Source organism: Pseudorca crassidens, chromosome X (genome assembly GCF_039906515.1).
Source record: "Pseudorca crassidens isolate mPseCra1 chromosome X, mPseCra1.hap1, whole genome shotgun sequence".
In the NCBI taxonomy this organism is placed as follows: Eukaryota; Metazoa; Chordata; class Mammalia; order Artiodactyla; family Delphinidae; genus Pseudorca; species Pseudorca crassidens.
Genome location: NC_090317.1, coordinates 90,549,650 through 90,616,851, shown reverse-complemented (window position 1 = coordinate 90,616,851; position 67,202 = coordinate 90,549,650). Strand labels below are relative to the sequence as shown.

The following is a 67,202-nucleotide window of genomic DNA, read 5'->3' as shown; positions in this document are numbered from 1 at the left end:
CAACCAAAAAAAAAAAAAAAAAAAAAACAAAAGAATGATATAGCCATTGTGGATAGGACAAAAAGTAGAACCAATTAGGCTGGAGATGGCAGAAGATTTGACTTCCAGTAGACCTTGAGCCTCATTATATGCTTATTTTAATATATTAGCATGCTAAATGACACACCCACAGGCACCATGACAGTTCTGAGGCTGACTAAGAAAGGGCAAAAAGTGAGCAGTGGCCCAATTCCTGGAAAATTCCACTCCTTCCCCAAAGAGTTGGAATAATCCTCCCAGTTGTTAGCCTATGAAATTACCAAGCCCATTAAAACTAACCACCCCATGTTTTGGGACCACACTCTATGTGGAGTGTGTATGGAGTCTATGGACTGTGTATGTATCTCCCTAAATATACCTACTTTCCTTCTTGGGGCAGAGCCCCCTTGCCTGCCCACTTGTATCCCTCACAAGAGTCCTATATTAATAAGTCTACTTCTTGCCTATTGCTTTGACTCTTGCTGAATTCCTTCTCTGCTGAGACATAAAGAACCTGAGCTTCAGTAAGTCTTGACACGAGGTGAGTGACTTTAATTAAAAGACAGTGGGTTTGAGTCCTAGCCCATGGGTTCAAGTCTGAATCTGAGTTTTGGCTGGGTTTGAATCCCATATGAGGTGCGATTGTGTTCTAATCTAATCAGACCAGGTGTGCAGGTTTCAGCATCAACAAGACAACTCCTTAAAAGATAATATTCCTTCTTGATCTTGTAACATGACCTACCATGATGATGCTTAGATATGGATTATGTAAACCATCAATAATACACCATTTGATGTACAGCCCTCTTTCTCAAAAAACATATAACTGTGCCTTGACTTCTAAGGGGTGGAGCAGTTCTCAGAGCTTTCTGAGATGCTCTTCCTGGGTTATAATCCTCAAATTTGGCTTGAATAAAAATTTCAATTTCTTTCTTAGATTGACTGATTAGTTTTTCATCCACAGTACAATAACCAAAATGAAAAATTAACCAGAGGGGCTAAAAGTAGATATGGGCTAGCAGAAGAAAGAAGCAGTGAACTAGGAGAGAGGGCAATACAGATTATGCAATTTGCAGAACAGACAGTAAAAGGAATCAAGAAAAAATGAACAGAGCATCAGACAAGTATGGGACACCATTAGGTGCACCAACATATGTGTAACGGGGGTAGCAGAAGAAGTAGAGACAGGGAGAGGAGCAGAGAAAAAAATCCAAGGAAGTAACAGCTAAAAACATTCTAAATTTCATGAAAAAAACTTTAATCTACATGTCCAAGAAGCTTAACCGACTCCAAGCAGGATAAAATACAAAGAGATAGATACCTAGGCACATCATAATCAAAAATATTAAAACCCCAAGAGAAAACTTGAAAGAACAAAGAGAAAAATGACTGATCATCTATTATACAAGGTAACCCCAATAAGATTACAAGCAGGCTTCTTATCAGAAACAGTGGGTCCAGAAAATAGCTAAGATCCTATTTAATAGTGACAGTCTGTATACTCTGCACCCACGATCTGGAAAAAAACAATGTCTGCTCTTGCTACTTCTATTCAATATTGTACTTGAAGATCTAGCCAGGAAAAGTAGGGAAGAAAAAGAAATAAAAGGCGTCCAGATTGGAAAGTGTTAAGAAAGGAAGGACAAGGAAGTTAAAAGAGTGAATTATTTCTGGCAAGGTCACCCTCACTTAGGGGGAAGACAAGGGAGAGTGTTTTAGGCAGATTACCTCACTAGTGCAGACCAGGAAAAATCACAGACTGATTGGCTTAAGATTCAAATGTAGGATAGCCTGAAACTACAGTTAGGTTAGTTATTAAGTATCAGTGGGGCTTAGCACAAGTCACTCCATTTTGGGCTACTTTTTTCTTTTTAACAAAAGGAAGATGTAAAACCATCTCTATTTGCAAACTAATGTTAAGGAATCCACTAAAAAAACAATTAGAACTAATAAACAAGTTTGGCAAGGTTACAGGATAGAAGATCAATATACAAAAATCAACTGTATTTCTATAGACAAAAATGAAATTAAGGGGCTTCCCTGGTGGCGCAGTGGTTGAGAGTCCGCCTGCCGATTCAGGGGACACGGGTTTGTGCCCCGGTCTGGGAGGATCCCACATGCCGCGGAGCGGCTGGGCCTCTGAGCCATGGCCGCTGAGCCTGCACGTCCGGAGACTGTGCTCCGCAACGGGAGAGGCCACAACAGTGAGAGGCCCGCGTACCGCAAAAAAAAAAAAAAAAGAAAGAAATTAAGAAAATAATTCCATTTACAACAGCCTCGAAACAATAAAATACTTTGGAACAAATTTAACAAAAGAGGCGTAAAAACTGTACTCTGGAAACTACAAAACAATGTTGAAAGAAAGTAAAGACGACCAAATAAATGGAGAGACATCCAATATTGACTCAAGGCTTGTGCTGGATTCTCAGCTGGCCCTGTCCATTGCTCTCCTGCAGCACCCATCCTTCTCTACCACCCTCTCTCCACATCCAGGAACCCAAGATTCATTAAGGAAGTCTTGGCAGGATGGACTGTTCAAGCTTCCCAAAAGTACACAAGGTTTTAAAAACCGACTTCATTTGCCATGCTAAGAACTCTGGCTGGGAGGCAAGGGGATGTTGGAACAAGTGACTATCCATGATGTTATTGTCCTTACATTCCAACACTGAAGGGCTGAAGGATGAAAGAGGCTAAGAAAACCGTTAATGACCCTCCAATGAAACAGCATAGGCCATTCCCCCTATATAAACATTCTAGCCTCATCTCGTTGAACTCATCCGGGCCTCACTCACCATTTACTACTTAGGCAGTGCCCCTCAAGTAATCATTCAGGCTCCGGCCACCAGAATGACCATCCTGATCCCGCCTTCTTAGCTAATAACCCTGGGACCAGCTATTTGAATAATCCTAAACACCTTCCTACCTCCCTCTAATAACACGCAGATCCCGCCCCTCATATTAAACCCTTAGGCTCACCCTGCAAGGGTGCTACTCCAGGATTCCGCTGCTTTAGATTCCAGGCCCCGCCCTCCAATCAGCCTAAAAATTTCAACCTTTTCCTGACCTTTCGAGCCGCTACCCCAGTGCGCTTATAGACTCCACCTCCTTGACTAACATTCCAGGCCCGCCCCTTAGCCAAATGCCCGCCCCCAACCCTCTCCAGGCCCCGCCTCCTCAGAAATGCCGCTCGAAACCCCGCTGACAAAAGTAAAGATCAAGCTCCGCACCCACAACTAATCTTGCAACGTTCACCTACTGCAGTAACCCTCTGTGTCACCTCCTAGAGGAATAGTCTAGGCTAACCCCAGCACCCTCGAATCACCGCCGAGGCCCGTCCTCCCAACTCACACCCATTGGCCCCACCCAGGGGAGTAACTAACACTCCTGGGCCCGCCCCCCCAGAACCCCGCTCCACTCCGACCGCGCCCCCTGGAGGCCCCGCCCCCATCACGCACCCTCCTTGGGGCGCAGGCGCAATGTGGCGCCGGCCCGGCGTACCAGCGCCGCCACGTCGGCCGCAGCTCGGGCCGCCAGGGGGCGCGCGTCCAGCCGCGCCAGGAGCTGCCGGGCTCTGGGGCCCGCGGGCGGGGGAAGGATACGGCCTGCGCGAGTGAAAAGAACAGATCAGGGCCCACCCTGAGTCTCAGCGACCACCTACAGCCCCCCCCACGACCGAAGACCTAGAATGCCCCTTAAGATCCCGGAGACCCGAGACCACTCCCTCGATAGTTCTGAAAGTCACCGACTGCCCCTCTCATCTCCCGCGACCCCCGACCATCGCGGGTATGCCCGTGGACCCAAAACTGCACCCACGATATCCCTGGACAGCTATTTAACCCCAATATTCCTGGACACCTCCGAACACCCTGTGAATAACTCTGAAGGTCTCTCACTGCTCCCCTATAACTCCAGTTTCCAGACTCTTCCTCCGAACATCGAGAAGTATCCCGATTCCCCCAGATGTCCCAACAGAACACGGTCTGCCCCCTGTGGCCCAGGCACCCCCGATTCCCCTCTGGTTATCCTAGGCAGCCCTGCTGGCCCACATATCCCCGGAGCCCCCAGCCTAACCCCCCACAATTCACCACAGACCCCGAGTGCCCAGGTGTCCCCAGTGACCCTGGGCAGACCCCTCCGGCACACCTCCCCGGAGACTCCGGAGAGACCCCCGGGTCTGGTGCGCCGCCCCACAGCGCGGGTGCGGGTAGGGCGCCTCGAGCCCAGCCCGGGTCGCTGGGCCCCTGCCCTCCCCCGCCGCCGCCCGCAGCCGCTAGGGCGCCAGGGCTGCTTTGTTTACCACCTGTCAGAAGGAAAAGGTGAGAAGCAGACAGGCGGGGCGAGGGCTGGCAGGGACGCGCCCACTACCCTCCCACCCCGCGCCCCGTACCTCCTCTGCTCCCCTTAGGGTCCGTGGCGCCCCCCGCGCGTGGCTCCATGACCCGTACTTGGCCTGGTGAACGCACTGCCGCCAGCGACGCGTTTGGAGCGCCAGGGAGCGCTCACCTGGCGGCCCGCCCGGGCTTGGACGCGGCTGAGGCCGGCCGGTCCCGTGCTTGGCGCCCCAGCCAGCGCGGTGACCTACCTGGCGGCCGCCAAGGAGGCCTGGCCCTGGGAGCCAGCGCGAGCTCTTGGCCTTGCTCTGCCTCAGGCGCTGCCTCTCTTTCCCAGCATCATGGGAAAACTCTTTCCGCCCAGGGGACGTTGTTATTCCACCTGTGAGAGGGGGAAGTCGAGGCCCAGAGAAGTTAAGGGCCCCACCCGAGCTCTGATGACTAAAAGCGGGGTGAGAACCGGAACCCACGTTTACCAGGGTATTCTGCAGCCTCCACCAGAGCTTTGCACATCGTAGGCACTCAGTAAATTTGCAGTGAATGTTTCCCTACTGGGGGACTGGAAGAGTACGGTGGGCTGGGGAGGAGGGTGCCCTTGGAGCCTTTGGGAGCTCCGGGAGGTTTCAGGGGCCTGAGCATGATAGGGTTGGGGGACTCAAAAAGTAGGGGAGGGCAGGTCTCCTGGAGAGTGGGGAGGCAGTAGGAGCCTGGACTTGAGGAGCCTTTGAAGGCACATGGTGGGGGAGGGGACACTAGCCAATGAGAGGGGAGAAATGAGGCCCTTCCTGGGTTTGAAAAGGGGTGGGGCGTGTCTGGAGACAAAGCCCCCAAGGGTGGAGCACTTGGACAGAGTGCTACTGAAGTGGAAGGAGGAATGGGGAGCTGTGAGAGAAGGCCTGTGGCCACCACTTTGTCGAGGAAGAAACAGGCAAAAGATTTGAACACAAACTTTACCAGAGAACATATACACATGGCAAATAAGCGTGTAAACAATGCTTAATATTATTAGTCTTTTGGGTAATGCAAGTTAAAATCATGATGAAATACCATTACACACGTATTAGAATGGCTAAAGTTAATTAAAAATCTGACCATACCAACTGTTTGTGAAGATGTGGAGGAAATGGAACTCTCATATACTGTTTACTTTTTTTTGGTTGTGCCGTGGGACTTGTGGGATCTTATTTCCCCAACCAGTATTGAACCCAGACCCCAGACAGTGAGAGCACCGAGTCCCTAACCAATGAACCCCCGGGGAATTCTCTCATATACTGTTGATGGAAATGTAAAATGGTCTATAGCATCTTTAGAAAACAGTTTGGCAGTATCGGGGTTTTTTTTTTTGGTTTTTTGTTTTTGGCTGCACCTCACAGCATGCGGGATCTTAGTTTCCAAACCAGGGATCAAACCCACATCCCCAGCATTGGAAGCACTGATTCTTAACCGCCGGACCACCAGGGAAGTCCGGCAGTATCTTTGAAAAGTTAAAGTTACATGTATGATCCAGCCTTCCACTCCTAGGTATTTACCTAAAAGAGATGAAAGCATATGTCTACACAAATATTTGTAAATGAATGTTCATAGAAGCTTTATTTGTTGTCTAAGTCATCTCAGGCTGCCATAACAAAATACCATGTGACAACAGAAATTTATCTCTCACAGTTCTGGAGGCTGGGACATCGAAGACCAAGGTGCTAGCCAGTTTAGTTCCTGGTAAGGCTCTCTTCCCAGCTTGCAAATGGCCACCTTCACTCTGTATCCTCACATGGAAGAGAGAGAGAGAGATCTTCCTCTTCTTATCAGGCCACATCTTATCAGATTAGGACCCCACTCTTATGACACCATTTTTTAAAATTTTGGCCATGTCCTGTGGCTTGTGGGATCTTAGTTCCTTGACCAGAGGTTGAACTCGGGCCAGCCACAGCAGTGAAAGCGTCAAATCCTAACCACTAGACCACCAGGGAACTCCCGTCTTATGACATCATTTTACCTTATTTTCCTCCTAAAGACTCTATCTCCAGATACAATCACATCGGGGGTTAGAGATTTAATATATGAATTTTGGGGAGACATGAGTCCATAGCATATGTTAATAGCCCCAAACTGAAAACAACCCAAATGTCCATCAACAGGTGAATGGATCAACAAACTGGAATATTCATGCAATGGAATACTACACTGCAATAAAAATGGATGTAAAATTTGGATGGATCTCAAAATAATTCTGTTAAGTGAAAGAAGCAAGACCTACCTCCCCACGCAAAGAGTACATTCTGTATGATTCTGTTTATATAAAAATCTAGTAAAATGCCAACTAATATACAGTGAAAGAAAGTAGATTGGTGACGACGGGGAGGGACCAGCAGGCAGGAAAGAGGAATCACACAGGGGCAGGAGAAAACTTTTGGCAATGAGGATTGTGTTCCCTAACTTGATTGTAGTGATAGTCTCACAGTTGTAAACAGTTTGAAACCATGCCCCATAGGGTTAGTGTTTCTGTTCAGGTGCCTAACAGAAATTCTTGAGCTTGTCTTACAGAACAGCAGGTAAGGGAACAGCTTGTTAAAAACCCCTCTGCTTGTAACCTGCCTTCACTGACCAAACTCGCCTTAATTATTTTTGACTCCTTTACCACCCCCTATAGATAACACCTCTGACATATGGGTTGCTATAGTAATGGGGCTTACCACTGTTTTCCAGGAACTTGGAGTCAGCTCTTGTCCCATTCGAGCCAGCTAAGACTGGTTGGGACCACCGACCCCAAAACTGGGCCTGCACAGGTGTTTGATGAATGACCTTTTGACATCAGAGGGCCGAAAACTCCACCCTCAGATCATGCTAAGCACCTCCATTTTTGAACATGCATTCCATGAAGAAGCATGTAACTCATATACACCTGTGCAGAACATCGATTGCCTCACCTTTTCCCTGCCTCCAAACACTTTACCCTGGGCCTAAGACCACCCTGCTTCTTTATCCCATAAGTATCTCAAGCCCTGTGCCTTTGGGGAGGTGATGAATAAACCCTTTCTCTGCTGCAGACCTTGCTGTCTCAGCGTTTGGCTTGCTGAGCGTTGAGCAAATGAACCTCGTTCAGTAACAAGTTCAAAACCTATCAAATTTTATGTCAATTAAACCTCAATCCCCTTAAAAGGGATCTATTTCTTAAAAAGAAGAAATATTTGATTAAATCAATAAGAACTGGTGGGGTTGTGAGAGGGACTGACTTAAATCCATGAATTAGGTGACGCTAAAAGGGGCAAAAGGCTTATTTTCATGAATGGATGAGGCTAAGAATGCATTGGTTTAAACCCACAATGGAGAGGACTAAGAGGGGGTTTGGCCTGTCCAGCTGATTGTAATCAATATTGATTAAAGATAAGCACCAGAGCTGCTACCACAGTTTGGCTGGGCACAATGCAGGTGGTTTGGAAGGTTTATTCCTAATCCTTTGGCAATTTTACCATGCACACTTCATTACCACCACTTCCCAGAGGGGTACACTGAGGGTCCAGACAAAGCAGTAGCTAGGATTCCACATTCTGTACCTAGGGTTTGCCTTTTGTCTGGCCCCCCCAACCCTGCCAGCTGCCTTGGTGACCTGAGCATGGCTCCCTCAACCCCAATCCTTGCCCCTATCCCCAGATTTGTGGCCCTGCTGGTATCAGCTCTCAGCAAACTCTCACCCAGGGTCCCGTCCCTACCATTCATCCCTGAGGCCATCCTTGGACACCCCATTCCTTTGCAAACTCCCCTAAGACTGAGCATCTCCCAGTCTCAAACAATCCCCCATCTCCAAATACTTGAGCCCCCATCCAGTTGGTAAGCTCTTTGCCCCATTTCTGAAACATCCAGGCTGCCGGATACTTGGAAACCTCCCTTCACCATCCACCATCCCGAACTTTCGACAATGCTCCTCTGCAAGGCCCTCCCATCAAGCAATCTATAGAACCTCAGGCACCCATTCCTCAATCTTTAAGCACCCCTCTACCACAATCACTGGTTCCCCAAGACCCAAACCCCAGATTGGAAGCTGCCATCTCCATTTTCAGTGCTTGAAGTCTCAGTAAGAACAGGGCCAGATGATGGTAAGTTGCTTACACTCTCTGGGCCTCCTTCTAATTTATAAAACTGGGGTAATAATTGTGCCTTGTGTTGCCTTATTTCTCATTCCACAAGCCATACGTAAGAGGTTTACACAGCATTATACAAAGAGAGCATCTTGGCTTCTCTGAAGAGAAGGTGGGCAGATGTAGCCATCTTATGCTGGGGACTGCTGGGGACCCCTGGGAGCGCACACATCAGCTGGACTCCCAGGGGTGGCCAAGAGGGACAGAGCGGATCCCAGTTCAGGCAGGCAGATGCCCAGAGAAGCCAGTGATCCTGGTGACCAGCACTGCCCTGCAGGATTGGGGAGGTCCCTGGGGGAGGGAAAGGGGACTGGGCCCTGGAGGAGAGAGTGGAAAGGCTTCCCAGTGGAGGAGAGGATATGGATTCCTGGGGCTCAGCCTTGGTTTTTCTCCTCAACCCAGTTCTCTTGGGAAGACTCAGGAAAAGAAAGCAGCTTGGACTCATCCCCACAGACAGAAGCACTTTGGTTTACAATTCTGCAGGGACAACCATCCATCGTCTGCATATAAACATGTGTTCTTTCTTTTCAGAAATAGAAGAACGCAGGGTTGAAGACTTTGAATTGGGCCTTGATAACATGCAGTCACCTTCCAGGTAGACAAAAGGCTGGGAAAGGCCGCCTAGAAAGAGGGAACAGCATAGGCAAAAGCAGGGAGATGGGAAGAACAGTGGGCATATTTAGGGAGTTGTGAAAGCCCCATTCGGTCACAAGAACAGGGCAGAGCAGTGAAGGAGGTCCAGTGTGTTCCCCCACAGACAAGGTCAGGTCAGAGATGGGAGGGGCATGGGACTACAGGAGGAAGGAAAGCAGGGAGCATTCAGCCCTTTCAACTACAACAAAACCAGGACCCTGAAAGGTGGATGAGAGAGGTTGCACAGCCTGCCAGAAGGGACATCAGGACACAGTGTGTTCACATCCCATAATGAAACAGTCATGGACCAGATGACTGTTGGGGGTAAGCTACCTGAGACCCCCACTGTTGTTGGCTGACTGTGCAACCCTGGGCCCCTCCCATCCTCAGTTTCTTCTTCCACAAAGTGGTGGCCACAGGCCTTCTCTCACAGCTCCCCATTCCTCCTTCCACTTCAGTAGCACTCTGCCCAAGTGCTCCACCCTTGGGGGCTTTGTCTCCAGACACGCCCCACCCCTTTTCAAACCCAGGAAGGGCCTCATTTCTCCCCTCTCATTGGCTAGTGTCCCCTCCCCCACCATGTGCCTTCAAAGGCTCCTCAAGTCCAGGCTCCTACTGCCTCCCCACTCTCCAGGAGACCTGCCCTCCCCTACTTTTTGAGTCCCCCAACCCTATCATGCTCAGGCCCCTGAAACCTCCCGGAGCTCCCAAAGGCTCCAAGGGCACCCTCCTCCCCAGCCCACCGTACTCTTCCAGTCCCCCAGTAGGGAAACATTCACTGCAAATTTACTGAGTGCCTACGATGTGCAAAGCTCTGGTGGAGGCTGCAGAATACCCTGGTAAACGTGGGTTCCGGTTCTCACCCCGCTTTTAGTCATCAGAGCTCGGGTGGGGCCCTTAACTTCTCTGGGCCTCGACTTCCCCCTCTCACAGGTGGAATAACAACGTCCCCTGGGCGGAAAGAGTTTTCCCATGATGCTGGGAAAGAGAGGCAGCGCCTGAGGCAGAGCAAGGCCAAGAGCTCGCGCTGGCTCCCAGGGCCAGGCCTCCTTGGCGGCCGCCAGGTAGGTCACCGCGCTGGTTGGGGCGCCAAGCACGGGACCGGCCGGCCTCAGCCGCGTCCAAGCCCGGGCGGGCCGCCAGGTGAGCGCTCCCGGGCGCTCCAAACGCGTCGCTGGCGGCAGTGCGTCCACCAGGCCAAGTACGGGTCATGGAGCCACGCGCGGGGGGCGCCACGGACCCTAAGCGGAGCAGAGGAGGTACGGGGCGCGGGGTGGGAGGGTAGTGGGCGCGTCCCTGCCAGCCCTCGCCCCGCCTGTCTGCTTCTCACCTTTTCCTTCTGACAGGTGGTAAACAAAGCAGCCCTGGCGCCCTAGCGGCTGCGGGCGGCGGCGGGGGAGGGCAGGGGCCCAGCGACCCGGGCTGGGCTCGAGGCGCCCTACCCGCACCCGCGCTGTGGGGCGGCGCACCAGACCCGGGGGTCTCTCCGGAGTCTCCGGGGAGGTGTGCCGGAGGGGTCTGCCCAGGGTCACTGGGGACACCTGGGCACTCGGGGTCTGTGGTGAATTGTGGGGGGTTAGGCTGGGGGCTCCGGGGATATGTGGGCCAGCAGGGCTGCCTAGGATAACTGGAGGGGAATCGGGGGTGCCTGGGCCACAGGGGGCAGACCGTGTTCTGTTGGGACATCTGGGGGAATCGGGATACTTCTCGATGTTCGGAGGAAGAGTCTGGAAACTGGAGTTATAGGGGAGCAGTGAGAGACCTTCAGAGTTATTCACAGGGTGTTCGGAGGTGTCTAGGAATATTGGGGTTAAATAGCTGTCCAGGGTGGGTGCAGTTTTGGGTCCACGGGCATACCCGCGATGGTCGGGGGTCGCGGGAGATGAGAGGGGCAGTCGGTGACTTTCAGAACTATCGAGGGAGTGGTCTCGGGTCTCCGGGATCTTGAGGGGCATTCTAGGTCTTCGGTCGTGGGGGGGGGCTGTAGGTGGTCGCTGAGACTCAGGGTGGGCCCTGATCTGTTCTTTTCACTCGCGCAGGCCGTATCCTTCCCCCGCCCGCGGGCCCCAGAGCCCGGCAGCTCCTGGCGCGGCTGGACGCGCGCCCCCTGGCGGCCCGAGCTGCGGCCGACGTGGCGGCGCTGGTACGCCGGGCCGGCGCCACATTGCGCCTGCGCCCCAAGGAGGGTGCGTGATGGGGGCGGGGCCTCCAGGGGGCGTGGTCGGAGTGGAGCGGGGTTCTGGGGGGGCGGGCCCAGGAGTGTTAGTTACTCCCCTGGGTGGGGCCAATGGGTGTGAGTTGGGAGGACGGGCCTCGGCGGTGATTCGAGGGTGCTGGGGTTAGCCTAGACTATTCCTCTAGGAGGTGACACAGAGGGTTACTGCAGTAGGTGAACGTTGCAAGGTTAGTTGTGGGTGCGGAGCTTGATCTTTACTTTTGTCAGCGGGGTTTCGAGTGGAGGAGGTGGGGCCTGGAGAGGGTTGGGGGCAGGCATTAGGCTAAAGGGCGGGCCTGGAATGTTAGTCAAGGAGGTGGAGTCTATAAGCGCACTGGGGAAGCGGCTCGAAAGGTTAGGAGTAGGTTAAAGTTTATAGGCTGATTGGAGGGCGGGGCCTGGAATCTAAAGCAGCGGAATCCTGGAGTAGCACCCTGCACGGTGAGTCTAAGGGTTTAATATGAGGGGCGGGATCTGCGTGTTATTAGAGGGAGGTAGGAAGGTGTTTAGGATTATTCAAATAGCTGGTCCCAGGGTTATTAGCTAAGAAGGCGGGATCAGGATAGTTATTCGTGTGGACGGAGCCTAGTTAAATGGATGAGCATGTCTGTCTCTGCATCCTAGAGGCAAGGAGATGAGATGAGGCTAGAAACATTAACTCAGTAGGCTGGTCCTAGATAGTTTCTTTATAGTACCCTTCCGACTGCCTTTTTCATCCCCCAGACAATAGCGTGCTGGATTCTGCAGACATAGAGGTCACAGACAGTCGCCTTCCTCATGCCACTTTCGTGGAACACCGGCCCCAGGTACCACCTTGTCCTCCTTCGAGGCCACCTGCCTCGAGACCGGCAGTGTATGTATACTTGTGTCCTTACTCCAGCATCGTCGGTCAGAGACCTTGGGTACACGTACCGCGCCACCCCAAGTGACCGAGGGTAAGGCACGTCGTGCTTCGAAGCCGCCCCAGGCCTCTGGTCAGTTCTGTGTGGAACTCGTTCGCAGTTCCGTGGGCTTTGGCTTCACATTAAGTGGAGGCCGAGATGCAGACGGGGACGCTCCGCTGGCAGTTCGCGGGCTGCTGAAGGACGGGCCAGCACAGCGCTGCGGTCGCTTGCAGGTGAAGCATAAAGCACCCTCCATTCGACGGTGCCAGCCCTGTCCTATCCTGTTGTCGATGTGCTCTCCATTTTGACCTTTCTACAACACCCCTTGCCTTGCACTCTTGCAGCCTGGCGACCTCGTGCTCCACATCAATGGAGAGTCAACTCAGGGCCTCACGCATGCTGAGGTCATGGATCGGATTCGCACAGGAGGTCCCCGGCTCTGCCTTGTGCTAAGCAGGCCTCCTGAGACCCACCCCGGCAAGCCTGAGCGGGTGGGAGGGCCCTGGAAAGAAGATGGTGGGTTTCTCAGAGGATTGGGGTCAGGGATCTGTGAGAGGAAGAGGGTCGCAGAGTGGAGAGGCTGGGGACCTGGGTGAGAAGGGTTTGGTGGTCACAATGGGGAGGATCAGGGCTTGGTGTTTGTGAGGGTCATGATATTTTCAAAAGTGGGGATGGGAAGACCAGGGTCCCAGGATAGGAATAAGGGTGGATTTCAGAGGGGAAGCTTTTGAGGTACTGTGAGGGAAGAGAAAAGAGGGGTTTGGGGCAAAAGTGGTTGTTCAGAAAGAAGGGTCATGGTCCTCAGATGGGAAAGCAGAGTGGGTCTCAGTGGAGAGGGGATGGAATGGGGATCCAGAGGGTAGGGGGTCTGGTCCCAAAAGACGAGGGATCCATTAGGGAAAGGATTGGGAGTTGAGGAAGGTGGGATGAGCAAGGGAGAGAGTCTGGGATCCTGTATGGGAGGGATTTGACTTCCTTTGGGAGTTGTGGGAATTGATTCCTGAGGGGAGTGTTCTGCATCCAGGAAGGGAGGGGACTCGGGAAAGGAGGTGTCGGGTCTTGAGGAGTGGCTCGGGTTCCCGAAGGGCGTGTCCATTCATTGACGGAGGTTTCTCTGAGTACTGGGGTCTCTGTCTCCCGCAGCCCTTCGAGTCTGCCGGCCACCCTCAGCCAAGGGGCCCCATCTCCGTTCCCCACCCTATCGCCTAATCTAATCTGCAGTCTTGCCATCCCCAGATCGCAGTGCAGATCCTGGGGGACCAGAGGTGACGAGGTCTCGAAGCTCCAGCACTTCCCCACTTCAGCACCCTCGACCCCGTACGACGCCCCAAACCCGGGGCAGCCCGGAGTCTAGCCCAGGAGTGGCGGACGACCCCGCGGTTCCTCCTCCTGAGGGCCGCACAGAGGACCCCAACGACCACACCCCGGATTCCCCTGGACCCTGGCTGGTGCCGAGCGAGGAACGGCTCTCGCGAGCCCTAGGGGTCCCGGGGTCCGCGCAGCTAGCCCTGGAGATGGCAGCCGGAAGGCGGAGGCACTGAGCGTGTAGCAGACGGGTCACTTGGTACTGCCCAACCTGGATCTGGTGTGCCCCGCCCGCCGCTCACTAGCATCATGGGGAGAGCTTCCTTGGCCTTCTCCCCCTCCTGCTTCGCAGTCGACCAGCCCTTGCTCCCCTCGAGGCGTCAGTGGTACGGCCCTCCCGGACCGGCCAGCCCTGCGCAACTTGCTTCGGGCGGGGGAGGTAATAAAATGGTTCGATCCGGTCTTAACTTGCCAGGTGCTCTAGGCTGGTTGGGGCTCCCGAGTCCTACCCGTAAAGCAGCGGGTGGGTCGACCTGGTTGTGAGGAGGGCCTCTTCTAGCAACCATTGGCAAGCTTACTTCCTGCTGTTCCTTTCATGCCTCTAGAGAGGTCTTCGCTTCTGCCGGCATAGCCCCACGCCGTTCCCCTTCGCCAACTCCTGCTTCTCTCCCCATTTATTCATTTCACTGTTTTGGACGTGTGCAGGGCTCAAAGTTAATTATTGCGCGTGGCGTGGGGAATGCAGAGGTGGGCCTATTGTGGCGGGGAGTGCACCAGTGTACCCACAACCCCGGCCAGGAGTCGTCCAGACCCTCAGCTGGGCTGGATAGCAAGGCTAGAACCGGGGCGGCTTCCTTCGCCGAGAACCTGCGGTCTCTCACTTCCAGCCTGGTCTGCCAGCTTTGGCTGGCTGTAGACTGCCACCCTTACGGCACTGGCTGGGGCCCCGAAGCCCCCTTCGGGGCGGAGCCAGGAAGGTGTGAGTCAGCGGGCCGGGCTAAAAAAGGCTTTTAGAACCCTTGGGCCGCGCCCCCCTCTTCCATAGATGGTGAGGAACCGCAGCTGGGCTTGTGTGCACACGCTACACGCTGGGCGTTCCCGGTCCTGGGAGAGGCCCGAGTTTCCTCCGTCCTGGGAACAGAGCCCCAAAGCCGGGGCTTATATGGCCAGCTGGACTCCGGTGTAGCCCCAGTGCGGGCGCTGACCGAGGCCAGAAATGTCCAGTCACCTCCGCTGTCACCACATCCTGAACACTTCGTCCCATACCCCCAACGAAGGAAGCTGTGGTCTGGAGGGAATGGGCAACTCTACCCCCTATGGGGAGGGGCTGGGGAGGTGAGGGAGGGAAAGGGCCCGAGTGTGAGTGTCCAAGGTGGCGCTGGGGAGGAGAGAGGGACTGTAAAACTAGGCTGGGAGTTGGGGTATAAAGAGGTGAAGAGGTGAACCCTTGAATGATTAGCGCTGTAGGCACTGTGGGGGAGTGCACTGGGGCTTCTAGTTGACCCTAACTCAGAGCCTGGTAGAAGTGTGGCTCTAGGGAAGTCAGGAAAGGGCTCCAGAGCCCCAGTCCTATAAAAACAGTCACACCCAGGAGACTAATAATATCGATAGTACTGCCAGCCACCATTTACTTGGTCTTATCCTGGCTACCGGCTTTACTGGCACTATCTGTTTCCATCTAGTTACACATCGACTCAACAATTCCGATGTGACCATTTCACAGAGGAGAGAAATGAGGCCCAGTGAGTATAAATAGCTTGAGGAAGTTGGGGATTGAGGCAATATTTAATATTGCCCGATTCCCAAGCCTGTCCTCTTAATCTCACCTGCATTTGACAAGTATTAATTGAGACCCAACTGTCTACCTTGCCCTGTGATAGGCACTGGTGAGATGCTGGAGGAATGAAATATAAAGATTTCTAACCTTGTGTAGCTGAGGTAGTGGGGGGGGTAGACAGATGTCAGAAAAGAAAATACACAAGAAGATGAATAAATAAAAGATAATTTCAGAGAGAAGTGAGAGTTAGGAAGATAGCAAAAGGTTATGGTGGGGGAGGTAATGATGGTGGGCTGCTGGCCTCTTTGAAGACATAATATTTGATCTGGGACCTGAGTGACCAGAAGCTAGATGTTTGTAGAACTGGGGGAAGGGCATTGACAGCAGTGAGAACAGCAAGTTCAAAGGCCTGATACAGAGCAGAGTTTGTTCTGTTCTAGAAACTCTGGCATGGCCTCACAGAGTTGGAAAGCAAACACTCAGCCTTGGGAAAGGTATGCTTCATGCCTTCCACTATCCAATCCCTCTTTCAGCAACCTGGGCTGAAAGAGGGGAGCCCCTTAGTTTTGTGGGACCCCAGGTTCGGGGGTGGGGGGGAAGCAGGCAGGCCCTTGGGTTGAACCATCCTGGCCTTCCAGCCATGGCTCTCCTCTCCTCAGATGAGATGAGAATGAAACCAACACTCACTTTGGAGAGAGTGTGCCCCTCAGCACATCTTGGGGGAGATCCTGATTCCATGACCAGGTGCATGTCTCAGACGCAGAACTTGAGGCTGAGTCAGGAGAAATTACTCGCTCAGGATAACACACTCTTCAAATGTCATCAGCCTTTTCACCCAGTCTGGCACCCAGCAGACTTCCCCTCATCTTGCCAAGCTCACGGCAATAAATAAAGCTGTGCTCCTTCCCCATTCTTCATCTAAGACTGGGCTGACAGCCCCTCTACTTAGAACCAGGAAATGGAAGCCCAACATTTGGGGTCAGGGCCTCCCTAGAATTGCAGAACAGAGAAACAGACCCTGAGCCCTGACACTATTAATAACGTCCACCCTTCATTTACCGAGCAGTTTGATGCTCAGCAGGCTTTGTTCTCTCTCAGCCTGTGCACTGGGGAGGTCTCATTCCATCACTGCTAAGAGGTTAATTCCATGGTCCACGATGTTTTATCCACAATTCCAAAATCCAAAAAGCTTTGGAAACCAACAGTTTTCCCACAAGTTGGGCACAATTTGGTTACAAAACTTGACCTGACTTAACCAGGAAAAATTTTTGGTCCTGGCCTATCCCACTTACTGTGAATGTCCACACCATTCCTTGAGGAAATATTAACGTGTTTTTTTTGTTTGGTTTTTTAACGGGACAGTCTCAGACCCCGCTGAGAGTGTTAAATAATATGCCTTATACGTATTGAGAAAACTTTCTAAAATCCAAGATATTCCGAATTCTGGAAACATACCTGAGTTTAACCCTGGCCTCGGCCGTTTTTACAGCTAAGGAAACTGAGGCATTCCCTTCCAAAGCCAAATCCCCATGGTTCTGAGTTGAGGCAGCCCTAGGCGCATTGGTATTCTAAAAGCGTGAAGGGTCTCTCCAGTGCAACACATGGCTCGCATAACTGCCAAGCCTCAGAGGCTGGCGCCCCCGTAGATGGGACGCCCTGGGGGCTGTGCGCCGGGCGGGTAGAATCCTTGGCGGGAGGGGCAAGGGGGCTTCCGGGGCGGCGGCCACCTGGCCCGGCCCGCTCCGGCCCCGCCCGCTTCTGCTCCGCGCGGTGATTCACTCCCTCCTTCGCCCCGGGGCCCCCTTCCCGGCCAGACGGCGGGCAAGACGGCTGGGTGTGTAACGTCCTCGAACCCACGAGCAAGCGAGCAGATTCTCCGCGCCTCTCGGGACTCCGGTCCACGCCATGGCGGATTCCGAGCGCCTCTCGGCCCCCGGCTGCTGGGCCGCCTGCACCAACTTCTCACGCACCCGAAAGGGAATTCTCCTGTTTGCTGAGATTGTGAGCGTCCCGGGACTGGCGGGTGGGCAAAGGCGGGGTAGGGTGGCTGGACTACGCGGAGTGGGGCAGCTCCGGGGGAGGCAGGCGCGTGGCCCGGGCTTCTTGGCAGTGGAGCGAGGGGTGCGTGGGTTGGTGGCGCAGGCCCGAAACCAGGGGCGCACGGAGGACGAGTCAGTGAAGTTTGGAGAAGGTGGTCGGGAGCTGCTGGCCCACGGGGTCAGGCAAGAGGCCCATAGGGGCATATGGGGGGCCCCATGGAGAGAGACCCCATAGACTTATCGGTGGACTCATCGGAGGGGTCCCCAGGGGCTGGGTGTTGGGGTGCATCCCGTGGCAGGGCGTGGCGCGGCCTGGGCACTGGCGGGAGGGTTGGCAGAGCGCCCAGGGGCGGGACCTGTTGGGGTGGGGCCCCCGCGCGCTAGTCCCGCGGGGTAGGGTGACCAGCCCTCCCCCAGTTCTTCCTCGCCTCTCTGTGGTGGGGTGGGAGGTCCTCAGCTATTTGGGAGCCTTGGTTTCCCGTCCCTCTCAAAGTGGGCGCCTCCTTTGAGTCACTTGTAAAAGGGGTGCGGCGCCTTTAATGGAGCCCTGCCCCTCTGGTATCGCTCTCACCGTTTCCCAAAGGGGTTGCTGGGAGAACCGCACGTCCCGCCCTGTCAAAGCCCTGAAGCTGGCGCCGCGAGTGCTCACTAAAAAACACCTGAAGGCACCACTCCCGGCAGGCCATCCTAGAAGGGAAAAGAGGGGAAACTGAGGCACCTAAATCTACTCCTTATTAGCTGGGTGATCCTGGATAAGTCACTTCATGTCTCTGTGCCTCACTTTTCTCATCTATAAAATAAAGATACTAATGATAGTACCCAGCTCATTAGGTTGATGTGACGATTGAGTGAATTGATACTTGTACAGCTCTTAGAACAACATTTGCAACACAGTGTGCACACAATAAGTGTTTAGCTATTATTATTTGTCATTTCCCAGTCCTGGTATGCATCTGAGTTTGAGGCCCCCAATTTAAACCAGTCCCCTCAGCCCTGGGAGTTGATCGAGGCCCCCTTTCACATATCCTTCCAGATATTGTGCCTGGTGATTCTGATCTGCTTCGGTGCCTCCACATCAGGATACTCCTTCTTGTCGGTGATAGAGATGATCTTTGCTGCTATCTTCTTTGTCGTCTACATGTGTGACCTGCACACCAAGATACAGTTCATCAACTGGCCTTGGAGTGTGAGAAAGGGGCCACAATGGCAAGGCTAGGGAGGGGCTCGGGAAGTTAGGATTGTGGGGGGAATTCTGGACACTGACTTCCCTCTTCTCCCTACACCTCACAGGATTTCTTCCGAACCCTTGTAGCGGTCATCCTCTACCTGATCACCTCCATTGTTGTTCTTGTTGAGAGAGGAAACCACTCCAAAATCGTTGCAGGGGTAAAGGCTGTGGAGTCAGCTCCAAAGCACAGAGAGAGGGGTTTGAGGATCCCGGGGTCATTTCTGCCTCCGCTTCTGCCAGAAAGTGTGTGACCCACAGTAGGTCACACTTGTCCTCAGGGCCTGCAGGAAAGTCTGACCCAGGCCCTGGTTGTCCTCCCCAAATCATTTGCTGTAAAGGGCCATCCCTTGTCCGACACAGGGACTTTTGTGGGAAGCACAGAGAGGTGGCCCCTTTGTCGATACACTAGACTATACCATCTGCTAGAGCTTTGTCTCAATGTACAGTATGAATGGCGTGCCTTATATGTGGGGCCACTGTGTGGCTGCACTGTGTTGAAAGGTACTAGGAAGAGGGAGGGTGGGGTAGAGTCCAGTCTCTGGCCTTTCCCTGGGGCTCTCTGGCTTGCCAACCTGGGGCTTTAGCTACCATCCCTGCATGGGGTAGTCACTGGAGGTGGTGGATACAAGGAGGCCGAATAGGCTGACTAGCCTAGTCCACTCCCACCTCACTCCCATCCCCATCCCCAGGTGCTGGGCCTAATCGCTGCATGCCTCTTTGGCTATGATGCCTACATTACCTTCCCCTTGCGGCAGCAAAGACATACAGCAGCCCCTACTGGTAAGTGTGTGGGTGTGTTGGGGGGGGGGTGTTGCTAAGGGGGTGAAAAGAAAATGGGTCTCCCAAGGGGCATGAATGCCAACTCTGTCTCTTACTGATACTTAAGGCTTTAGTGCCAATAAGTACCATAAGCTTCAGTATTCTTATCTGCAAAATGGACATATGGATCCAGCCAATGCGTCCTCTCTTTTCCTCTTGCAGACCCTGCAGATGGCCCGGTGTAGGTGAACTCCCTTCATTTCTCTCAGCAACCTGCAAATAACACCTCCATCGAAATAACTCCTCCCCGCCCCTACTACAACACTCCCAGTCAACTCCCAGCCCCCTACTGAGGTAAAAGTGCCTTTATCGCGAGAATTTGTCTTCCAGGCTGCCAATCAACTCCTCTGGGTATGGCCACCTTTATGGGTGTGCCTAGGTTCCCCCTTCCTTCTGCAGTATCCAGATGGAGACACCAGTTCTGCCTGGACAATGCCCCCACCTAAGCCACAAAATGACGGAAGAGGGTGCCTCAGATTTCAGACTCCAGGCCCCAGGTTGTAACCCACTCCTAATAACCTTCTCAGTGTGCATGTGTGTGTGGGAGGAGAGGGGTTCTGTGGAGGAATAAATAAATAATAAGCAGATTATTAGAACATATGATAGTGAATAAATTAATCCTTTGATCAAATGTAGCTAAATCTCAAGCATCAGGAGGGGGAAAACTGGGGGGAGCTGGAGCAGCTGGAGCAAGGAGGTAAAGAAGCCAGGCCTGTTTTAAAACAAATATTAAATTACTTCAGTAATACAAACAGATGAAGGAGGGAGGAAGGCAAGGGATTTATGACTTAAGCTGGGGGGCTGGGTCATCATCTACACTGACTTGAGAATGCAGCCCTCCAGAACTGTCACTCCTTCAAGCCACGATGCAGTTCTTGTCTCTGGCCTGGCGAGGCATCCCTGGGCGAGAGTTCCTGGGGAGCTGTGGAGATGGGGAATTGGGGGTCTCAGTTGCAGTGTCCTGAGCAGGCATTGGCCTGCACAGGTGTGGGGGCAGTGGGATGCGTTCCCCTAGGAAGAAGCCGTCGTCCTCTGAGGATTCGGAACTGGGACTGGAGGGCGAGCTGGAGCAAGATCCCGAGTCCGACCCTGATCCCAAGTCACATCGATGGTGGCGACGTCTGCCAGAGTGGCGGCGGTGATGGTGGTGGTGGTGATGGTGGGGGTGGCGGCGATGTATGGGGCCCCTGGGCGGGGGGCTGCGTGGCCTGCGGCGCTGGGCTGGGGGCACACTCAGGGACCGCCGCGGGCCTCCCTCAGACACCAAAGGGTCGCGGAAGCTGACGCGTGGGGTGCTCTGGCGACCAAAGGCACCATCTTCTGGGCGCGGGTCCGGCTGGCCGGCAGGCCCTGAGGGTGGTTCGGGGACACTGCGGAGCCCCAGCTCGGGCATGGAGTGGCGGTGAGGGGCCCCTCTCAGAAAGCGGGCAGGCTCCTCGGAGCCTGCAGCTGGAAAGAGAGATGGAGCGACTCCCTGTATCTCTCGCCCCACCCCTACCCCAGCCCAGGGGAGGCCTTTGGAAAGGGCCTTCTCTCTCCCCCATCAGGACTGGGAAAGTGGAGGCAGGCATGGGGCGGGGCAGCGAGGTGGGGAGTCCGGGAAATGTGAGGCCTGGGGCAGGTTCTGGGTGGAGGGAAGGTTGAAAGCAGGAGGAACAGGACCAGATGGATTGGTGTATGGGGTGTGGCCGGGGTGGGGGCGTGGCTTCTGGTGAAAGGGGAGTGGCATAGGCTGGAGCAGACAGGGTCTGGGATAGAATGGGGGCGGGGCCTGGGGGGCGGAGGGTGAGGGGTAGAGGGTTTGGAGGAAAGGAGCAACTTGGGCTCAAGCTGGGACAAGTTGAGGTAGGGAAAGGGCCCTGTACAGAAGTGGGGTGGAACCTGGGTTCACGTTGGGGTGTAGTTGGGGATGGAAACTAGGCCAGGAATGGTTTGGGGACGAAGCCGGGGCTGTGATGGGGGCGGGGCCAGGGATGCCACAGGTGAAGGACCTGGGCGAATCAAGGGGCGGGGACAGGGTTGAGGCGGGAGCACCGGAGTGGCTGGGCGTGGCTGGAAGGTTGGCTCACCAGGCGCTGGCTCGGTGCTGGTGCCTTTTGTGGAGGTCTCAGATACCCCCTCCACAGCAGAGAAAGAGGCTGTAGAGGCTGTGAGAGGTGTGGAGACCGTGCCTGCGCTCCAGCTGCGGCGGCCGGGCCCCGGAGCCGTGAGCTCGGACCCCAGGCTGCAGGCTCGGGAGCAGAAGATTAGGCCACGGCGTGGCAGGAAGGGGCGGCCCAAGAGGGCTCGCCCACAGCGACTACAGCAGAAGCAGCGGTCTGAGGCGTGCCAGTGCTGGCCCTCATAAGCCATCTGGCCCTGGTCCAGGCCTGCGGGGATGGACACGAGGGGGAAAACTGAGGCAGAGCCCCCAGGCATATTCCCAACCCTCCTGAATAGGGGCCCTTCTTGGGAAGAGGCAGGGAATCTGAGGCAGGGTACCCAGAGATGCCCTCTCCTCCCACCTCTCCAGAATGGGGCCCTTCCTCATCATTCTCTCCTGGAAACTGGCTGATAAATGTCTCCTCTGCCTCCCTTTCTTTCCCAGGGTGGGGGTAGACATTGGACTCCAAGATGTGGGTCAGGCTTAGACATTAAGAGGTGGCTTCAGGTGGAAGGAGAGTGAAGGTGGACCTGAAGAAGAGGCCTGGGTGGTGGCGGCAGGACACAGAAGGTAGGGCATGGCCTTGGTGGGAAGGGAGTGGGTCTTAGAGAGTAGGGTCTGGCTTAGAAGGTAGGGTTTACCTAGGCTGATGGAGGAGAGTCTTAGAGAATAGGGCATAGCTTGGAGTAGGGGCCAGGCTGAGAGGGTAGGAGGGTAGCTATGGTGGGGGGCAGGGCTAGGAATTAGAGGGCACTCTGGAGGTGGACCTAGATGTGTAGTGGTGCCTAGTGTAGGTGGGGTTTAGAAAGTATGGCATGATGGGGGGACATTGGTAATGGAATTGCAGGGAAGGGTATAGGGCTACAGTGCTGGAGCTAGACTTAAAGTATGGGGTATAACGGAAGATGGGGCCTGGAAGATGCCCCCAGGAAGAATCCTGGCGGTGGGGCTGTGACCCAGCTGTCCATCCATCCCCCATCCAGTCCCATGTGCACCCACCAATGTGCTCCCCACAGCCATCACAATACTCCGCGTGGCGGGCCTCGTAGCAGGCGCAGCAGTGGGGGCGGCTCTGACGCATGACATAGCGCTGCCCTCCCAGTGATGCTTCACACTCAAAGCAGCAGAAGTGACCCATGTGCCAGTGCCGGCCCTCGGCCTCTGTGCACTCAGGGGAGAAGATGATCTGGGGGGCAAAGGCCATCCATGGCCATCAGAAGGGCCTGCCCCTGCCCACCCTCCGTTCACACCCCTGGGCAGAGAGACACGAACCTCGTCACAGGCTTGGCAGCGCGGGCGCAGGCGTTCAGCATGGTGGCGACCACAGTAGACCTTGCCAGCATGGTAGAAGTAGATGAGGTCCACCAGCAGCTCCCGGCACGTGGAGCACACAAAGCACTGTGGGTGCCAGCAGGCACCCAGGCCTGCACGGCTGGCAAACACGGCGATGTCCCCACCTCCAATCTGCTTCCCGCACTGCCAAATGACAGGTGGATGCTGTCACCATCACCAAGATGGTAGGATGGATGGGGGTCAGCCAAGGCGTGTCACACGTGGGCCTTCCCCGTGGCCTTTGTGACAGGCCCCATCCAGGGGGTAACTTTGAGATAGGCCCTGGACGCTGCTCCTGGGGGAGACCACAGAGACAGGCCCTATTTCTCGTGGGTGGCCTTAAAGGCAAGTCTCCCCTTTAGGGGGTTGGGGAAACCATAGAGACAGGCCAGGCCGAGTTGGGGGATCTTAGCAACAGACCTCACCTAACAGTAAGATCTAAGGTTAGGCTCCACCCACCAGGGGGGCCTTAGAGATAAATCCCACCCATCACCCAGCTCTAGAGACAGGCCCTGCCACTGTGGGTTGGTTCTTAAAGACAAGTCTCAATCATAAGAGGACCAAAGAGATAGCCCACGCCCCATGTACACTGCATGGAGGGGAGAAAACTCTTTCCAGGGCCTGGCAGATGGGCCCTGTACCCCAGGGCTTGGAGCAAAGGCACCATTACTCACTGAGGCCCTCCATGGCTCACCTCCTCACAGATGGCCCCAGTGATGGTCACGGGGAAGATGCGCACGGTGCCTCGCCCCAGATTCTCCCGCTTCCGCTGCTGGCTGAAGGCTCTGAGTTCTTTCTTCTCTTCCTCTTCCAGAGCTGTGCAGTACTGTGCCTGGAGTAGTGGGGATCTTCCAGGCTCCTCCCCTGATGCCTGCCCCCAGCCTTCTTCCAAATTTCATCTATGCTCAAAAAATTTACTTCTAGGCCTTTATATAGATGGTGCTTCCTGCCTTAAATACCCACCCCTTACCTCTTCTGCCAAGGCACAGCTGTGGTTTTGCCTGTCCAGACCTGTCACCTCAGATCAGCTCACCTTTCCTCCTCTGACCCTGCCCACTTCTTTCCAGCTGCCCAGCATTTGTCCAGGCTGTGTCCCCTACCTGGCATGCCCTTCCTGTCTTCTGTCTCCTCACCTCACTGTCATGTGGGGGCAGCTGGTGCAGCAGCTGTTTGATCCTGTATTTCTCCCCGGGACTGTTGACGTAGGGGACCTTGTCCTCTGGAAGGCAGCTGAAAAATTGGTATACCTGGGAGGACATGGGGGATGGGAGAAAACAATTGAGACTAGGGGTGATGCAGTGGGATGGTGGGTCCCTACTTTTCTGAGAAAATTAAAGTCATCGTGAGGGAACTTCTATTGACCCCCTCCTCCCTACAGGCCAGATCATTTCTGCCACTTCCTAAGCATACTGAGAGTTCCCTCATGTCTTGACCCCACTTTTCCCTCCATCTGCTGCTCCACTTTTCTTTCCCCTTTATAGCAAAATTCCTTGAAGGAGTTGTGTGCATTTGCTGTCTCCACTTCCTCTCCTCCCATTCTCTCTAGACCCCACTACAGTCAGGCTTCCCCGCCCCCTCTGTCCCTGCCTCTCCTCCAAAGCTATTCCTGTCATAGTCATTGATGATATCCACATCGCTGAACTCATTGTTCAGGTCTCAGTCTTCATCCAACTTGACCCATCAGTAGCACTGGACACAGCTGGTCACTCCCTCTTCCTGGAAACACTCTGTTCCCTTAGCTTCCAGAACACCACACAGCCCTGGGTTTGTTTCCTCCTACCTTATTGGCTGCTCCTTCTCTGCCCCTGTTTTGGTTTCTCCTCAACTGGCCAACCCCTAAATGTGGGAGGGTCCTCAGGTTCAGTCCTTGGTCCTCTTGCCTCTGTCTACCTTGGGAATCGAATCCACCCTCATGGCTATAAATACCATCTCATGGCTAATGCCTCACAAATGCATACCTCCAGCCCTGTGACCTCTCACTTGAGTTCCAGACAACGTGACCACTCAGATGTCCAACAGGCATCTCAAACTCCAGATAGCCAAAACCAAACTTATGCTCTTAGCCCTCAAACTTGCTCCTGCCTTGGCCTGCCCCATATCAGTCAATCCATCCATCCTTGGGGTCATCTTTGACTCCTCTGTCACACCCACAAGCAAATCCTCTCAGCTCTATTTTCAAAATATAACTAGAATCTGACCACCACTCACTACTTCCACTGCCAGCGCCATCATCAGTCACTTGGACCATTGCAGTAGCCTCCCTTTCACTGATCCCCTGCTTCCACCCTCTTACAGTCCATTCTACACTCAGCAGCCAGAGGGATTCTGTTAAGTCCTAAGACAAATCACATCCCTTCTCTGCTCACAAGCCTCTTGTGTCCTCTCCCTCATTCAGAGTGGAAGTCAAAGTTCTGTCCATGGCCTCCGCCATCTCTGACCTCACCTCCAACTACTCGCCCCATTGCTTACTGTGCTCCAGATACACTGGTCTCCTCGCTGTTTCTCATACATGCCAAGCACACTCCTGCCTCAAGGCCTTTGCATTAGCTGTTTCCCTTGCCTGGATCGCTCTAACCTCAGATATCTGCATGGCTCACATCCTCACCTCCTTCAAGAAGCTCAAACATCATACACTCACAGAGGTTGACCTGGGCACCCTATTTACAATTCTAACATCTCTCTCTCTCTCTCCCCCCTCCCTCTCTTCCACTTCCCTGCTCTATTTGTTCCGTAGCCCTTACACCATCTGACGTATATTTACAGGTTTGCTTATTGGCTCTTGCTCCCTTTGGGAATACAACCTCCATGTGGGCAGATGTATTTTGTTCATTGCTGTGTTCTCAGTGCCTAGAACATTGTCTGACATGCGGTAAGTGCTCAGTGACTGTTTGTTGAATGAATCAATCAATGGAAATGTAGTGAATGAAGTGCTGGGATAAGACCTGAGGTAAGGGGAGGACAGGAGAGGGGTGAACAGGTCCTGAGGAACTGGCCCAGCGATCAATCAGGGTTCCCTGCTAGACCACAGAGGGGTCAGAAGGACATGCACAGTCTGACCACGCACCCTAGAGTTTCCCTGGAAATAGGTTCCCACTTGAGTGTGCATGTGTGTGTGTGCCCACTGGTGAGCAAGAGTGGGTGGTGGTGTTTGGTCACCTGCTCGGGCTTGAGACCAGGGGGCACCCAGGCATACTCCTCCGAGGCACAGCCGGAGTCGTCGTCAGAGATGGAGTGGCGCTGGAAGTCTGAGATTAGCCGACACATGATGCGTTCCAGGTCCACAGGCACTGCGTGCACGGCGTGCTCCTCCCGTGGGCATTTGCAGTGCTGGCAGATCTTTCTGAGGGGACCGGGATGGGGGGTCAGCTCCTAAGGGATGGCCCACTTGGACCTCTTGGCAGCCCAAGGAAGTCCAACTGAGGGCCAGAGACGTTCAGATTATCACCAGCAAAAGACTCCGAGCCAGACAGGGGCCTGGGGGCGGTGCTGAGCGGAGGTGGGGCTGTGAGCCAGACTACTGTCGGGAGTTGGCCGGGGCTGTGAGGGGCAGAGCGGCCAGCTGGGGGCAGGGCTGTGAGCTGGGAGTGGGGCTGCGGGGCCTGGGCGGAGGATGTGAAGGGGTGGTGGGGCTGTGGCAGGTCTCAAGGCCATCCCCTGACTTTCAGCACTGGGACTTGGGTCACACTCTCCCGGCAACGGGCCTGAGTAGGGGTGGGGCTCTGAGTCTGAGATTGGAGTTATAAATCTAGGGGTTTCCCCTCATGACTTTGGACGTGGTGGGGGAACTTTCCCTAGGGGTGGGCTCTAGCTTGTGCTGAGGCTCTGAGCCTGAGTGAGTAGGGCTCTGACTGTGGTATTTTATGGGACGTTTTGGGTACAGGGCTCCACTAGGATAGGACCTGGGTCTGGGAGGGGAGTTCTGAGCCCCAGAAGGGGGCTGGAGGTCAGTGGGCGGTTCTTAGAGCCCGGGACGGAGGATCTCCCTAGAGATGGGACTCAGAAACTTGGAGCACATTTCTGCGGGCGGGGCTGTGTAGTAGGCGGAGCTCTCCTGGGAACTGGACAATTGGGAATGAGTCAGGGGCGGGGCTCTGGACCTGAGCTTTCTCTAAGACCTGGCTCAAGCCTAGGGGCGTGGCCTAAGTTGGGGGGGGTTCCCCTAAGGGCAGGTTCCCATAAGGGCAGGACCCTGACGAAGACAAGGTCCTGGGATGGTCACCTACCTCCAGCCATGCAGCAGGAAGCCGGGGCACTGCTCCCTGCAGGAGTTGCAGGGCTGGCCTCGGTCTGGGTCCTCTGCTTCTTGAGGCTGTAGTGGGAGGGGGCAGACGCGGGACCCGGCGAGGTGCGCGCGGGCGGGGAGGGAGAGAGAAGTCAACGCCCGCCTCTCCACTCCGAGGCCGGCAACCACACGCCGGGGCATGTCCCACCAGGGCAACGCCGGGCAGGCTGGGACAGAGTCCAGAGCGCGGGGGAGGGAGACACAACCGAGGTAGAGGCGGGGGAGCTGAGGCCACCTCCCTGTATGCCGCCCCTTTCAGGGAATTCCCCTCCCCGGGCCAGCACTGGACTCCCCTCACCCAACCTCGACACCTCCCCACCAGCCTCTGACTCCTCTAGGCCTCAAAACACCTCCCCCTGAACTCAGAGTACTCTCCCCACCAAAGCAGAGCCCCTAATCTGGGTGTCTCCTCTCAGGCCTCATCTCGGCCCCTTCTCCACTCAGGAAGCCAGCAGCACTCCAGTTCCACAGGGTAGGAATCTGAGACCCCGTCCTTACTTGGGATCCCCACGTGAGCCCTGCTCCTCTTTTCAGAAGCTCAAGAGCCCATCCCCCAAACCCTGGCTTCACCTTTTCATACCCAAGGAACTGAGACCCTCCTCCAGGATCTCAGGAGGCCCTTGAGCCATTCAGAAACCCACACCCCAAGAAGCCTTGGCCCTTACCCCTCATATCCTAGGGCTATTCACTCTTCTGGACCACCAAACGCAGACCCCACCCAGACAGCCCCTCCAAGGGAAGAGAGAGACCCTCCCATCTAGGAAGTCAAAAGCTTCCTGGCTCAAGTGGAAGCCTGGAAGCCCTCTCCTCACAAATCCCAACCACTCGACTCTCAGTATTAGGGCACCCCAGGAATGTAGGGCCTCACTCCTCAGTTCACCTTCCGCCAAGGTACAGGAAGAGGTCCCTTTTCTCATAAGCTCAGGAGGCCCCTGCTCAATCTAGGACTCCAGGACCCAATCTTTTGGCTCTCAGAATCCCCTCCCATAATTCACCGGAGAGGGGAGTGCACCAGGTCCCCGGGGTGCTGATAAAGGTGTGCGGAAAGGTGATTAGGGAGCAAGGGCCACCACGTTCCTTCATCCACATACTTCCAGCAGTCCCAGGCCCTCCGGTTTGGGAACCCTGAGGATGGGGATTCCCAGATCCTCTGGGAGCGCCTCCTCGCTATCCCTATCCCCTGCTCCCTCTCCCGGGCCTCAGTTTACCCTGACCCCCACCGCTGCCCTGAGTCTCGCTCACCGCGCGCCCTGAGCGGCGCCTCCGGGACCCACGCGCGAACATGGCGCGCCCAGGCAGGGTCAAGCCGGGCCGGGTCAGGCGAATGGAATCCTTGTGGCCGTCTGGCCACCGCGCATCCGGCAGGGGAGCTCTCGGTTCCGTAAACCTGACACCGGCGTAGGAGGAGCGCGCCCAGCGGGGTCCACCCCTGGGCCTGTTGTCTCTCCCGGGCCAAGGCGCCCCCTGCCTAGAGGTGAGGGGCGCGCAGCCCGGGAACGCCGTGCGCGAAAGCTTCCTTGCACTCCTGCCTGGGCGGGAGCTGGGCCTCAGAAAACACGGGCCCCAGAGCCCCCAGGGTTCCACATGGTCTCTCACAGGACATTCTAGGCCTTGAGGGCTCTGTAGTGGAGGACTGGGAACTTGGAAGTGGCGACCTGACCGCAAGGAGTGTGCGCTACAGTACTTGTACTGACGCTTTGTGTGATTTATCTTGGATGTTTATTTGGGGGATGGGTTAAAGCCACCTCTTGGCCCCCTCCCCACTGGTGATGTTCTGAGGGTCTCTTTCCCCCGGACGAATGCTGCAAGAATGGTCCCAAGCCCCATCGCAGCCCCAGCTGGTGCTCCCTCACCCCATCAGAGAGCTCGATCTTATGTCCCCGCCCCACGTCCCTGTTCTCATCCGTTTTCAGAGCCAGAGGGGGTTAAAGTTACCGGCCAGGTTCCGAGGCCCTCTTCCCTGTTCGCTCCCCATCTTTACAGGCCCAGCTGCGATGCCCCCTAAGTCCCGAGAAATAGATTTTCAAGCCTTCCCTCCCCTGCTCTCACTTTTCTCTCTCCAGTGATTCTTTCCCTGAGCTCATTCCCTGAGCTAGGAGTCTCTCCGCGCTCTCAGGCTTCGCTATGCCTCGGGGCTGGGAGGAGGGGGTCCCCGGCACACAGCCAGAACTCCGGTGCCCGGCCAGGGTCTCTAATTAGGCACCGCGGTGGCGGCGGTCAGCCGGGCCCTTCATCGTGGGCGCCGGGGACTTCACCCCCCATCCCCACCGCGCCCCATTACGCACATCCTGGTCACTTCCCGCCCCTCCCTGCCCCAGGGAGGAGCCTGAGACAGGTTATAGGGAGTGAATGAAAGAACTAACGAGTCACCTTGGTGCCCCGCCTCCCGGCCTTGCAGCCTAGTCGGTCTCCCGGTTCTCCAGCTGGACCAGAGACAAGGAAATAGAGAGACATCAGGGTCTGAAGAATGCGAGGCGGCTGGCTAGAGGGAAGTCTCCCTTTGAACCGTTTGGGGATTCAAGGACAGGGCTCCACAGGGGCTGGGAAGGGGCATGGCTAAGGGACCAGAATTAGAACCGAACCCTAGAAAGACTGGGCATTCGGTAGCCAGTAGTGGGGCAGTTGTCAGGGCTACTCAGAGAGTGACTTAGAATGATCGGCAGGCGAGAGGCTTCACAGAGGATAGGGCTCAGCAAAACACTGTTGGAGGGGCCGAAAATGGTGGGGTGACTCGAACGGTGTCCAGCAGGTCAGAGGCGGAGCTTCCTCTCGCCTCCTCTTCCCCATCTTTCTCTCCCCCCTCCAAAAAGACACACTGAGAAGTAAGAGCCGTGTGGACTAGGTGGTTGAGGAGTTTATTTAGGGGAGAAGAATTAATCATATTTTTTCCTTCTCGGGGATGGAGTCTTCAAACAATACCGAAGGGCATGGGAAAGGGTGGGGGTCTGGAGAGGAGGGGGAGGGGCCACAGCCAGACAAAATGGCAACACACAAGCACAGGCACTACCGACGTCACAGACACAGCAGAGGGTGCAGGATAGGGGCTCCAGACCGGGCCTCCAACCACTCCGGGACGGATGGGGATGTGGAGGGAGGGAGGAGGCCGGGGGGGGGGTGGAGAAGGGTAGGTCGGCCCCACAGACCCTTTGGCTCTGTCCTCTGATTGCCTAGCTGTCCCATCTCGGGGTAGGCAAGGGTGTGGGGGGTGCCTCTCTCTGGATCCCACCCCTTACCCTCCAAGTCTTATCTCTCAGCTCTTTCCAGGCCTCCTCAGTCCCCAGCCTTGGCCAAGGATATTCCCCCCTACCCCTAACGAAACCCATCCCTCAGCTCCTAACCAAGCCTCTCACCTCGCCCTCCCCACTGCCAAGCCCAACCACTTTAAAACACATTTTCTTCACTGCTCCTTTGCGGGGCCGGGGCTGCTCCTTCAGAAACCACCATGCACGCCCCACTCTAAGTCCTGAACTGTCTAGAACATGGACCACGACCTCACTCCAAGTTTGGCCCATTCCTGAACTCCACTTCTTGCCTTGCCCAAGGTCGGCCCCCTTTAGAATCAAACTCTGTCTCTCGGAGTGTTCAAAGCCACACCCCTTCCATAGATTCTGGTCCCAATCCAAGGCCCGCCCACTCTGGGGCCTCACCCACAGCCTGCTTCAAGCCCCACCCCTTCTAGAACCACGCCCTTAGCGTTTTTCCAAACCAAGTGTCCAGGTCCCAAGTCACACTCCTTCCATAGAACCCTGTCCTACTCCAACCCCTGCCCACTGTGGGCCCACCCGCTGCCTCACCCAAAGCTCCACCCCTTCTAGGACCACACCTTCAGCTTCCTTCTAAGCCCCATTCTAGAATGCTGTAGGGCACCCTTCTTCTTCAGACTCCAGATCCAGTATGTCTGGAACCCAACCCCTCTGCTTACTAGCCCTGTTCATTCTAGAGGTCCTCTCCAAGACCACCTTGGGTCCCAAGCTCCCCCAGCCTCTGCCTTTCTCCTCTCTTCAGAGTTGCATTTTCCCTAATGGCCCCTGTTCAGGCATTGCTAGAGGAATCAAGGCCCGAGTTGGGAGGAGGGGAGGGAGAGAGGGGAGAGCCTGAACTCACACCCACCCTCCCCACACAGCCTTCTGTCTCCTCCCTGTCCCCCTTACAGAGCCCCCCAACCTCAGGGCACAGGGCCAGGGAACAGAGAGGGGCCAAAGGATGAAGGGGAAGGGGTAGGGGTAAGAGAGGGGCCCATGCAAGATCGGGTCCCTAATGCATAAGGGGAGTGGAGTGGGGGCAGGGCTCAGACAGATAAATAGATATTTATATATTATATATATATATATATATATATAAACAGCAAAGACAGTTAAGGGTCTCCTGGTTTGAGGGGTGGAGACCTGGGGTGTAGGGATGGGAACGGGGGGCAGTCCTTCTCCTGAGCTCTTGCCTACCAACGGGGTCCTCCCGGGCTGCACTGACCTGTGGAGACAAAAGATACAAAAGGAGAGGGGGTCCAGACACAGGTGGTGCCTTTAGGGAAGGGCTGGGCTGCTATGCCTCTGCCCTGGCTTCACCCACTGCCTGCCATGACCTTTTTTCCTTCCTTCTTCCTTCACTTATAGTCTTGGGGTCAGCTTCATCCCAGCTGCCCCTGCTGGGAAGATATACCTTGCCTTCACTAGATTAGGTACCAAAGAAAGTATGGTTTCCCCTTCTCCCAATCCAAAAAAGTCTGTTAACAGGTACTGTACTCCTCATTGGTGGTAAACTATATTGAGCAGAGCAAAGATCCTTATCTTTGTGGAGCTTACATTGTAGCAAGGGAGAAAGACTTAAACAATTACCATGATGTATAAATAAGTTATCTAGTATGACATAAGGTGATAATAAGTGAAATGGAAAAACAAAAAGTAGACTGGGGCGAGGGGGATTAGGAGTGACAGTAGGGGAAGAAAGGTTGCTGTAGTAAGTAGGTAGTCAGAGAAGACCTCATTGAAGAAGTGACATTGGAATAAAGACTTAAGGAGGTGAGGGAATGAGCCACGCAGATAACTGGAGGGAAGAGCATTCCGGGTAGGGAGCGCAGCCAGTGCAAAGGCCCTGGGGTGGGACCACATCTAGTGTGTTTGAGGAACAGCAAGGAGATCAGTGGGGCTTCAGTGGAGTGAGCAAGTGAGAATGGTAGGAGGTGATGTCCGAGAGGTAGGTAATGGGGTCACATAGGAGCTTGTAGACAAGGTTGTGAGGACTTCAGCTTTGACTCTGGATAAGGTATAAATCAACTGGAGATTTTAAGCAGAGAAGAAGAGTAAAATGATAGTAAAATGTCTCATGCTGTGTTGTTTCTTTTATTTCCTCAATAAATGTTTCTTACCATTAGTAGTGCTCTAGGTGATGTGTCTATAGCATAAATTAGTCATGGTCACATCCCCTAGTCTAGTAGAAGAGACAGTCAATAAACATATAAACTAATAATTACAGACTGTGATAAAGAAAAGCACAGGGAGAGGTAAGAAAAGGGACTTGTAAGGAGTTGGCCAGGTAAGGTTATCAGTGTGCGTGGGTGTGAAACTCCAGGGGGAAAGCAAGTACCAAGACTGTGAAGTTGCACTGTGCCTGGTACGTTGATGTGGCCAGTGTGGCTGGAACAGAGTGCGGGGGAGTGGTTGGAGGTGAGAGGTCAGAGGAGTGAAGGGTGGGGCTAGATTGTGTAGGGCCTCGTGGGTCATAGTTTTGGCTTTGGCTTTTAATCTGAGTGAGATGGGAGCCCCGGTAGAGCTCTGAGCTCTGAGCATAGGAGGGTCGTGGAGTGATTTAGGATTTAACAGGATCGTTTCCCACGCCATGAGCAGAATATAATGGGAATGGGGGTGGAAACCAGTGAAGAGGTCCAGGGGGACAGTGGGAAGATTATGGATATATTTTGAAGGTAGAGCCAACAGGAATTTTTAGTGAATTAGATATGGGATGCCTGATAAACTCCTCCCTGCCCTTGCCATCCTGGCCAAGTGCCAGAAGCTACCTCCACCCATGTGTTGCCACCTCCTTGCCTTTCCCCTCTAACGCCATCAGCCTGCCTCTACTCCCCGTCTTCCCCCCTCACATTTGAGGGAAACCTCGCTTCTCTTTTGAGGCCCAACAAGAAGGCCGGCAAGACTTTCCTATGCGCCCCCCACCCCCACCCCGCCCCGCTCCGCCCGGGCCCTTTTCTTCTTTGAAATTCCACACTACCTCCCTCGCCTCCAGGGTTGCGGAGAGGTGGCGGATCTGTCACCTCCTTCGGATTAGTGATCTTGTCTGACCTTCATGATCCAAGCCCGTTTACCCTCATCATCTATTGGCCTTATCATAACGTATTGGATAAGACCCACCTCTTCTTCCCTCCAAGGCTCCTGCGCCCAGCGGATTTCCCACTACGCAAGTCCTCCTGTTATTCCCTACTTTCATTGGTTGCTCTGCCCACTTCTCTCTCCCCTCCCTTCCCTCAGAGCAGCACTTCTACCTCTCTCCCATTGGCTTTTCATTCTGCCTATTTTCAAACACCACTCTTCTGCTCTCCACCATTGGCTAGTTTTTCGCCCCTAGCACGTAGCTCCGCCTCTCTATTGGCTCCTTCAAATTCCCATCCTTACCTGTCCGGCCAGTGTCCTACTCCTATTGGTTCACTAACCCGCCCATGAAAGGATCATGAACCCTCCTTGGCCGCCCCGCCTGTCTGTCACTCACCAGACTACATCTGATTGGAGAAGGAGGTGGGCGCACCCTGAGGGCCATAGCCTTGCTGCCCGTAGTCGCCCTGAGGCCCGTAGCCACCGCCACCGCCACCGGCGGGCTGCCCGTAGTCAGGCTGATAGCCGCCCTGGGGCCCGTAGGAGTCCTGGGGCCCGTACCCGCCGGGGCCCTGCCCGTAGCCTGCCTCGCCGTAGGCATCCCCGGGCGCCGGTTGCTTCTCGGGGGCGCCGGGAGGAGCGCGCAGGAATGGGGCGGCCCAGCCTGTCTCCTTGAACACGAACCACAGGTTGCCGACCCAGAGCACCAGGTTCAGGAAGCCAAACACCTGCGGGGAGACAAAGCTCGGCTGTTGTCCTGCGCCCATTGCCCTGGCGGCCCCGGGGAACATCGAGGCCGCTTGCGTTGGGCTTGGATTCGCGGGCCCCGGGATAGTGGTGGTTTCCGAGACCCTGACCCTCCGAGTCCCAGCGCATGAATGTCAATGTGCACAAAAATCACCTTGGTGGGGAGGGGGGCGTGGGGCGTGTTAGAATTCAGATTCCCGGGGATGTTGAGATATATCAGTATTGCATATATGTGTTTATGTATTTGCATATGTACACGTTTATACATGTACAAAATATAGTAAACCTAATTTTGTAATATATAGTAAAATGCTAAGCATAAATTTTTATTAAATACGTAGATATACCGCTAATGGATGCATATATACACATACATATGTATATACAAATATATGTATAAATACCCATGTATAAAGTATATAAATATACGCTTTTATATTAAAACAAATATATACATTTGTATAAATATATACAATGTAATTCAGTTTGGGGACGGAAAGTAATATTTCCATTTTACAGCTGAGGAAACTGAGGTGCACAGAGGCTTAGTGGCTTAGATCTTAGATCTGTCGTAGCCAGCAATTGACAAAAAAAGAGTTGGAATCTGAGGATCTGTAACACTTGTATACGACTTACCATGTGCCAGGCCCTTTTCTAAGCACTTTGTATGTTATTAGTTCACTACTTAACTTTGGAGCAGGACCTCTTATTTTCAATTTATATGCTCAAACTGAGGCCTGAGAAGCTGAGTAACTAGTTTCAGGTCCTAGAGCTTGCAAGTGGCAGAGCTCGGATTTGAGCTCAGTCTGACTCTGGCCAGTAGGGGGCGTCCATACGGGAAACATTTCAAGTTATTCTTTCATTTTGCATATAAGGAAACAGGTCCCAAGAGGGTACTTACTGAGTTGCCAGAGATTCTACATGACTAGGCTGAGCCTGTGATCCAGGTCTCCCAAACCTAACTGGACAGAAGATCTCACGTTCCCCTTTTGGGGACAGTCTGTGGTGTCACAGTGGTTACAATTGCTATCTCATCCTACAAGGCTCTGTTGTTGGCATGCCTCCTCCAGGGAGCCCTCTTGGATTTCCTCTGAATTCTCCTCTCATTCTCTCTCTCCACCACTCCCCATGCCAGACTAAGTTTCCCAGCCACCCTCCCCAGCTGGCCCAGCCAGCTTCCCAGGGCTTACCACCGAGGTGTTGAGGCCAGAGGTCACAGGGTCCCTCAGCTCCTTGCATGTATTCCCCGTCTGGTGGCAGACAGGCATCCCCTTGATAATGTTCTCTGGGTCCGTGGCCATCTTCACATCTGACAGCCCCTTGGCCCAGGCCGACGAGCTAACCAGCCACATGAAGGCGAACACTGCCGTGGCCAGAAAGTCCTAGGCCGGGCAGGGGGGAGGGAGATGGCACCATGAGTGGGCTGCTTCATGCTGGGCTGTGGGGCCTCCTCAGATCACAGGCTTTCTTGGGAGGGGCGTCTCCCAGAAGAGGCTTGTCTCTCCCCTGCCTTTCCAGCTCTTGAAGCCCCCAACACTCACTTGAAGGTGGCCCTCCTAGCTTGGGCTTGTCTGTGCATGTATGTGTATGTGACAGAGGGTGTGGGAGTGTGACTGTGGTATGTGGTGTGTGTGTGTGTGCGTGTGTGTGTGTGTGTGTGTGTGTGATTCTGTGAGATGGTTGCCAAGTCTGTGGAAAGTAGTGTGTCTTTCCACTTTTATCTGAATGTGGGAATTTGTGTCATTTTGTGTCTGGGATGAGGGTGTATGAGTACAGCTGTGTAGGAATCAGTGTGTCTGTGTGGTGTGATGACAAGCATGATTGTCACAATGAACCTCTGTGTGCTGCTTTCTTTCATCTAGACTGTAGGGTTTTGTGAGAGGTGGCAAGTTTCCAGGTGTCTGGGATTCTGTGTGGGCTGTGGGTGTGTCCCTGTCACTCTGATTCGGTGTCTCTGATGCTCATAGCAGCAGCAGCAGTAATGTGTGCGGCTGTTATCAGGGCCGCTTGCATGTGGGCCTGTCTGGGATTTGACGTGGCCTCTGAACATGGCTGTGTCTCTAAGGCTCCATGTCCCCTGGCCCCTGTATGCATACGAATGGCTGTGGGAACTCACCAGCATGGGCCCTTTGTTGTTCTCTCGGTACTTGTTCTGCAGGAAGATGTAGGTAGCCAGAGCCCCCATGGAGTAGAGGAAGGCAAATACGGCCACGGTGACAAAGAATTCAGCCGATGAGGAGTAGTCCCCCACGAGGAAGATATTTTTAGGGTCCCCTTGGCAGGTGGGTGCCTCAAAGTACACTTGGTACAGCCTGTGGAGAGAGGTGGGCAGGTGTGGCCCAGGCCCTAAGAACTCCCTCCCCTCCCCCCTGCCCAGTCATGGGTGTCCCCCAGATTCTGACAAGGTCCCAGGAAGAGGAGGAAATAACCATTCACGAGCACCTACTGTGTACCAGTCACATTTCATTGATTGCTGAGAGCATGCTGGTGAAATAGGTATTACTCAGCCCTCACTCCAACCTAGGTACTTTGGCCCCTTGGTTATTCATAGAACATACCAGGCACCCTCCCACCCTAGGATTTTTGCACTGGAATGCTCTTCTCCTTCAAGCTTTGCTCCACTAGTCACCTTCTCAGTGAGGTCTTCCCTGATCTATTTAATTAAATCTAACCATTCCCTCCCAGCACTCCTTAGCCCCCTTCTTTGCTCCATTTTCTCTGTAGCTGTGATACCCCAGCTGACATACCATGTATTTTACTTTTTTCCTTGTTTTTTCTTGTAACTACAAGAGGGCAGGGCTTTTTCCTTTGTTTTGTTCAGTGTTGTACCCTTAAGGCCTGGAACAGTGCTGCCACATAGTAGGCGCTCAATAAATGTTTATTAAATGAAGTATATGGAGGCAGAAACAGAGGCTCCGAGAAACGCATTAACTTGCCTAAAGTCACACAGCTTGTATAGGAATGACAGAGTTGGAATCTGAACCTTGTGTTTTTCCCCTTACGTCATGTTGACTCTTCTCCCCACCTCACTTCAGGTCCCCAAGAGAAAAACAAATGTGTACATAGCAGAGGAGAGCCCAGGGACTATAAAATAGGAGGAGACAGACAGAAAGACAGGAGGGTAGAAGGGATGCTGGAACAGGATTCGTGTATGTGAGGTGTGGGCGGGGGTGGGGGGGAGCTGTAGACTGGGAAGGCATGTGAGGCTAAGGCCTTTCCTATGGTGTGATGGAAGAGGGGTCATAAGGAGGAACGTGCGTGGAGAGAAAGAGCAGGGTGAAGTCCCAGAGCTCTGGCCTCAGGTTGGGGGGCAGGATCCAAATGGTGCCAGTGCCCTTGTATAGCAAAGGCCCTAAGGGAAGGGCTTACACTTATTGATCACCTCCATTTTACATAATTTTACATAATTTCTTCACTTAATGACCCTCCCCCACAATTCTCTAAAGCAGGCATTATTATACCTGTTTTACAGATGAACAAACCGAAGCTCTGCAAGGCTAAGTTACTTGCACAGGGCTGCATGGCTGCTAAATGATGGAGCTAGGAGTTGGAGCTGGGTTTAAGTTTCTGGGTTTCTAGGGGGAATGAGGGGTCTTTGGGGGGGATTATTGGGGCAGTGGCAGGGTTGGTCAGGGGGACACAGGGCAAAGATTTTTTTCCCCTGGGAGGCTTGGGGGTGAAGGGCAGATCCTCAGCACCCGAGGTCCTAGACATGGGAGGAGTTGGGGTGTCCACAGATTTTTCTGGTCTTCTAGATCCCCAAAGGGCCTGCTCTCAGCAGTATCCCATGCTGCAGCTCCCACTCCTTCCCCAAACTCTCTTGGCTTCTGTGAACTGGTGGATCCCTGGTTGTCATCCCCCCCTTCCCCAGCCTCTCAGACCACGCCTCCCTGGTACCCCCTTTTCTTTTGATTATTGCTCAGGCCCTGCGCTGGCCTATCTTCTCTTCAGTCTTGCCTCTCACCCTGGGTGATCCCCTGAGCCTACATTTACCCTTAGTGCTCAAAAATCCCTAATTTCCAACTCAATCCCTGATCTCTTTCCTGAGTCCTTTAAACTTATTTATTTTCCTTATTTTAACAAACACTTATGGAGCGCTTCTTGTGTGCCTGGCACCGTGCTAAGCATTTTACAAATATTAATTCATTTAATATTTATCATAACCCTGTAAGGTGGGTATTATTATCCCCTTTCACAGATGAAGAAATGGAGACCCAGAGCAGTTATGTGATTTGTCCTAGTAGTGGAGGAGCCTCAGGAGCCTCTATTGAAATTGTGTCTGTGGGTCTCTGTCTTCCCATTCCTAGGAGGTAAGCCTCCCCATGAGTGCAGCAACCTTGCCTGCTTGTGCTCACTCTTGTGTACCTAGCACCCGGCACACGGTATGAGCTCAATAACTCTCAGAACTGTTTAATTTGGCTTAATCCTTCCCCATGGCTAAGCAGCACCCCCTCATTATTCTTTATCATAAAACTCTGCATGAAGATGCCCTCCTTGGATTTCTCCCAATCTGCAATTATCCTCTTTAGTCATTTGTTTATTTGTTATAATGTTGGCTCCATGAGGGTAGGGAGCTTGGTCTGTTTTGTTCACTGTTATATCCCCAGCACTTTCAGCAGTACCTGACATACAATAGGTTCTGAAAAACTGTGTATGGGATGAACGAATGGGAATTAAATAATAATATTGGCTAACATTAATTGAGCACCTACTGCCTTAAGGATATATATATGTGTGCATATATATATATATATATATATATATATATATATAATTTTGAATCTTGTTTATTGCCAGTCTCCTGCCCCTCCTCTTCACTAGAACACAGCCAGAGGGCAACAGCCTATGCCTGTCTTGGTCACCACGTGTCCTAGATGTCCAGAGGAGTGCCAGGCACAAGGTAGGTGCTCAGTGCATGCGCAGTGATCTGAGTGGGTGTGGTCTCCCGAGGTTGGGGCTGGGCAGGAGCCGCTGGGGAGGAGGTGTTGGCCGGTCCCACCCCCCACCCCCATCCCAGGTCTGTCAGGATCCCAGGGGTGGGCTAGTGTGGGGGCACACCTGAAGGGGTACTCGAATTCGACCTCGATGTTGAGGTCACTCTTGGTCTTGTTGGCACAGTCCACACTCAGCTGGAGCTCCCCACTGTAACTGCCGCATGTGGCAAAGGCGAAGATGGCAAAGACCTTGGGCAGCAGGGATGGGGATGGCCACGGTGAGCCTGTGTGCACGTGGGATGGGGCTGCCCTCCTCTGGACAGATGGGGCCCAGCATAGGCAGCAGCAGATGGACTGGTCCCCACCCCCACCCCCTAATCAGGGCTCAGCGAGGCCCAAGGACAAGCTGATTAGAGGGGTGTGGCTATCTCTTCCAGTCTTTCTCCCAGTGTCTCTCTTGGTTTCTACCTCTCAATAATGCTCTGATTCCCCTTATTCTGTCTCAGTCTATTTCTGTCTCTGTCTTTGTCTCTCTCTGTATTCTGCCTGTCTCTGTTGTTCTCTGTGTCTGTTTCCCTCGGTATCTCTCTGTCTCTGTTTCTCAATATGTCTTTGTCTTTCTCAGATGTCTCTGTCTCTCTGTATCTCTGTTTCTCTCTCTGCCTCTCTAGTATCTATGTGTGTCTCTTTCTGCCTCTTCTCTCTCTCTCTCTGAATGTTTGTGTGTGTGTGTGTGTGTCTTTCTGTTTCTTGGTCTGTCTGTTTCTATCTCCCTGCTCTGTCTCTGACATTATCTCTATGGTGCTCTCTCTGTCTCCCTCCTGCCTCTCCTTCTGTTTATCGGTTTCTCCTTTTCTCTTTTCCCGGAGGGTCTCTTCTTCTCCCTCTGTCTCTTTCTCTCCCCCACCGCATTTCTCTTCCTCTCTTCCTGTGTCTGTTTCTCTTTGCATCTCTGTTCTCTGTGCATCTTTCTCTGTCTCCCTTTTCTTTGTCTCTTTCTGTTTGTTTCTCTCCCATCTCCATATCACTTTTTTCCTGGTATTTCCATCTCTGTCTCCATCATTCCCAATCTCCCATTCTCTCTGTCTCCTTCACTGTCTCTGGGTTTCTCTGGCTTTTCGTCTCTCCCTGCAGCAACCAGCTTCAGTCTCCACCTCCCCTGCCCCTCTCTCACCTCAGGAGAGGAAGTAGGACGTCGCAATCTTCCACTTGAGAATGGGGGTACCCTTGGCCTTATGTGGCGTCACATCACAGCCCATCTGTTCTCTGGCCCCAACCCCCTGGGACTTCACCCAGGAGCCCAATTCCCCCACCCCCTTCTGCCCCCCCCCACCCATCCATCCCTCCCTCCTTATCCCTACTCCATCCCTGCTCTTCCAGACCCCACTACCTCCCTCTTTCTCCCCACAGCCCAGACCACACTCACCCATTGCAGCACCTTCACAAAGCCGAGGGGCTCCTTGACCACCCGGAACTGACCCCCGGCCACCAGCTGAGGAGAGAAACGGTGGGGAGGGGTGGGGTTGTTGGGGATGGAGAGGGAGGTGGGGGACAAGGCCACCAGGCAATGACCCCTGGGGATAAGGCATGTGATCTCTGGGAGGGAGTGACGTTTGGAGAGGCGGTGAAAAGGAGAAAGTGACACTTTGGGGAAGGTGTGAGCTCAGGGTCTCTGAGAGAAGGTCCCCGGGGTTCAGGGCTGGTGGGGACGTCTGGGGAGATGGTGAGATAGATGGCAGAGGGCGTCAGGGGTGAGTAAGATGGGGATGGAGTCAGGACTAGTTAGGGAAGGGGAGAAGGTCTGAAAAGGTAAAGGTGAGTCAGATGGTGAAGGGGATCGGGTGGAGAGAGTGAGGAAGGAGTTGGGGTTCATTAGGGTGGGGGAAGGGGTCTTGGATGGTGAAGGTGAGTCATAATAGGGAGGGAGTCGGGTTTGCTAGGGTGGGGGAGGGATCTGCAGCGGTAAAGGTGAGTCAGATGACGGTGGTGGGGTGTCTGAGGTGATGAGGATGGGGAGGGGTTAGTCCTGGTTAGAGATGGGCGAGGTTCTGAGGTGGTGAAGAAGAGTTCGATGGCAGAGAGGGTCTGGACTGATTTGATTAAGGTGGAGGAGGGCTAGGACATGGCTTCACTGCATATGTGCTGGGGGAAGGGGGACTAGGGGTTTGGGAGAAGCGAAACTGATCGTCCCCCTTGGTCTGCTCTGGGGGAAGAGGTGGTCGTCTATCAGGGTACCATCTCTGTTTGGAAGGGGCAGGTGTCAGCCCTCCCCTTCACCCCCGCCCCCACGCCTTCTGTCGCTCTATTTCCTAGCTCATCTGCAGCACCCCCCATCTTCCTTCTACTCTCCCCTCCCCTCCCTCCTTGCCCATACCCTGGCTCCAAGACCCCTTCTTCCTTCCCGGTCGCCCGTAAGGAACTGGCTTCTGGCGGCCCCCGCTGCGGCAGTGAGGACGGCCCTCGCTGCGGCAAAGGGCGCACTCCTTCTTTTCTCCACCTCCCCTTTCCTCCCCTCGCCTGCCGCAGACCCCAGCCCCAGCGCCGGGGACCGGGTGTCCGCTGCTAGGATTCTGGCCACCACCTCTTAGAGTCGGCGGATTCGCAGCGACCCCGGCGAGGAGGCCGGCCAGCGGCGGGCTCTGTCCGCGGTGCTGGAACGCGTACCTGATTCACCACGTCCATGTCGGCCAGCAGCAGCATCAGCAATGCGGGGGGCGGGAGGCGCCTGCTAGCAAGGGCGGGCGCTGGGCGCGGAGGGGGCGGTGCGCGATCGTCGGAACAGCCCAGGGGGCCGCAGCTCCGCCCCTCGCGCCCCCGCCTCGCTCGCCGCGCGCGCCTGCGCACAGCGGCCGTGTCTAAACCTCGCAGGCAGCCATTCCAGTCCAGAGGCTGCAGAGGCTGGAACCGTGAAAATGCTTTCAGAAGGTCGTTATCTCTGAAAACACAGCTAGAGATCTGGGGAGGTGGGCCGTTGGGTCCTACAGTAGGACAATTTGCCAGGCCGTTTGCTGAACTGTTGAATGTGTTCACTTATTTAAGCCTTAGAACATCCCTACGTGGTAGGGACTATTCGCCCCATTTTTACTGGTGAGGAAAATTAGTCCCCAGAGAGGTTAAGCGACTTATACAAGGTCGCCCAGCTAGTTATTGGCAGTGCCCAAAGTCCCTGCAATTTAAACATGGTTCAGGGTCTTGAGGGTTTCTTCTCATCTGCATTTTAAGCACTTAAAAAAAAACAACCCTCCCCCTCCAACCATTTCCCGTATTTCGCTCTTCCTTAGTCAAAGTGTTGCCTACTCCAACTCTCAACTTTTTACGTCCTGTTTATTCCTTAGTCCTCTCTTAATTGGACTACGCCTCCTTCATGCTACTAAAACTAGGCCCACCAAGGTCAATGGCAATTGCCATGTGGCAAAATCCAATGGATAAATACAGCTGGAATTTAAGATGCTCAACCTCACTCATACTAAAAGGAATGCCTATAAAAGCTACTAAGACACTGTTTTTCATCTTTGAGGGTGGTGAATATAAAGAAGTTTGATAATGCTCAGTATTAGCAGTTGGCCAGAAACAAGTATTCTCATACATTGCCAGTGGAAGTTAAATTGGTATAACTTCTGTAGAGGGTAATTTGGCAAAATGTAGCAAACTAATAAGTCCATATATGTGGCTCAGCGTTTACATTTCTAGGAATTTGTCTTACAGAGAGATTCAAACATGTGCTAAAAGAAGTATGTATAAGATAATACACTGCAGCACTGTTTGTAAAGTGTGGACACTCCCCAAATGCTCATTACTGGTGGCCTGTTTAAAAAAACTCAGGTAGAGCCGCAAAATGGAGTACTATGTAGCTGTCATTACTCATAATATGGAGCTGTGTAATGATAGCCAAGATACTTAGTTAAGTAAGAAATGCAAGATGCCAAATTATGTGGGAATTGTGTACAAATAGAAGGGAAGCATTATATCAATTATAGAGAGAACAGCTAACGTTTTAAATTGTGGCTGTTCTGTGAGCTTCCCATATATCACTCATTTAAATCCTCACAACAGGGACTTCCCTGGTGGCAGAGTGGTTAAGAATCCACCTGCCAAAGCAGAGGACACGGGTTCGATCCCTGGTCTGGGAAGATCCCACATGCCACAGAGCAAGTAAGCCCATGAGCCACAACTACTGAGCCCATGTGCCACAACTACTGAAGCCTGTGCGCCTAGAGCCTGTGCTCCTCAACAAGAGAAGACACCACAATGAAAAGCCTGTGCACTACAATGAAAAGTAGCCCCCGCTCTCCGCAACTAGAGAAAGCCCACATGCAGCAACGGAGACCCAATGCAGCCATCACTCACTCAATCAATCAATCCTCACAACAGCCCTATGAGTCAGGTACTACTACTATCCTCATTTTATAGCTGACTAAACTAAGGTGCAGAGAGCTGAAGGAATTTTCCTAAGGTCACACAGTTGGTAGGTGGTAGAACTAAGATTTGAACAGGTGGTAAGTGGTGGAACTAGGATTTGAACCCAGGAAGTTTGGCTCCAGCACCTGTTACTCTTAGCCACTGTGCTAACTTATCAGTACGGCATCCTATAACTATATAAAAGATATTTGATACAACGGGTTGCCTCCAGAGAGAAGGGAAACTTTCACTTTACACCCCTTTGTACTTTTGAACTTTGAACCATCTGAATGTATACCTATGTTTTTTTGTTTTTTAAACAAACACACTCACACTCAAATTCACACAAATATGGAATATGTAATGGGTACTTCAGTTATTGCCTTTTCAGGGGAAGAGCATGGGTTTTGGCATTCAATTGCTTGAATTTGAATCTCACCTCTGATATTTGTTCCTGTATGACTTTGGACAGGTAAAATAATTTAAAATGATACTTAGAGGATTGTTGCACTGATTAAACAAGATAGTCACTGTAATGCACTTAGCTCAGGGCCCAATAAATGGTTCGTTTTACCTTCCACACATCTCTGGAATCTACTCACTTCTCACCATCTCCTCTGCCACCTCCCCTGGCTAAGGCGACCATCGTTCCTGCCAAATTTAGCATCTCCAGTCTCTTCCTCCTCCCATCTGTTTTCAGCACACCCGTCAGAGCATCTATTTAAAATGCAAAGTTAACTATGTCACTCCCCTGCTCAAATCCCTCCCATGGCTCCCCACTGCTTTCAGGAAAAATCCCAGGGGTTGGGGCCTGGCATTCAAGGGTCTGCATCATCTGCCCTCAGGTGGCTTATCCCACCTCCTCCCTCAGCAATCGCCCTTCACTCTCTTTACCCTGCCCATGACTTACTTTCCCACAATAAACCGGCCCAGCCACTCCAAGCCTTTGTTTCCAGACCTAGTGCAATTCTATATTCTGAGTTCTAGCCTCCAATTTTGGCTTCCCTCAAATTTCAGTCCTGGTTCCATTGACACAAATTAGACAAATGAGAAACCCCTGCTCTGAGAGCTGGGAGGAGACCCTAGGTCAGACCGTCCCCAGGGGTGGCCGCATCCGGTGTCACTTCTAACACCACCTCCGATTCCTTTGGAGTGAGGATGACTACCACTTTGGACAACCGCCGTCACATGTCTAAGCCAGCTCAGTTTGTGCTGAGGGAAACCCAGAACAGTGCCTGGCACAAAATAAATGCCCGATAAACCTTCACTGAATGAATGAGACGCCAAAGGTTGGGCAATGACTAAAAGTAGGGCAAGAAACAGAGAGGAGCTCTGGGATCTGGGAGTGGGGTACTATTAGCTAGTCTCAGGAGAGCCAGGTAAGCCCTGAGTGGGTTGCCCCAGGCTAGGAGCCTCGCCCTTTGCTGTCACCCATGTTTTTACGAATGAATTTAAATTTCCTTTTTCTCTTTATTTATTTATTTTTTCTGGCCACACCTGGAGGCATGCGGGATCTTAGTTCCCCCGACCAGGGATGGAACGGTGCCCCCCGCAGTGGATGCATGGAATCTTAACCACTGGACCACCAGGGAAGTCCTAGATTTCTTTTTTCACAAGCAGAAGGGGGGAGGTGGGGTGAGCGCAATTTAGCCTCCCTTCCTCGTGCTGTCAGAGGACCCCTCTGCCTAAGATACATCACAGTTCTAACCTCCAGGCCTTTCTACTGGCAGGACTCTCCTGGAGGTTTCCTTATCCTTTCCTTTCGATCCATCTGTCCTGCCCCAGTCTGATCTGCCTGACCCCTTGTGGAATCTCTGACTTTCCCCCACCCCTCATCCGAGCCCTCACACATCCTCACTCTCTCCACTTTCCTCCATCTGTCCAGAAACCTCCCTTCCCCCACCACCTCCACTCTGTCTCCAGCTTTTTTTGGCTGCTGCCTCTTCCGCCTCCCCTCCTCCTCCTTCCTTCCCTGACGCTGAATAATCAGGCCCGGCTGTCCTGGTTTCTGGAAATACCCGCGTGTGGGCAGTGGCTCAGGGCTGAAACAGGGGATGGATAGATGAGGACCGCTGGGCAGCCCCAGGCCTCCAGTGCAAAGACACCAAAATCCAGGGGTGTGGTCCATGCCGGTCTCCTTCTGAGGAAGGGAGGGCAGGAGGTTTATTGAGCAGTGGGGGAGGGATGGGAATTCAGAGGGCATGGACGCAGGCCATCTCGTCTCCCAGGTCCTCCTCATCAAAGCGGGAGAGGATGGACTCCTCGTCACTATAAAGTGAGCTGGTCCCCTGTGCCAGCAGGTCACTGGCGGCACTGTCCATCTCGTCCAGTGTCAGGCGACATGCATCTGCAATCTCCCGCTTGGCCAGGGCCACGAAGCGCGGGTCTCGGGCAAACAGGCCCAGGCCCTCGGAGATGAGCACCTGGGGGCACAGATGGGATCAGTGTTGACAGAGGGCACAGCATGGAGTCGGAGCAGTGTGCACAGAGGGGTTGGTGTGGAAGAGTGATGAACCCGTGAGGGCACGCAGGGAAGTCAGTGGGGGACAGTGGGGCACACATCTTGCTGAGCAGAAGTCACAGAGCAAAGGGATAGCTACATACACAACACAGAGACTGGGGACCCTCCTTCCCAAGCTCCCACCTTCTCCCCTTCTCTCCCATCCCTCCGGCCCCCTCCCCTTCTGGACTCACAGCCTCCACCAGGCTGTCAGCACTGCCCCTTTTGCCATAGGTGGGGTCTGAGTGGGTTCCAGGCACGTGCAGACAGGTGAAGGTGCGCAGTGGACTGCTGGATTTGCCGAGGTATCCGTCCCCTGCTGCACCCTCCTCCACCAACAACAGTGGGGCGTATAGGAGCCGGCCCCGCTGAGGAGGGGTTGCCCAGGAACCCTGGACCAGAATAAACATCAGGAGCATAGTGGTTGATGGGTAGGGCATGAGGATCTAGGAATCACTCCTGTGCCTACCTCTTACCCCCCAAACACAACTGGAGTCAAATTGAATGGGTATACATCAGCCTTGGGTTTATTTCAGAGCATAGAAGGCCAGGGTTTAAATCTCAGCTTTGCCACTTACTAACTGTGAGATCTTGAGTAAGCCTCTCTGGGCCTCAGTTTCCTCATCTGTACACTGGGGCTAGTAACAGTACCCACCTCACAGGCACAGTGAGGACTGTGTGAATTCACATGTGCCCCCTTCTTCAGAAGGGCCCGATATGTAGTGTGTTTGACAAATTCAGCTTAGGCTGCCCCCCACCCCTCCGGGCCTCAGCCCCCCTCCCCCACCTCACCTGTGCCCTGCTGGGCCCTGAGTTGCGCCCACGATGATAGGTGCCTGGGATGGGTAAATCTTCACAACTGCCCTGGCGCCGCAGACACTGGATGGTGAAGGAAGGCTTCCGGCCTGGGGGTGTGGGGGGTACCAGGGGCAAAGAGGAATGTCAGTGCCTCCCCAGCCCTCTGCCCTTATGGCCCATGGGGCCCCCCAGGACCCATGTCCACTCTCACCTGCAGGTGTTGGGGGCAGCAGACGGCGGCGTGGTGCTTGGTGGCCATCCACGTATCTCTGGGGTCTGTGAGGTGGCAAAAGGATGGGGCGTGGGGGAGTCCCTGCCTGCTCATCTAGGTAGGAGAGCCTGTTTGGGAGGGAGGGCTGGGGTGAGCTCAAGCCTGGGCATGCGCGATGGGGTGCCGTCCCTCTCGCACGTGGCTCATGGGCTCATCCTACGTGTCGTGGCCAGAGTGCTGGCTGGGGACTTCCTCTTGTTCATCCTGCTTCTCTTGCCCTTTGGTTGCCTTGGACTGAGAACTTCCTTCTTCCGGAATGGTGAAAATGAGAACCCCAGAGCTTCTCCTGGGGAAAGTGAGGCAAGTTAGGCAGACCAGATACCCCCAGTGTGGCCCTGGGCCCGGTCCCTTCTCATTTCATGTCCTACCTTCTACAGAAACACTAGACATTTTTAACTGGGAAAATTCACATAACATAAAATTAACCTGTCATCGCTTTAAAGGAGACATGGGCTTTCTTTTAATAGATGTTTGTCTCACTGGAAAAACCCTCTGCCCCCTGAAGTACCCCCATAAAGTGGCTAGTCCCTGCCTTCCCTCACAATCTTCCTGCAGACCTTTGGCCATACCTGTGGGCGTGGGACCCAGCCTGGGGCACACTGGACTGTCTGGAGTTGGGAGCACCCCCATCGTCGTCACTGGGCCCAAGGGAAAGTGAATCTGGTGGTTTGTCCCAGGCAGGCAGAGACACAGAAATCACAGAGCTCCGGCGAGATGGGGGCTGGGAGCCCACTGGGGCCTGTGGAAATCACAGGATTGAGCATTGCATCCAGGTTATAACTAAGTCACTTGGTCAAATAGTGTGTCTCCAGTGAGCTCCCCAGGGGCCAAATCTGGCTCTTGCCCTCCAACAGTGGGTGGTAGGTACCAAAAAAACATTTGTCTATTGCAGGGGGTCTTCTCTGGGGGGACTTCCTCCCAGACGCAGTATGGAAATCACTCGGGGGGTTGAGGGAGTATTTTACAATCAAGAGTTCCTGGGGGAGTGAAAGCTTATTGTCCTTACTTTGTACGTTTCCGGTTCCTTCTCATCTTCCTCCTCCTCTCCCTCCTGCCCCTCTTCCTCCTCCTCCTCATCTGTGTCACAGGTGAGGGCCTGCCGCATCTCAGGACCCAAGTCTTGCAGGCTCCTCAGACCAGCCTGTGGGGGTGGGAAAACAGGGAAGTGGGTAGCTCAGGGTCTAAACTTCCCTGTCCCTGAGCAGGAGTGTGGGGTGGGGGAAGGAGCCCCACAGTCACCCCTGACCTTCTGTGGGTCCTGGGTCAGTTTCCTCATCTGTGACATGGGTTCCATGAGATCAAGAAGGCAGTCAGCCTCAGCCACAGAGCTCCCACATACCCCCCACCCCAGCTCAGGCCCTGCTCCCAAGACCTGAAGGGCAGAGGAGGTGCTTGGGGGGGCCTCGGCCCCTAGTAGCCCCTTTTCTTTCCTCCGCCGGAATTTGCGGAAATAGTCCTGGATCAGAAATGTGGCGTAGAATTTGCCCACGGTAACTTCTTCCTCTGGAAGCAAGGGAGAGGAGGCAAGGTCACACAGGAGTCCTCTGCTCCCCACACCCCCACATCAAAGCTTGGACTCTCCCCCTGCACCCCTCCCTCTCCAGCCAGTGATGGTTTGGTGGTGGTGAGCAATCGTTGACATTCAGAGGCAGGCTTAAGGAATTGGGGTGGAGCTAGCTCACCGTCAGCTGGGGGGATGACCTCATCTAGCAGCTTCTGCTTCATCCGCTTCCAGATCTTTTTGATGACAATCCGCAGCTCCTGATTGGCTTGCTCCAGGTTCCCTGCATGGGGAGAGGATGTGGGGCATGAGCCAATAGGAAGAGGCTTTCACAGCCACTCCTTCGCTGTTGGAGGGCGCGTCACAAACTTCTACCGCAGCCAAACACCGCCCCCGTTGGACAGGTGGGAAAACAAGCCTGGAGAAGGCAAAGTCACCTATTTTGAGGTTCAGAGCTAAGAGTGGGGCCCATCTCTCAATTAGTTTGCTCCTTGCACCTTCCTCAGGGACCCTCCCATTCCTGCCCCTCCCCCTCCTCCCCACACACCTTCTGTCTTAATCTTCAGGGATGTCCGAACGAGGGCAAAGAGTGTGGCATTGAATGTCACTGTCCCATCTGAGTTGAGAGGCATGTTCATCGCCACAAGTCTCTGTGCACACCAGGGACATGGAACCCATTTTGGGCAAATGCCAGGGATGCAGGCATGTGATGCCCAAGGGCAGAAACCTTTGAGGATGCCACCAAACACCCCCTCCCCACCCAAGGCAGGGTCCCTGCCCACCCCTGCTGTGTGGTGACAGTCCTCTCAGAGGCAGTGGTGGGCAGGTGCACAGACCTTGCAGGCCACTCGGTGTGGGCACAGCTTCCCGAATCCCAGGGGTGGCTGGATGCGTCTCAGCAGGGCAACCACATCCAGGTGCTTGATGCGGCCTCTGGGGAAGGTGGGGGTAGAAGAGAGGCACTACTGGGTTGGAGACACCCCCTCTGGTCCTTACTCAAGGCCCTACCAGCTCATCACTCCCTCGCCCCACCAACACCCCATAGTCTGCCAGGGAAGAACTGGAGGGCAGTCAGTGGGGGAGGGGAAAAGGCAGAGGACAGGGGCAGTGGGAACCTTGGGGCATCTACTGCCTGGGTAATGGGAAGCATAGGTCAGAGGTTCCAGAGTTGGAGGACTGTGAGGCAGTGCACTGTCCTCTGGTATCCCAGGTATGGGGTCAGAGGGCATACTTGGCCCCAGGGTCATATTCAGACCAGATCCTCTTGAATTCATCGAGGTGATGGGGGCCCAGGATGGACCAATCTCTGGTTAGATAATCAAAGTTGTCCATGATCACAGCCACAAAGAGATTTATGATCTGTGGGCCAGTGAGTAGGAGAGGTTAGGTGAAGGGCAGAGAAGAGTATGGGGGGTTTGGTGGGAGGCGGAGGTAAGCTTCTATGGTCACTGGGTCATGAGTCCCCGGGTTAATCTTGTCGTCAGGCCAGCCCTTTCACCCTCTCTGAAGATCTGGGCTCCCCACCTCATCCCCATCAGGACCAGCCCCCGGGGCAGTAGTGGTGGTTGTGGGGATTGGTCCTTACCAGGAATGCACAGAGCATGAAGAAGCTGATAAAATAGGCTATGGCAAAATTGCTACCACAGCTAAACTCCTCACCAGGGCCGAAGTCAGACTCAGGGTCACACCGGCTCCCAGGAAGGCTGGCAAGCATTATCTCCTGCCATGCCTCACCAGTAGCACACCTGCGGGTCACACAGTGGTGCCATCTTGGGGGGAGGCTATGAAGTCATGACAAGGGCCGCTGTGGGGGCCAGAGGGGTGAGGATATGACCTATTTCTTACCAGGGGCTACATCTGGTAAAAACAGCGTTTCAATATTTTAAAAGCTGGTGTGGCCATGTTGATGACGATCATGTTTGCATTTTACAGAGGGGGTGCTGAGGCCTATGAAAGGTACACGTCTTGCAGCCAGAAAAAGGATGGCTGAGGCTAGAATATTCTAAAAGATTCTTTAGAACACAGCCAGGAAAGGTCTCAGGCAATATGGAGCCCCATGCTGCCCTGTTACTTCCATAGCTCAGGCAGTCTGGGGCCCAGAGAGGATGTGTGGGTACCCAAAAGCATGCTGGAGATCAAAGCAGCAGGGGAGAGGGTGTGTGTGTCACCTGAACAAAAGCAGCACAGCCTGTGGAAAGGTCTGGAAGTTGTTGTTTCGGTTGATCTGTGTGCCATCCTGAAGAGCCACCTTGCCGAAAATCTGTGGGCATACAGGGGCTGTGTCAGAGGGGTGACTCCGTGCCCCTACAGGTTCCCATCCATTTCACAACACCTAATACCCAAAGGATCCTTATAACCCTGACAAGCAGGCACTGCTGATCCCATTTCACAGGTGTATGGACTGACTCAGGGTGGTGCAGCTTGTCTGTCTTTCTACCCCCACTTTGGGCTCATTCCTATCTAACCCCCCTCAACAGAGGAGTGCCTGAGGGATGCTCCCCAGGGTTCTCACTTGCCTGCATCCCAATGACTGCGTAAATGAAGAATATCATTGCGATGAGAAGAGCCACATAGGGCAAGGCCTATGGGGGTGGAGAGGAGGATAGATACTCAGGTCCAGGCAGAGAACTGTTAAGCCCCAGAACGCACTCAAGCCGGGGCCTGCTGAGAGATGTGGTCCATCCCCAAAGTGCCCATGACTGCCAGGGTCTCCCAAATACGGACACAGTATTAAATACAATAGAGTAAGGTCAGTGAGGCCAAGACGTGTTGGGAATTGAGAGCCCACAAAAGAGAGAAAACTGGAAATGGTAAGCTGCACATGGGTATGGCATGCTGGAAGGTGTAGTTCTGGGGGCAGTAAAAGGACAAGCTGAGGGTGTGAAGTGGGGATGAGGGGTGAACAAAGGAGTGGGGGAGTTACCTGGAAGGACTTGATGAATGTCCAGAGTAATGTGCGAATCCCTTCACCCTTACTGAGAAGCTTGACCAGCCGCATGACTCGGAAGAGGCGAAAGAAAGTGATCGAAATGCGGGAACTGTCTTCAGAGCTCTGGGGTTGGGCGTGTGGTGGGTATGCTCAGTCCACATTTGCCCCAGCCACCTCCCTGTCTCATGCTTTGGCCCTCCCAGCCTCCAAATCCCTCAGAACCCAGGCCCCAGGGTGGTCAGGGAGCATTTCTAAGGACTTTTGGGAAGAAAGGAAAGGAGGGTTGGTGAAGAGAGAGGCAGAGAGTCCCTGTTGTGAGGTGGGGTGGGGGGCTACCTCGCCAAGATGGCCACCATTCTGCGCAGAGATATTGCCAAAACAGAGGTGATGGAGGAGATGATGAGATCACAGGGCCAATGAACAGGAGAGAAATGATGGAGGAGATACGGGGGATAATGGATGGTAGAGTTATTATCCAAGGGATGATAAGGAAGGTTACGTGGTAATGGATCAGGATGGTTGAAGGAAAAGTTGGTAATGAGGGTGAAAGGTAGAGGAGAGGGCACAGGAGATGGTGGAGGAGAGATATTGGAGCCAATGGAGGAAATGATGAAGCCGGTGGTTTCATGGAGATGAGAGAACCGATGGAGGATCCAATGGAGAAGCCAGTGATGGAGATATGGACCCAGCAGCATTGTCAATGGAGGACCATGTAGTACCCAGTGAAAGAGATGATGGAGCCAACCGTGCAGTCAGTGGTGATGACAGAACCGTGAAAGACCCAGTGTCAGAGACGATGGTATCGGTGGAGGAAATGGAGCCAATGAAGGAATCAGAGGAGATGATGGAGTCAAAGCAGGAGTTGGTGGAGATGATGGGACCAATGGAGGGGGCAATGAGGCAATGAAGAAAATAATAGAAATAACAGGAGAGTCATTTTAGGAGATGCTGGAGCCAGAGGATAGCTTGCAAATGAATGAGCGGGAGCTGGTAGAAGGGGGCTTTGGCTGAACCCAATAGGGACTCAAGAGATAGAGCTAGAGGGAGGAGCTCTGAGTCTCCAGGAGTGGGGTGGATGTGAGTGGGAACCACCTCCCCATGTGAAAGAAAGCCCTGGGGTTGAGGTGAGGGAAGGTTGGCAGGGGGTGAGTGGGTTAGTGGAGAGCCAGTCCTCACGTTGACTTCAGTGACGGCAATGTCCACTACGCTGCCCACCACAATAAGAGCATCAAACGTGTTCCAGGCATCGGTAAAGTAATGCTGTAGACAGGAGGAAAGCAGTGCCCTGTCTTCTCAGAGCTAGCAAGCTAGGGTATGGGGCTAGTAGTGGTTGGGGGCATTGGGGAGGCAGGGTGTAGGCTGGATCACATGATAAGGCTGCATCTAGATCCCTCTTCCTCCCTAGTCTCATGACTCCCTGGTTGCTGCCCCCCTGAGAGCTATGCAGTGAGTTCCACCCTAAGGAATGGGTCTAGGCCTTGGGGGTACCTTGGGTTTGAAGGCGATGATTTTGAGCACCATCTCAACAGTGAAGAGGCCAGTGAAAACCATGTTGAGGATGTCCATAACATAGTTGAAGGGAGCAGTCTGCTCATAGTGCTGGGGGAGAAAATCAGATGTGGGGACATAGCCTGAGGCAGAGATTCCCCCCCACACCCCAACCAAATATTCTCTGTCTTGGACTGAGGTAAGTCTGGGGATGTGGTAGCACTATGGGTTGGCCAAACCTCTCACACTGTCCGCCTCCCATTATGGATATTGGAAAGCCCAGCCCTTGATTTCCTAGCTTTCCTTGCAGCTAGTTCTGACAGAAACATAAGCTTGCTGCTGCTTGGGTAGCTTCTGTGAAAAATATTTTTGATTTCCAATAAAAGGGTCGAGTGAGGAGAGTCCCTTGGTGCAAGCTTCCTTCCTTTTTCCTTCTCTGAGTGTGGTTTTGATATCTGGAACTGTGGCAGCCAACTTGTGACCATGAAGCAACAATCATGAGAATGAACGCCAACTTACTAAGAATAGTGGAGCAGAAAGACAGAGCCTGGGTCCCTGATGAGCAATGAGCAAACAGCCTACCTCTGCACTGCTTGCTATGTGAGGTAACTATCATAATTCATTGACTCCAAGGATACACATCTTTTCACAGTTTAGAATCTCTGAAATTGGGGTGCATTTCACAGTCAATGACAACTTACATTTGCCATTTGCCATTTTTCCCACATTCTCACATCTCTGAAATCAGGATACAACTTATGATTATCGGCCTTTGATTTGAATATATGTGGCACATATCTTTAAAGCTTAAGTCTCTGTCAGTTGGGGATTTTGTTACTTGCAGCCTAAAGCATTCCTGACAGTTCTCAAGGATTTGTGCAGACAGAATAGGGTCAGGTGTCTGGCGGGATCAGGGTGGGGAGCTCAGACCTGCATGGCTAGAGCAACCGTGTTGAGCAGGATGAGCAGGAACATGAGATACTCGAAGGCAGCAGAGTTCACAGTGGCCCACACCCGATACTGATTCGGGTTCTTGGGGATATAGCGGCGGAGTGGCTGGGCCTTGAGGGCATACTCCACACACTGGCGCTGCATATAGGTGCAAGGCATGAGTGAGCAGTGGGGTCCCGAGGCAAGGAACTGGGGTGGGGGTGGGGGGTTGGTGGATCAGGGGTCGGAGGTCACCTGGTTCTTGTCCAGCTCACAGTCTTGGTACTCCTGCTCGCCCTGGGCACGGAAGGTGATGATGACGAAGCCCACAAAGATGTTCATCATGAAGAATGCAATGATGATGATGTAGACAATGAAGAACACTGAGATCTCCACGTGGTAATTATAGATGGGGCCCTTGTTCTCTGCGTTTGCATCGATGGCCTTATATAGCAGCCTGGGGAGCCAGTGGAGGCAAGTAAAGGGATATCCCAGACACCTCAGACCTGTCCCCAGACACCTTAGGCACCCCAGAATATCCCCAAAGATCCCCAAATCCCCTGACCTAAATATCTGAGACCTACACACCCGGCCCTCAAAGACTCCCAAAGCCCAGCCCTCCAGAGATCTAGAGATCCCCATCCAACCTTCCTGAGAATCCCCATGCAGGCCCTCCAAGACCCCCAAATCCCTTAAGTTCCCACAGACTCCCAGTTCTCCTCCAGCCATCTGAGGATCCCCATGCAGATCCCCAGAACTCCCCAACAAGCCCCCAAAGATCTCTAAGTCCCCTGTCCTATCAACTTGAATTCCTTGCTCCCTCGCCCCCCCACCTAGTACTCCCAAAGACTTGTGCAGCTATCTGGAAACCCCTGAATCTCCAGCTCCATCTCCTCCAAGACCTCCACCCAGTCCCCCCAGACCTATACCTGGTACCCCCACTAAATCCCACGCAGTCCTCTCTAGACTTCCACCTAGTGCCTCAGAGACCTCTCTAACCCAATTCTTGGAGGTCCCCTCACCCAGGTCCCCTAAGCACCCCCGGCCAACTTCTGGGAGATCCCCACCTAGTCATCTGATACACCCACCAGTCCCCAGAAAACCCTATCCACTCTCCAGAGACCTTCTTCACATCCCAAGTTACCCTTCCACCCATCCCCAGGATATCCAAAGCCAATCCCCTAAAGACTCTTGCCCAGTCCCCTGCCCATCCCTGGGGCCCTGCCCCTCACGCAGGCCAGCCTTCGAAGGTGGAGACAGTGAACAGGGCCATCATGGCTGAAAGGACATTGTCAAAGTTGAAATCACTGTTGACCCAGAGCCGCTCCCGGACCAGGGGCCTTGACACATCTCCATCGGGGTAGACCAGGAAGGAGCCCCTGTGGATGTTGCAGACATGCTGGGTGGGTGAGGAGGGGTAGGGAGCTGTGGAATGGGGACTGGTGTCTCCAGTACGGAGGCAGCAGGGCATAGTGGTGGAGCTGGATAGCCTGGGTTCCAATCCTGCCCTTCCATTTACTGGCTGGGTGACCTTGGGCATTTAACCTCTGTGCTTCAGTTTTCCCCATTTATGACATAAGGATAATGACAGAACGTATTTCCTGGCTTGTTACAAGGATTAATTTTGTTAATCAATGAGAACAGTGTCTGGCATATTGTTGGGGCCGTATACGTTAGCTGTCAGCAACATTATTATCACCATCATTGCCATCCAGGAAAAAGCAATACAAATAACAGCCAACATTTATCAGCACTAAGTATATGCCAGGCACTGTGCTAGGCTTTACATGTACTAACTTTACATTGTAGTACACTCTCTTTGTAGTAACTCATTTGCTCCTCACAACAACCTTGTGAAATCCACACTCTTTTTATCCCCATTTTTCAGTTGAGGAAAATGGGACTCATCAAGGTTAAGGAATGTAACCAAGTCTCATGAGACGAATTTGAACCAAGAATGGTTCAGCGAACCATTTCAGCGAACTATTACCCTCTGTAGGAGTCTCAAGACGGAAGCTGGGGACTTGGTGGTGGGGGCCGGGTGTTTGGGGATGGTTGGGATTCTGGAGTGGAATGTAGGTAATTCTGGGGAATGTGGAGAGGGGTTTTGGGCGGTTATTGGGGGGGCCTCTTAAGGACTGGTGATGTCTGAGGGCTTTTGCCGTTCTTGGGAGAATTCTCGGGATGTATCTTTGGGTCTTGAGGAATTCTGGGGTCTTGGGGGCCTTGATAAAATCTGGGGGGTCTCTGCAGTTCTTTGGAGGAAGATCTAGGGGTTTTAGAGGCCTGAGTGAGATCTAGGGGCCTCTTTGGACTTTAGGAGGGTCCTGGGCTCCATGGAGGGCAGGGTTTCAGGCACTCACTTGCATTCTTGGGGTGTGTGTTTGGCCTCATCAGTGCAACTGTAGAATTTCCCCTGCAGAGAGGATATTTGTCAAGCAGATTCACCCTTCATCCCCCGGCCCCGTGCCTTGATTCATGCCTGGGCCTCCCTCCAGTGTTTCCTCCCACCTTGAAGAGCTGCACGCCAATGCAGGCGAACATGAATTGCAGGAGCGTGGTCACAATCATGATATTCCCGATGGTCCGGATGGCCACGAACACACACTGCACCACGTGCTGCAGACACCCACAGATATGGCTCATGGACACCGCAGGCCACGGTGGCCACAGGGCAAGGACTCTGGGCATGGATGGAGCTCAGGGACTTGGGTCAGGAACATGTGGTCTTGGGTGAAGGATGTGTGGGTACCAACGGAAAATGTGTTTGCCAGACAGGGGTATGTGGCCACATGTCAGGAACTTGGATCACAGAAACGTGGCCTTTGGTAAGGAATGGATGGTCATTTGTAAGGAACATGGATGAGACCACATGGCCAGTGGTCAGGGCCGTGTGGTTACACATTGTGGCCAGGCTATGTGGTCATGCATCACTGCAAATGGTCAGTCGGATCAGTGATCCTGGCCCCAGGGGCGGGGCAGGGTCTGGGTCCCATGGATTTGGGTGGGATGGGATTACCTTGAGTCCTTTGGCCCTGTTGATGGCTCGGAGGGGCCGTAGTACTCGGAGTACTCGAAGAATCTTCACCACCGAGATGGCACTGGAGCTGAGGAGGGGGCAGTCCTCAGGCCATGGCCCAGGCCTGGCCTTGGCTCTTGGAGGAATGGGGTAGGCAGGTGTCACTCACTGGATGCCAAAGGAGATGAGGGACACGCTGACCACCAGCAGATCCAACAGATTGAACCAGCTACGGCAGAAGGAGCCACGGTGCAGGAAAGCCCCAAACACTGTCATCTGGGGAGTAGGGGGCCATCAGGATAGTTAGACCCCAGATCCGGGGAAGAGAGGGGAGTTGGGGATGGAAGCAGGAGAGATGGGCTGCAGAGATGGATGGGGAGTAGGTTGGGGTAACTGGGGGTATGATGGGGGGTCCATTAGTCACCTTTAGTAGAATCTCCACAGTGAAAATGGAGGTGAAGGCATAATCGAAGTACCCCAGAATCTGCGGGGCAAGAAAGAGGGGGAGCCACCGAGTCATGGCTGAGGGGGATCCTAGCTGTGTGTATCTCTCAGTAAGTTTTGCTGTCCCTCCCTCCCTCTCTCCTCCCCTCCCTCTCTCTCTCTCTCCCATCATCATCATCATCAAGGACTTTTCTACAAGGCAAAAGCCTTGGCCACCAGAAAGACAAGGGTTCAGATTTGGGTTCCTCTGCCTCTACTCAGCTACATGGGCGCCCTTGGTCTGCTCAACCTCTGAGCACAGCTCCCTCCTCTGCCAAACACTGATCACCTCCCTGGTGCTTCCCCAAGTGTGTTGCACTCATAATAAAGGCTGGCACTGCTGCAGCTGCCATTATTGCTCCTCTCTCTCTGCCCAGCTAGGGGTCTTCTCCTTGCCTCCACCCTGGTCCCAGCTTGTGCCCAGTAGGACACCCTTGGGAGTGTCCCCTGAGTCCCCAGCCCAAGGCTCACGTGGTTGCGGAAGGAGTGGGCTCGGATGGGGTCCTCAGCTGCCAGGGACACACTGCTGAGGATGATGAACACCAGGATAAGATTGGTGAAGACGTGATGGTGGATGAGGGTGTGGCAGGCCTTCCTCAGCCTGGGGAGTGGGGAATGGTCCATGGTCAGAACACAGGACCGCAGAGTTGATTGGGGGAGCCCGAGAGACACAGCATGGGCCCTGTTGCATAAGGCCGTGCACGCCCCCCCCCCCCGAGTCTTGGCTGCTCTCTGGTCCTCCCTCTGCCCCAGCCCCTCCTGCCCCAACTCCCTGTACACTCGCAGCACTCACGGGTTGGTTTGGCTGAGGCAGAAGAAGGCGCTGCCCTCAGGGATGGGTACCACCTTCTCCTTGGGTACAACTTCCTGTAGGAGTTCCACATGCCCTGCACCCCCTTCCTCCTCCTCCTCTTCCTCCTCCTCCTCCTCCTCCTCTTCCTCCATGCCTGGCAGCAGAAGAAGATCAAAGGAGAGAGAATTAGTTGAGAAAATGTATGTAAAGCACCTAGAACAGTGCTTGTCATGTGGTCAATTCTCATCTCCCTGCTAGAGTGTCAGCTCCTCAGAGAAGGGATTTCAGACTGTTTTGTTCACTGTTGTGTCCTCAGCACTTAGAACAGTGCATGGGACACAGGAGGGGCTCAGTAAATGTGTGTTGAACGCACATTACCATCTTCAGTCATATACATACTATTTATAATAAAGGCTCTGAGAAGTTCTGCAGTAAAACAAAACGTCTGTTTCTCTTCTCTAATCTCAGCGTCTCAAATGTTCCTGGCCACACACCAAGCCCATTATTTTTAAGATGATGTTGGAGAAGGCTGCTCTCCAGAGAGGAGGGTCTCAGGGGTCACGAGCTCCACCTGGGTGCTGCCCCAAGGTCCCATACCTCTTCCACCTGGTCTTTCCCACTTGCCTGCTCCTTCATTTTTTGCACCTTCCTCTTCCTCATTCTCCCCACCAGGCACCTGGGGACAGGAAGATGGGGGTCATTGATGATGGGGTAGGCATCGATGATGGGGGGATGGACACAGGGGAGGCATGGGAGGGACACAATAAAGAAGGAATGAATAGGCAGAGGATGCAGGATAAAGACACACACGCATAGACAGATATTGGTGGTAGTGGGAGGTGTAGACAGTGCCCAGGCCTCTAACTCACCAGTGCTCCATTCTCCTGTGGAGTTTCCTCAGTGTTCTTCTCCCTGTGCGAGGAAATTGGGGAGGAGGTGACTGTTAAGGATCGAAGCAGATAGGCAAGGCCAAGGGAGGGGGTCATTGCAATCAGAACAGACCTTTCTCAGGTCCCATACAACCTCCCTGCTTCCTCCCTCATCCCCTTAGTCTATTCTCACAGCAGCAGGAGGGATGCTGTTAAATTCTACATCTGATACATTCCTCCTCCTCTGCTCACACCCCTCCCATGGCTTCCCACCACTCAGAGCAAAACCCAAAGTTCTCACCATGGCCCAGAATGCCCTTCATCTGGCTTTTCTATTCTCCCCATTTGAGCTCACCTCCTACCACTCTCCTTGTTCCCAGACCAGGTATCGAACCCGGGGCCCCGGGTGAAAGCAGTGAAATAGCCGAGTCCTAACCACTAGACTGCCAGGGAATTCCCTCCATGGTGTTTTTTGAATGTGCTAAGAATATTATCATCTCAAGACCTTTGCACTTGCTGTCCCCTTGCCTTGAACGCTCTTTCCCCAGATATTTGCATGGCTCTCACTCCCCCACTTCATTCAGGCCTCTCTTTAGCTGTCACCTTCTCATAGAGGCCTTCCTTGATTACCCTAACCAAAATAGCAATCTTCATTTCTCTCTATTCTCTTACTCTGCTTTCTTTTTCTACATTACATATTATTAACATATATTTAAGTAAATTATATTATTATATATTAATTTGTTTGTTTTGCTTGCCTTCCCCAACTAGAATGTCAGCTCCATGAAAGCAAGGACTCTGTCTTCTTTGACCCCTGCTGTCTCTTTAGCATCTAGAACAGGGCCTGGCAAAAAGTAGGTGCTCAATAAATGCATGTTCAGTGAATGAGGACTGGAAGGTTGGATCTGCAGATGGGGATTGCCAGAGTGACCAAGGCATCTCTGGTGGTGTGGGATGTGTGTGGGAGGGTCCCAGTCAGGGATCCTAGGGAGAGACTGTCTTGGAGGCAGAGCCAGACCTCACCTGCCCTTGTCCTTGTCAGTGCCTGCATCTCCACTGGCCAGGTTGTCCACAGCAATGGCAAGAAACACGTTCAACAGGATGTCTGGGGTGAGCTCAGGCTACAAGGATGGAGAAGCAGCCTGCCTATGGAGTGCCCATGTCCCCATTATCCTTCCCCAGCCCTGCCACGATCCAGCCTCCCAAGACTCTGAGGATACAGTTGCCGCAGATGAAGAGGATGATGAAGTACACGCATACCAGCATCCCTGGGAAGAAGGGGCCGCCATAGGCCATGATACCATCATACATGACCACATTCCAGTCCTCACCTGTCAGGATCTGGGGGTGGGAGGTCACCGTGAAACTCTTGGGACCCTTTCCCCAACCTTGGGTCCCCCCGCCTTGCCCACCCATCCCATAATCTCCAGGTCTCACCTGAAAAACAGTGAGGAGGGCCTGGGGGAAGGTGTCAAAGGTGCTTCGCTTGGTGTGTGTCTGGTCAAAGTTGAACTTGCCCCCAAACAGCTGCATGCCAAGCAGGGAGAAGATGATGATAAAGAGGAAGAGGAGAAGCAGCAAGGATGCAATGGATTTCATTGAATTGAGCAGGGACGCCACTAAATTGCTCAGAGATGCCCAGTGCCTGCAGCAGAGATGGAGGGGGAAGGGTTGACATGTCCAGTGGTGAGTCAGGAGCCGGGGCAGGGCTCCAGCTTGGGATGCACTGGAGCGGACTGGGTTAAGATGAGCTTTTGTGTCATTGTTGGAAGTGATTTTGGAGTTGGGGTGAGGTGAGAATAAGAAGTAAGGGGAGGGTTGTATTCGGGGTTGGTGTTGGCATTAGGGGAGATGAGGTTAGTATGGAGGGTATATGGAAGTTGGTGAAGCTAAAACTGGGTTTCAGGTTGGGCCTGGGGTTAGGGATTGTAGCTGGGGATGGGGTTGGGGAATATTTGGAGCTGTAGATGACTGAGTCGGGGATAAGTCTGTGGCTGAGGGTTGGGATAGAGGAGAGGATGGATGGGGATGAGATTGGGGCTGGGACTGGGGATGGGTTTGCGTTTGGAGATAGGCTGATGGTTATGAGTTTGGGATGTGGGGGTTGTGGCTAGTGATGGGAATGAGGCTGGGAGCTAGGAATGAGGCTGGAGGTGGGCTTGGGCTTGGGCTTGGGCTTGGGTTATGGGGCTGTAAATGAGCTTGTGGATGATGAGTGGTTGGTGGTTGGGGTTAGAGATGGTGTTATGGTTGGGGGTGGGGGATGGGGTTTGGGTCGGGGATGAGTATGGAGTTGAGTTTGGAGATGGGGTTGGGAATAATGTTCTAGCTGAAGTTGAGGCTGAGGAAGGGGATGGAAATGGAGTAGACACCCTCCCCAGCGGACTTTAATCTCCAGGAAGGCAGGGACTTGTGTCTGCTTTGATTCCTGGTGTTTCCCTAGGGCCTGGAAGGGCACCTTGTATGCAGTAGGCACTCAATGGATATTTGATAAATGAATGGTGATGAGGATAGAGTCATCATTGGAGCTGGGGTGGTGGCTGTTGGGGCTGTGTTTGGGGCCCCCGTCCTCTCCCCCGACACACACACACACACACACACACACACACACACACACCTGGTGACCTTAAATATCCTGAGGAGACGCACACAGCGGAGCACCGAGATGCCCAGGGGCTGCATGGCGCCCACCTCCACCAGGGTGGTCTCCAGGATGCCCCCACAGACCACGAAGCAGTCAAAGCGGTTGAAGAAGGAGGAGACGTAGACAGAGGGCCCCAGACCATACAACTTGAGAAGCATCTCCACCGTGAACAGACAGAGCAACACTTTGTTGGCATACTCTGTGGGGAGAGGGGCAGGGGTGACTGGGTTAGTCAGTTTTTTGTGGTGAAATGTGGGGAGGTAGGGGCCATGGGGCGATCTGGGGTAGTTGGTATCCGTCCAGGCACAGGCCGGTGGTGTGGTTAGGACTAGGGATCAGGTGAGTTTGTAGGTCACAGTGGGCAAGGTTTTGAGGGGCTTGGAGCTGGGGCGAGGGGCAGAGCTGGGGTGTGGGCTTCGGTCAGTCTCTATGAATACAGAAAAACTCCAATTCAACGGTAGAGTTAGAATCTGGTGTTTAGTTGGGACTGGGGCTGGTTTGAGGGTTGGGATTAGAAGTGTACTCAGTATTCAGGTTGGGGGCTGAGATTAAGGTGAATAATAGTAAGAGCTAACACTTGTAAAGTGTTAGCTTTATGTGGGCCAGGCAATGTTCTAAGCATTTTTCACTTTAACTCATTTAATCCTCCCTGCCACCCCCTGAAGTGGATACTAATACTATTCCCATTTTGTAGATGGGGAAATTGAGGCACAGAGGGCTTAACTTGTCCAGACAGTGTGGTGTTAAGAGCCTGGACTTTGGAGCCAGGCTGCCTGGGTTTGTCACTCACTAGCTGAGTCCTGGGATTAGTCACTTACTGCACCTTAGTACTTAATTCACCTAAAGTTGCAGTGAAGAGAAATTGAGTGAGTACAGGTAAAGTGCTGAGAACAGAGCTTGACACACACAGCAAGTGCTATACAAGTGTAAGCTACAAGGTAGGATGGAACAGGCTAAAGTTTCTGCATTTACTTGGGTAGGAGGGCAGTATCTGGGGGTGTGGGGCACCCGAGAGATCCTGGATTGGAGCTTCTGGGGTGGAAGGAATTGGGGGCTGGGGGAGAGGGCTGGCAGGCTGGGGGGTGCACCCTGGATCTGGGTGAGCCAGATGGGTTGCCCGTGGTGCTCCGAGGCGATGGTCAGCGTGTTGAGGAAGACGAGCAGCAGCACGGCCCAGTAGCAGGCATTGGACTTCACAGCCCGCCGGCAGCGCGCCCGAAGGCCCCGGTTGGCTCGGCGGAGGCAGCGGCTGTGGGGATGGGGAACCCACCGGCTGAGATCACCTACCTAAGCCTGTTCTGGGGGGCTCAGGTGGGGGAGCCCGGCGGTCATGAGGGGCTTGGAGGGCTTGGAGGTGGGGCTCACAAAGTCATGGGGTCCAGCAGTCACACAACTTTTCCAACTCACCAGACACTGGTTCTCATTATCTTGTTTCTGGAAAAGAGGGGGATGGGAGGCAGGCATCGTCAGGGGCTGAGCGGCAGTCAGCAGCGAGGGTCAGGGGCTGAGGTCAAGGTTGGAGGCTAAAGTAAGGATTGGGGTCAGGGTCTGTTCTGGGTTCTGGCTGGGTCAGGGGTCAAGGGCTGGGGGCCCTCACAGGCAGCGTGTACAGCTGGCCAGAGCCCCCTCTTCCTCTTCCTCATCGCCTGGGGTCTCTGCCATCGAACCGGTGTCACTGGCTGGGAGGCTGGCTGTGCGCAGGGTGGAAGAAGAGGTCGGCACATGAAGATCCCAGGGTTCTGCCTTTGGCTTTCTCCTCTGCCTACCCATTCCTCCCCCTTGTCAACCTTGCTGGACCCCCACCGTGGCTGCTGGTGGAGTGTGTGGAGTGGGTGGAGTGACTGAACCAGTGCAGACGTCCTCGTCTCCTATTGGTCAGCTCTGCCAGTTGCGGCCCTGTGGGGACATGGAGGACAGTGATGGAGCACGGCCTGGGGTGGGGTTAGGGCCGCGTGTGCGTGTGTGTGTGTGTGTGTGTGTGTGTGTGTGTGTGTGTGTGTGTGTGTTATTTGGAGTCTTTGTTCTGGGTGCAGTCTGGGAAGGGTATCTGAGTCTGGCTTCTGTGTCCTAACCGGAGGCTGGGCCTAGAGTTTTTTTTTGTTTTTGTTTTTGTTTTGGCCGCGCAGCATGGCATGTGGGATCTTAGTTCCCCGACCAGGGATCGAACCCGTGCTCCCTGCAGTGGAAGCACGGAGTCTTAACCACTGGACCTCCAGGGAAGACCCAGGGGCCTAGAGTTGCTGCGGGCTGGGGCTGGATCTCAGGAGGGCAGCCTACATCTGAGGATGCGTGGAGCAGGGAATGGGCCAGGTTGGGATTGCCTACGGTGGCTGGCCTGGCCCTCTTGAGCCACAGAACCAAAGTTGCCATCAGCTGAGGGGTCCTCCATGTCCAGCTCCTCCGCCTGTGTGATCCAGTCCAGGTAGCCCCGCAGGTCCTCCTCCAGCTGCTGCTTCTCTCGAAGCTTCTGAAAGTCCCCTCGCGCTTTTGCCTTCTCCCTCTCCTTGGAGAACTCTCTGAGGGAGGAGAATAGAGGGTTAGGTGGGGGAACAACCCTGGCCCCCTTGCCGTCACCTCCCAGTCACGCTGACCCCCTTGCTGTTCTTTGAATATGCTGAGCACATTTTAGCTTTGGAGCCTTTGCACTGGCTGTTCCCTTTGCTTGGAACACTCTTTCCTCAGATACCCACATGGCTCAATCTCTTTCACACTTTTACTCAGATAACACCATCTCAAGGAGGCCTGTCCTGATTGTCCTTATTTGTAATTACAAGATCTCGGCATTCCTATCTTAACTCTTCCTTTCTTTCCATAGCACATATTCCATATAAGACACTACACATATGTGTGTGTATGTATGTACACACACACATTTATTGTGTATGTTGCTATTGTCTGTCTCTCCCCACCAGAATGTAATATCCAGGAAGGCAGAGATTTTTGTCTCGTGTTCCATTCCTGAAACAGTGCCTCACACACAGTAGATGCTCAATGTTGATTGAATGAATGAAGGGGTATTTTAAATGGGTTTTGAAGGATGCCTAGCAGTTTGCCAGGAACAAAGTAAAGGGACAGGGGCTGAGGGGCAGGAAGGAAGGCCCGGGTAGGTGTCTAGGTTCCTCACCCACTCAGGACACCAAGTACAAGGTTGAGGACGAAGAAGGATCCAAAGATGACAAGACTCACGAAATACACCCAGGGCAGCTCATACCCCATGGCATCCTGCATCTAGGGAGAGAGAAGGGGCATGCATCCCTCAGGGTAGGCGGACACTCCCGCCCGAGCTCGGTGAGGAAAGGCAGGTGCAGCTTCTGCACTGTGTGCCCGCCGTCCACCTCACCCAGTAGAGCACGTCAGTCCAGCCTTCCATGGTGATGCACTGGAAGACTGTCAGCATGGCGAAGAAGAAATTGTCGAAGTTGGTGATGCCTCCGTTGGGACCTGCCCAGCGTCCACGGCACTCGGTCTGGTTCAGCGTACAAGCACGACCCGATCCCGATGACGCACAGGGCGATGGGTCCTCCTCCGCCTCTACGTCTGTGGGAAGACTGGAGCTCTGGAACCCGAAGCACGCCCACCCACAGTCGTTGCCACCTTGGACGCCCGCCTACCTGGGAAGCTCGCCTCAGGGTTCTAGATTTTTCTAAATCAAAGACAACCCTTAGCCTCTGACTGTGTTGGGTCAGAATTCTGAACCCCTGGGAAGCTGTGAAGCCCAACCACAGGGATCTGAGGAGTGGGACTGTAAACCTTGGGGCAGAATCTTGTGAGTAACAGTGAGGCGTGAGCCTAGGAGCAGTCTTGTGAATATGGGAGGCTCTCTTGAAAGAAGGGTGGGGCCAAGAGGGGTTTGGGTGTGGATGAAAAAGGCCTGACTATTTGGGACCAGTTCTGGAGAATGGAGTCTTCAGTGTGGGATAGGGCCTTAACCTGTGAGTGGAAACTTGTGATAGGGCGGAGCAATTAGCTAGGGGGGCGGTTGTAGTCTGGAATTGAGGGCGGAGTCTTGAATATGGGAGGGGCGGGGTAAGACTTGTTTATCTGGGGGCGGAGCCTGAACTTGGGGGCGAAGTGTTGTGAGTTTGCGTGTGTCCCCTTGAGAACAGGGTGGGGCTTAGGAGCCAATGGAGGGGGCGTATCCTGTCCCGGGGGTGGGGTGGGGTGGGCTTGCTGACCAGATCCCAGGAAGTAGCAGGTTTTGTGCATGCGTCCGAGGAACAGCTCGAGTCCGATGATGGCGTAAATGATGATGACAAAGAGCACAAGAAGTGCGATATGCAGCAGCGGCACCAGCGCCTTCATGATGGAATTGAGCACTATGTGCAGGCCTGTGGGGAGCGAGGGGTGGGCAACGTAGGGGCGGGGTCAGCTCAGCTCCCCTCCCGCTCTCCCCTCCGCTACCTCCAAGCCCGGGGGACGAGCCACTCACTCGGGACCCCGGACACCAGCCTCAGTGGCCTCAGCACCCGAAACGCCCGCAACGCCTTCACATCGAAGCCCCCCGGCTTCCCTCCGGTATGCGGGGCGTCCCCCGGGCGTCCGGGCCCCTGCTCGAGCAGCACGCTGAACAGCCTGATGGGGGAGCACAGGACAAGGAGGCGGGGGTCAGGCGTTCGGACCCCCCCTTCCCCCCTCCCTTCTCCTCGGAAAAGTACAAGTCCCTGTAAGTGGAAATGCATATTCCTGATTCTGGCTGCCGAATGGAGGCAGTCTGAAGCAGTCGCTTCCCCGAGCCCCGAATTTAGCGGGCCTGCGGTGGGAAGTTGAGCTAGGGTTGGGGGTATCCCTTGCAGAGGCGCACCCGACCACGACGATGATGAAGTCGAGCAGGTTCCAGCCATTGCGGATGTAGGCGCTGGGGTGGAGCACCAGCCCGTAGGCCACGATCTTGAGCACGGTCTCCACAGTGAAAATCACCAAGAATACATACTCCACCTGCTCCTGGGGGCGGAGCCGGGGGTAGGGGGCGGGAGATCGGGAAGTTATTTGGGAGTGGGGTTTGTTTGACAGGGGGTAGGGGAAGAGGAGCGTAGCGGGGACCGAGAGTGGGGCTGGGCAGGAGAGGGTCATCTGGGTCAGAGAGGGGCGGGGCCTGGCTGGAAGGCTTGAGGTGTGGCTCTACTGGGGCTGTATCTAGCTGGAGGCGGGGTGGGGCGGGGCTAGCCTCACCAGGTTGTGGTTGGCAGTGTTGGAGTCATCCTCTGGGAAGGGGATGTAGACCCCAAGGGCCACGCAGTTGGCAAAGATGGTCAGCAGGATGAGGATGTCGAAGGGCCTCAGGTGGACACAGTTAAGGACCCAGGCAGAGTGGTCTCAGAGCCCCACATTCCCTTGGGGCCCTCCCCACCCAATGCTGACCCTTGACCCTAAGGTGACCAGCTCTGACATTCCCAGCCCCTGCCCTGACCAAGGCCTTGACTCTGACCCCCCTGGAAACCTTAGCCA

The 67,202-nt window shown here is 53.9% G+C and overlaps 5 protein-coding genes across 12 annotated transcripts; 2 read left to right on the top strand and 3 right to left on the bottom strand.

The window, feature by feature from the left end:
• Positions 1-10,228: 10,228 nt before the first annotated feature.
• On the top strand, positions 10,229-13,977 carry MAGIX (MAGI family member, X-linked). Of its 3 annotated transcripts, none has more exons than XM_067724207.1 (6): positions 10,229-10,371; positions 11,152-11,298; positions 12,051-12,133; positions 12,208-12,444; positions 12,556-12,803; positions 13,448-13,706. In XM_067724207.1, exons 1-6 carry the CDS (start codon positions 10,323-10,325, stop codon positions 13,563-13,565), a joined length of 882 nt encoding a protein of 293 aa, XP_067580308.1. In that variant the 5' UTR covers positions 10,229-10,322; the 3' UTR covers positions 13,566-13,706. The 3 variants fall into 3 exon arrangements, with proteins under 3 accessions (XP_067580308.1, XP_067580307.1, XP_067580306.1); XM_067724206.1 differs by having other exon boundaries at positions 10,230-10,371; positions 12,556-12,688; positions 13,448-13,977; XM_067724205.1 differs by having other exon boundaries at positions 10,231-10,371; positions 12,556-12,727; positions 13,448-13,977.
• A 3,075-nt stretch (positions 13,978-17,052) lies between these two features.
• On the top strand, positions 17,053-19,979 carry PLP2 (proteolipid protein 2). Its single transcript, XM_067724208.1, has 5 exons — positions 17,053-17,294; positions 18,366-18,518; positions 18,623-18,718; positions 19,250-19,340; positions 19,542-19,979. The coding sequence occupies exons 1-5, from the start codon at positions 17,199-17,201 to the stop codon at positions 19,562-19,564; spliced, it is 459 nt and encodes a 152-aa protein (XP_067580309.1). The 5' UTR covers positions 17,053-17,198; the 3' UTR covers positions 19,565-19,979.
• Positions 19,980-20,090: 111 nt separating this feature from the next.
• Positions 20,091-28,515, bottom strand: PRICKLE3 (prickle planar cell polarity protein 3). 6 transcript variants are annotated; one of them, XM_067724204.1, is made up of 9 exons: positions 28,379-28,515; positions 27,078-27,163; positions 26,011-26,194; positions 23,988-24,101; positions 23,549-23,686; positions 22,795-22,998; positions 22,522-22,708; positions 21,449-21,748; positions 20,091-20,828 (listed from the first exon to the last, which is right to left on the bottom strand). In XM_067724204.1, exons 1-9 carry the CDS (start codon positions 28,418-28,420, stop codon positions 20,236-20,238), a joined length of 1,848 nt encoding a protein of 615 aa, XP_067580305.1. In that variant the 5' UTR covers positions 28,421-28,515; the 3' UTR covers positions 20,091-20,235. The 6 variants fall into 6 exon arrangements, with proteins under 6 accessions (XP_067580305.1, XP_067580302.1, XP_067580301.1 ...); XM_067724201.1 differs by having other exon boundaries at positions 26,011-26,270; positions 28,132-28,482; XM_067724200.1 differs by having other exon boundaries at positions 28,132-28,481.
• Positions 28,516-29,975: 1,460 nt separating this feature from the next.
• On the bottom strand, positions 29,976-41,889 carry SYP (synaptophysin). Its single transcript, XM_067724675.1, has 7 exons — positions 41,799-41,889; positions 40,561-40,626; positions 39,259-39,383; positions 36,317-36,512; positions 35,391-35,582; positions 33,851-34,181; positions 29,976-31,603 (listed from the first exon to the last, which is right to left on the bottom strand). Exons 1-6 carry the CDS (start codon positions 41,832-41,834, stop codon positions 33,855-33,857), a joined length of 942 nt encoding a protein of 313 aa, XP_067580776.1. The 5' UTR covers positions 41,835-41,889; the 3' UTR covers positions 29,976-31,603; positions 33,851-33,854.
• A 3,753-nt stretch (positions 41,890-45,642) lies between these two features.
• On the bottom strand, positions 45,643-66,827 carry CACNA1F (calcium voltage-gated channel subunit alpha1 F). Its single transcript, XM_067722299.1, has 44 exons — positions 66,559-66,827; positions 66,187-66,329; positions 65,933-66,085; positions 65,098-65,294; positions 64,882-64,985; positions 64,083-64,273; positions 63,561-63,653; positions 63,355-63,448; positions 63,165-63,191; positions 62,846-63,006; positions 61,731-61,956; positions 60,551-60,758; positions 60,334-60,454; positions 60,137-60,218; positions 59,114-59,156; positions 58,869-58,920; positions 58,245-58,398; positions 57,923-58,052; positions 57,393-57,452; positions 57,138-57,244; positions 56,969-57,056; positions 56,461-56,568; positions 56,313-56,365; positions 55,182-55,328; positions 54,205-54,406; positions 53,950-54,108; positions 53,020-53,130; positions 52,708-52,791; positions 51,526-51,654; positions 51,119-51,184; positions 50,771-50,862; positions 50,188-50,347; positions 49,834-49,961; positions 49,439-49,535; positions 49,150-49,252; positions 48,784-48,885; positions 48,474-48,604; positions 48,108-48,242; positions 47,671-47,840; positions 47,262-47,387; positions 47,042-47,169; positions 46,825-46,937; positions 46,227-46,424; positions 45,643-45,955 (listed from the first exon to the last, which is right to left on the bottom strand). Exons 1-44 carry the CDS (start codon positions 66,825-66,827, stop codon positions 45,725-45,727), a joined length of 5,676 nt encoding a protein of 1,891 aa, XP_067578400.1. The 3' UTR covers positions 45,643-45,724.
• Between the last annotated feature and the right edge of the window lie 375 nt (positions 66,828-67,202).

Bases quoted from the DNA above. Each gene is read 5' to 3' on its own strand.
- CACNA1F (XM_067722299.1), bottom strand. From the start codon at position 66,827: ATGACCCTCTCCTGCCCAGCCCCACTCTCGGTCCCCGCTACGCTCCTC. The intron at 66,086-66,186 runs GTGAGTGGCTCG...CGCTCCCCACAG, and splicing joins GCTGGTGTCCGGGGTCCCGA to GCCTGCACATAGTGCTCAAT. The intron at 61,957-62,845 runs GTGCACCCCCCA...CTCTCCCCACAG, and splicing joins CTGGCTCACCCAGATCCAGG to AGTATGCCAACAAAGTGTTG.
- PLP2 (XM_067724208.1), top strand. From the start codon at position 17,199: ATGGCGGATTCCGAGCGCCTCTCGGCCCCCGGCTGCTGGGCCGCCTGC. The intron at 18,519-18,622 runs GTGAGAAAGGGG...TACACCTCACAG, and splicing joins TCATCAACTGGCCTTGGAGT to GATTTCTTCCGAACCCTTGT. The intron at 18,719-19,249 runs GTAAAGGCTGTG...CCCCATCCCCAG, and splicing joins ACTCCAAAATCGTTGCAGGG to GTGCTGGGCCTAATCGCTGC.
- PRICKLE3 (XM_067724199.1), bottom strand. From the start codon at position 27,277: ATGCCCCGGCGTGTGGTTGCCGGCCTCGGAGTGGAGAGGCGGGCGTTG. The intron at 22,999-23,548 runs GTGAGCCATGGA...GTCATTTGGCAG, and splicing joins CTGGGGCCATCTGTGAGGAG to TGCGGGAAGCAGATTGGAGG. The intron at 20,829-21,448 runs GTGAGCCAACCT...CTCTCTTTCCAG, and splicing joins CAGCACCGAGCCAGCGCCTG to CTGCAGGCTCCGAGGAGCCT.
- SYP (XM_067724675.1), bottom strand. From the start codon at position 41,834: ATGCTGCTGCTGGCCGACATGGACGTGGTGAATCAG. The intron at 36,513-39,258 runs GTGTGCCCCCAC...CTCTCTCCACAG, and splicing joins GAATTCGAGTACCCCTTCAG to GCTGTACCAAGTGTACTTTG. The intron at 35,583-36,316 runs GTGAGTTCCCAC...TGCCCGGCCTAG, and splicing joins ACAACAAAGGGCCCATGCTG to GACTTTCTGGCCACGGCAGT.
- MAGIX (XM_067724205.1), top strand. From the start codon at position 10,323: ATGGAGCCACGCGCGGGGGGCGCCACGGACCCTAAGCGGAGCAGAGGA. The intron at 10,372-11,151 runs GTACGGGGCGCG...TCACTCGCGCAG, and splicing joins CCCTAAGCGGAGCAGAGGAG to GCCGTATCCTTCCCCCGCCC. The intron at 12,134-12,207 runs GTACCACCTTGT...TCCTTACTCCAG, and splicing joins TCGTGGAACACCGGCCCCAG to CATCGTCGGTCAGAGACCTT.